The sequence below is a fragment of the Capricornis sumatraensis genome, chromosome 16 (genome assembly GCF_032405125.1).
Source record: "Capricornis sumatraensis isolate serow.1 chromosome 16, serow.2, whole genome shotgun sequence".
NCBI classification, from domain to species: Eukaryota; Metazoa; Chordata; class Mammalia; order Artiodactyla; family Bovidae; genus Capricornis; species Capricornis sumatraensis.
In genome coordinates, this window is record NC_091084.1 from 80684453 (window position 1) to 80745400 (window position 60948).

Consider the following 60948-nt stretch of genomic DNA (forward strand, 5'->3'; position numbering starts at 1 on the left):
TGCCTGGAAAATTCCATGCACAGAGGACCCTGGTTGGCTACAGTCCATGGGGTCACAAAGAATCAGATACGACTGAGCAACTTCACTTTCTTTCACTTTCTTTTCTGAAGCATAATAGGCTAAGAGAACCACTAGTCTAAATAATAAGAAACTGAACATTGAATCCAATCCTGTCTCTCCATCCCTGGTCCCCCATAGCTGCCTCGATGCCATATACCTGAGCTTTCTTAAACCTCTTTGGAGTCCGCACAATCCTGTAGCGGCAGCTCTTGCACTCAGGACTGCCTGGAAGTTGCACTGTCTCCTCTTCCTTGGGGCACTGCACGTCCTCATCTAAGTCATCTGGGTCTGAGTCCCCCTCATCGTCATGGGCGTCCTCGGCCTGCTCTCCCCCCGAATCAAGCACCTCACCACTCAGGGCCAGCTCTCCTTCCTGCCCCCCTGAGCCTTCAGGATCCTGGCTCAGGTCTGCCTGTGTCTCCGGATCACCCAGATGGGGGCATCCTTCTCTGGAGAAAAGAAATAACCCGCCATCAGACCAGGTCCCACCTTCCTCCAGGACCACGGACAGCTCTGATGGCTCCACTCACTCTTCCTAGGGACCCCTTCTGGAACCAAAGACTGGAAGGATCCCTTGGGGGTTGGATGAGCCAGAATTCTTGCATCACACACACAATTGCATGAGAACCTAATGCCAGCTGACACCACGTGTGGGTAATTTGAGAGTGAGAGATGTGAGAAGCCCTCCTCTTCACAGGTGAGTGTTTTTCCTTGCAAAGGAGCCCTGGGGGAAAGTTCAGGTCACAGCTCTGGGTCCAGGAGAAATCTGACTAGAGAGGGGCTGGGGCAACTGCAGAGGGGCCTATGGCCCTGGACCCGCAAGAGCGAGAAACGATGCAGGAAAGAGGAGAGGAAGATGTTTGAGAAGGGAAGGGGAGCACTCACCCAGATAGAGAGCAGAAACTGTCCCCAGCAGGAGAAGGGGCAGGAGCAGGCAGCCTTTCATGTCCCTGCAGTCCTGTGACAGACACACAGCTCCACGTTCCCTCCTGGGGACTTGCCTTGTGTCTGCAGGGTCCCTGGAACACAGTGGAGAGGCAGGGTCTGCTCAACTGGTAGATTGAAGGGCAAAGTGGAGAGCTTCCTTGTCCCCCAGCGAACAGACCCCAAGCTGGAGGATCAGGGGAAGAACAGGGGCTCGTCAGCTCAAGTCCCTTTCCCTGAGAGCACGTCACTGCTCCCTGGGACAGCACGCAGCTCAGACCGGTGCTCCTGCAGGAACAGGTGTGCTCACCTTCAGGGCCAGAGTCAGGCCCACTGGGGAAGAAGGGGCAGGACAGTGGTCATTATGGGGGAAAGAACTGGAGTCCCCGGCGTGTCCCATACAGAGCCCAGGTTCTTCCCAGCCCTGGATCTGTCTTCCCGGGGAAGCCAAGGGACCCTTACCTCCTGAGAGTCTAAAGCCTCCGCTTTCAGCCTCTGGCTGTTGGCACACAGAAGCTGCCCTTATACCGGGCTTTGGGGAAGTGGGAAGAGGCCAGGGGGATTGCCCCAGGCTCGGGGGTTGGACAGTGGGGCTGATAAGAGGTTGGCTCAGTCCTCCCACCGTTGGGCCCTGCTCTCTGCTGGGACGTGAGGGCCCTGCCTCCTGTTTGGACATAGGTGGCCTAACACCCTAGTATACTCCTGAAGCCCCCATGACTACTATCCAGACTGAATTTTCATCAGTGCCCTCAAGGGTCCAGGTCTGAACAATCCTTTTCAGTCCCAGAAGCAGCCTTCCCTGGGTCAGTTTTCCAGCAAATGCCGTGGAGGATCCAGGGAGCAGGGAGAGCAGGGGGAGGAGGGGGAGGCTCGGGGGGCTCGGCCTCCTGAGCTCTGGTGTGGGCCATGTGTGCCTGCTTCCAGTGCGGCACATCCCGAATCCTCACCTTCCTAACCTCGGTCCCAGCAGAACGTGCGATCAGCCCGACTTCACTGATGTGAAGAATGAGATTCAGAGCGGGCCGGTGACTTGCCAAGGTTGTGCAGGAGGTGGGGAGCTGGGACACTAAGCCTCTGAGGCTGAACCCTGCTCTCCCTGTCTCTGTCTGTCCCCCTCTTTCCCTTCTTCACTCTCTCCCTGTCTCTCCCTCTCCTGTCTCTCCATCTCTTTCTCATCTTTAAGATGAAAAATGTATGCTCTTTCCTTTATACTGTGGCTCTCAATCAAGGTTCTCAGCCTTTGCACAGTTATTGCGGGAATCAAATCATTCTTTCAGGGGGGAGGGCGGAGGGGCTTCCTATGTTTTGTACAAAGTTTGGCACTGTTGAGTCACTCTGATAGATCTCCACACCTTTCCAAATGTCCGCTCGAAACCAAAACTGCCTCTCTGAGGTTCACGGACCTAGTTGAGGCCTTGTTGTGCAGCCTCGAGGCAGATCTTCTCATCAGGCAGCAACAGCCGGAGTGGAGACCTTTGCAGGGAGTCTTCCAACTCTTGAGAGCCACATTCCCTTGCAATCCACCAGCCCCCATGGTGGGCACAAGGGGCAGCAAATGAGGCACTCAGCTCAGCTGCAGAGTTCAGTAGTCAAGGTAAAGAAACATTTCATGCAATCTTTCTTAAAAATCAGAATCAATGCAAAAGTACCGTGATGAGCAGAATGTCAAGATTTCATCAGCCAAGTTCCAGCCACATTCACAGCAGCCAAGGAGAGGCCAGCAAGGGCTGAGGCTTGATTTTGCCAGACGTCATGGCCCAGAGCCCATGCACCCATCAGGGTGTTGCCTCCACTCTGGGGTAGCCTAGCTGGGCAGTGTAGTTTTGTACCTTGGGTTCCAGCCCAGTGGTCAGGGCAGCAGGGACAGGTCACCTAGGCTTTCTTGCCTGGCCTCTGCTCTCCATGGGGCCCTGCAGATGGAGAAGTGTCTGAGAGGCCACTTCTGGGCTGATTGCAGAGTAACGGTCTCAGCCGTTATCTCCCGGGGCCAACGGACACGACCCTCAGCTTCTCTACCTGACTTGGGGTTGGGGGGATTGGTCAATTCCAGAGAAGGAAAACCTGGTCTTCACATTTCAAGCTGGAGACTTCCCTTGGAAGAGGAGTGGAGGGCTAGGCACTCCTCCATTATTCTTCCAGTCCTGGGCCCAGGCCAAGGACACGATTTCACGCAGCAGTTGGGATGACCAGTAACATCGGCTGGTGTTGCAAACCAGCGCCGTGAATGCTTTTCAATTGCTGCTTCATTTTAACGGATCTGTTTCACACATTAGGAAATGGCCTCTCAGAGAGCGGAAATATGTCGCCCAAGACCACAGGACAAGTCGGAGACAGGCCTTCCGGCTCCTTATCCACCTGCCTACCCTTGGCCTCATGTCTCTGGATGCCCATCCATCTGGCCAGCCCCACCCCTAGGCTGACCCTGGGCAAAGACATCCCAGTGACTTCAAGGACCCACTCGACTTCATGGTGATGCCTGCCTGATGTGAAACTGGAAACAGCATTCCTGCCTTGCCACGAGGCAGGCGGATTCTGAGTTCCCCCATCAAGTGCCGAACCCGCACTCCCTGCAGGGGAAGCTCAGTCTTAAGCAAGGAGCTGGAAGTCTGGACATCACATTGCTGAAGCTCCACCACCATCCCAACGCTGTGCTTCGTTAAGGCTCTTACATCCTTATCCCACTTACTTAATCCTTCCGTTCACCTGAGGGTCTTAGGCACTGCCGTTCCAGTCGACAGCTCCCTCAGACAGGGTCAGTGACTTGCCCAAGGCCACACAGCACTTTCAAAGACTCACGTCTGAGCCTAGTGCCTGACCCCCATGTCCTTGCTGTCTTTGATTTGCTCAGTTGTCACCCATTAGCTAGTGGCGCCTACCTTTTCAGCATCCGTGAGACCCCACCTCTCTAGCTTACTGCTTGCGTCTCTGTTCATAGGGGTTTCAGCTCTGCCCCTTGGGTGAGGTCCGTCCAGCCCCACGTCACGCAGAGGGCAGTGTGCTATGATGTTGAATGCAATCGCCACTCCAGAGTCAGCCACTCGGCGCTCAGTATTCCCATCCACAAACCAAGGCTAATGACAGGACCTACCTCTAATGAGATCCGCTCCAGAAACGCTCTGAGGACAGTACCAGGCATGTGGGCTTGGGGGTAGCCTTTGTCAGGAAACCAGGACCCAACTGTCCCCTTGGGCAACCAGTAAGCCCGAGAGTTGCTTGAGGGCCCACTCTGTGCATTTCAGGATAATGTAAGGAACTCCAGGGATTCTGCTGAAAAGACGCCAGCTGAGTTGCCCAGAGCTTAGTTAGCATCATTTTGGAGGCGAAAGAGGACAGGCAAGCCCGTATTTGGGGATATCAGGCCAGTGCTCTAATTTTATTAAACATGTATCTTAAGGGTGGTTAAGATGCATCCTCTCAGCTGCACTGTATCATAGACTGTGCGGGGAATTGTCACACAGGAAATTTACCGTGTGATGGAGCCCACATCAAGATACAGAACCTTTCCAGGAGCCAAATGCCTCCTGGTTCACTTTAACACACCAAAGTGTAGAAGTCACACTTCTGCCACAAACACCCGCCAACAGAGTAGATTTGTGAGGAACGAGATGAAGTCTCCCTCAGCACAAAGTCTCAGAGCCCAGCACACGTTTAATGCTTAACAAGCGAGGGACTTTGTTAATCCTTATTATTAATTCTGGAACAAAGAGAAGCAACGTCTCCCCGCACCAGAACACAACATCCCGAGGACAGGAGCGAAGGCTCTGCTCCAGCTCGGGGCTGAACGGGTAAGCTGTGTCGGAAAACCGCCGTCACGGACATCTAGACAGCAGCAGTTACAGCGGACCTCAGTTAGATTTCTTAATTTTTCACCCCACCCTGCAAACTTGAGTAAGTAGCCTCTCCTATCGGGGCCACACTCAAAACATTCAGCTTCTTAATTCGCTTCTTAAGACCGGGAGGTGGGACTTCCCTGGTGATCCATTGGCTAAGACTTCAAGCTCCCAAATCAGGGCCCGGGGTTGCATCCCTGGTGAGGGAGTTAGATCCCACTTGCTGCCTCGAACAGAGCCTGTGAGACACAGCTGCTGAGCGCCTGAGCTCCAGAGACCAGGGCCACAGCTAGAGGAGACTGTGAGCTCCAAGGGAGACCCAGCACAGCCAAATCAAATGAAGAAATAAAAAAATAATGCTTAGAGGAGGTTTTTTATTTGCCTCTAAGACCGTGGGACCTTCTGTTCTTCTATGTGTTTGAGGAGTTCTGGAGAAAAGGGCTTCACAGTGTTGTTGTCGTACTTTCTGCTCACTGCACCCTCCCCAGCTAACAGGGTTCAGGACACCCTCCTTCGTCACCTCAGACTAGGGCTCCCTCGGTCCCAGCGAGGTTGGAATCCTGTCCCCCAAGGTGAGCACAAGGGTAGAGGTCTCGGGGCTTCCCTGATGGTCCAATAGTTAAGAATCTGCCTTGCAATGCAAGGGACGCTGGTTCAGTCCCTGGTCTGGGAAGATCCCACGTGTCGTGGGGCAGTTGAGCCCCTGAGCTGCACCTGAGAGTAGCCCTCACTTGTTGCAGCGAGAGAAAGCCTGAGCAGCAAAAAGGACCAGCACAGCCATAAAGAAATGATTTTTTATTTTAAGAAAAATAAAAACAGTCAGGGACGGTCTCCTTCCTCCCCTCAGTGCTGTATCCCATGTGATCATGCCCAGGAAGCAGCCAACACATCCAGCCACAAAACCCTGCTGACTGGAAGGACACGCTCTGGAGATGCTTGCATCCCGTCATGGGTCACATTCAGATGCTCAGCCTGATGGAAGCGAGGTCCACGCTGTAAAGAGCAATATTGCACAGGAACCTGGAGTGTCAGCTCCGTGAATCAAGGCAAACTGGAAGTGGGCAAACAGGAGACGGCGAGAGTGAATGTCGACATGCTAGGAGTCAGCAAACGAAAACGGACTGGAATGGGTGAATTTAACTCAGATGACCATTATATCTACTACTGCGGGCAGGAATCCCTCAGAAGAAATGGAGTAGCCATCATGGTCAGCAAGAGTCCCAAACGCAGTACTTGGATGCAGTTTCAAAAATGACAGAATGATCTCTCTTTGTTTCCAAGGCAAACCATTCAATATCACAGTTATCCAAGTCTATGTCCTGATCAGTAATGCTGAAGAAGCTGAAGTTGAATGGGTCTATGAAAACCTACAAGACCTTCAAGAACTAACACCCAAAAAAAGATGTCCTTTTCATTATAGGGGACTAAGAGATTAAGAAAGCAAAAGTAGGAAGTCAAGAAACACCCGGAGTAACAGGCAAATTTGGCCTTGTTTTACAGAATGAAACAGGGCAAAGACTAACAGAGTTCTGCCAAGAGAACACCCTGGTCATAGCAAACACCCTCTTCCAACAACACAAGAAAAGACTCTACATAAGGACATCACCAGACGACCAGCACTGAAATCAGATTGATTATATTCTTTGCAGCCAAAGATGGAGAAGTTCTATACAGTCAGCAAAAACAAGACGGGGAACTGACTGTGGCTCAGATCATGAACTCCTTATTGCCAAATTCAGACTTAAATTGAAGAAAGTAGGGAAAACCACTAGACCATTCAGGTATGACCTAAATCAAATCCCTTATGATTATACAGTGGAAGTGAGAAATAGAATCAAGGGATTGGATCTGATAAACAGAGTTCCTGAAGAACTATGGAAGGAGGCTCATGATGTTGTACAGGAGGCAAGGATCAAGACCATCCCCAAGAAAAAGAAATGCAAAAAGGCAAAGTGGTTTTCTGGGGAGGCCTTATGAATATCTGTGAAAAGAAGAGAAGCAAAAGGCAAAGGAGAAAAGGAAAGATATATCCATTTGAATGCAGAGTTCCAGAGAATATCAAGGAGAGATAAGACGGCCTTCCTCAGTGATCAGTGCAAAGAAATAGAGGAAAACAATAAAATGGGAAAGACTAGAGATCTCTTCAAGAAAATTGGAGATATCGAGGGAACATTTCATGCAAAGATGGGCACAATAAAGGACAGAAATGGTCTGGACCTAATAGAAGCAGAAGAGATTAAGAAGAGGTGTCAAGAATACACAGAAGAACTGTACAAAGAAGATCTTTATTACCCAGACAATCACGATGGTGTGATCACTCACCTAGAGCCAGACATCCTGGAATGTGAAGTCAAGTGGGCCTTAGGAAGCATCAGTATGAACAAAGCTAGTGGAGGTATGAATTTCCAGTTGAGCTATTTCTAATCCTAAAGATGATGCTGTAAAAGTGCTGTCCTCAATATGCCAGCAAATTTGGAAAACTCAGCAGTGGCCACAGGACTGGAAATGGTCAGTTTTCATCCCAATCCCAAAGAAAGGCAATGCCAAAGAATGCTCAAACTACTGCACAATTGCACTCATCTCACACGCTAGTAAAGTAATACTCAAAATTCTCCAAGCCAGGCTTCAGCAATACGTGAACCATGAACTTCCAAATGTTCAAGCTGATTTTAGAAAAAGCAAAGGAACCAGAGATCAAATTGCCAACATCTGTTGGATCATTGAAAAAGCAAGAGAGTTGCAGAAAAACATCAATTTCTGCTTTACTGACTATGCCAAAGCCTTGGTGTAGATCACAATAAACTGTGGAAAATTCTTAAAAAGATGGGAATACCAGACCACCTGACCTGCCTCTTGAGAAATCTGTATGCAGGTCAGGAAGCAACAGTTAGAACTGGACATGGAACAACAGAAGGGTTCCAAATACGGAAAGAGTAAGTCAAAGCTGTATATTGTCACCCTGCTTATTTAACTTCTGTGACCCGGCGCACTAAGTGCGGGCAGCTGTGATCGGCGCACTAAGTGCAGCCGAGAGGAGCTACCCCGCGTCCGAGGTCAGGGGCAACGGCCTAGAGGAGCCACCCCACGTCCGAGGCCAAGGGCGGCGGCTGGGAGGAGCAACTCCACGTCCAAGGAGTGGTGGCTGCACGGGTGCAGGAGGGCCTAGAGGAGCCATTCACGTTGAAGGTCAGGAAGGGCGGCGGTGAGGAGATGCCCCTCATCCAAGGTAAGGAGCAGCGGCTGCACTTTGCTGGAGCAGCCGTGAAGAGATACCCCACGCCCAAGGTAAGAGAAACACAAGTAAGATGGTAGGTGTTGCAAGAGGGCATCAGAGGGCAGACACAGTGAAACCATACAGAAAACTAGTCAATCTAATCACACTAGGACCACAGCCTTGTCTAACTCAATGAAACCAAGCCATGCCCACGGGGCAACCCAAGACGGGTGGGTCATGGTGGAGAGGTCTGACAGAATGTGGTCCACTGGAGAAGGAAATGGCAAACCACTTCAGTATTCTTGCCTTGAGAACCCCATGAACAGCAAGAAAAGGCTAAAAGATAGAATACTGAAAGAGGAACTCCCCAGCAGTAGGTGCCCAATATGCTACTGGAGATCAGTGGAGAAATAACTCCAGAAAGAATGAAGGGGTGGAGCCAAAGAAAAAACAATACCCAGCTGTGGATGTGACTGGTGATAGAAGCAAGGTCCGATGCTGTAAAGAGCAATATTGCATAGGAACCTGGAATGTCAGGTCCATGAATCAAGGCAAATTGGAAGTGGTCAAACAAGAGATGGCAAGAGTGAACGTCGACATTCTAGGAATCAGCGAACTAAAATGGACTGGAATGGGTGAATTTAACTCAGATGACCAATATATCTACTATTGTAGACAGGAATCCCTTAGGAGAAATGGAGTAGCCATCATGGTCAACAAAAGAATCCAAAATGCAGTACTTGGATGCAATCTCAAAAACGACATAATGATCTCTGTTCATCTCCAAGGCAAACCATTCAATATCACAGTAATCCAAGTCTATGCCCCAACCAGTAACTCTGAAGAAGCTGCAGTTGAACGGTTCTGTGAAGAACTACAAGACCTTTTAGAACTAACACCCAAAAAAGATGTCCTTTTCATTACAGGGGACTGGAATGCAAAAGTAGGAAGTCAGGAAATACCTGGAGTAACAGGCAAATTGGGCCTTGGACTGCGGAATGAAGCAGGGCAAAGACTAATAAAGTTTTGCCAAGAATATGCACTGGTCATAGCAAACACCCTCTTCCAACAACACAAGAGAAGACTCTACACATGGACATCACCAGATGGTCAACACTGAAATCAGATTGATTATATTCTTTGCAACCAAAAATGGAGAAGCTCTATACAGTCAATAAAAACAAGACCGGGAGCTGACTGTGGCTCAGATCATGAACTCCATATTACCAAATTCAGACTGAAATTGAAGAAAGTAGGGAAAACCGCTAGACCATTCAGGTATGACCTAAATCAAATCTTTTATGATTATACAGTGGAAGTGAGAAATAGATTTAAGGGCCTAGATCTGATAGAGTGCCCGATGAACTATGGATGGAGGTTCATGACATTGTACAGGAGACAGGGATCAAGAACATCCCCATGGAAAAGAATTGTAAAAAATCAAAATGGCTGTCTGGGGAGGCCTTACAAATAGCTGTGAAAAGAAGAGAAGAGAAAAGCAAAGGAGAAAAGGAAAGATATAAGCATCTGAATGCAGAGTTCCAAAGAATAGCAAAAAGAGTTAAGAAAGCCTTCTTTAGTGATCAGTGCAAAGAAATAGAGGAAAGAACAGAATGGGAAAGACAAGAGATTTCTTCAAGAAAATTAGAGATACCAAGGGAACATTTTATGCAAAGATGGGCTCCCAAAAGGACAGAAATGATATGGCCTTAACAGAAGCAGAAGATATTAAGAAGAGGTGGCAAGAATACACAGAAGAACTGTACAAAAAAGATCTTCACGACCCAGATAATCATGATGGTGTGATCACTCACCTAGAGCCAGACAGCCTGGAATGTGAAGTCAAGTCGGCCTTAGAAAGCATCACTACGAACAAAGCTAGTGGAGGTGATGGCATTCCAGTGGAGCTATTTCAAATCCTGAAAGATGATGCTGTGAAAGTGCTGTACTCAATAAGCCAGCAATTTTGGAAAACTCAGCAGTGGCCACAGGACTGGAAATGGTCAGTTTTCATCCCAATCCCAAAGAAAGGCAACACCAAAGAATGCTCAAACTACCGCACAATTGCACTCATCTCACATGCTAGTAAAGTAATGCTCGAAATTCTCCAAGCCAGGCTTCAGCAATATGTGAACCATGAACCCCCTGATGTTCAAGCTGGTTTTTGAAAAGGCAGAGGAATGAGAGATCAAATTGCAAACATCCGCAGGGTCATGGAAAAAGCAAGAGAGTTCCAGAAAACATCTATTTCTGCTTGATTGACTATGCCAAAGCCTTTGACTGTGTGGATCACAATAAACTGTGGAAGATTCTGAGAGAGATGGGAATACCAGACCACCTGACCTGCCTCTTGAGAAATCTGTATGCAGGTCAGGAAGCAACTGTTAGAACTGGACATGGAACAACAGACTGGTTTCAAATGGGAAAAGGAGTGCGTCAAGGCTGTATATTGTCACCCTGCTTATTTAACTTCTATGCAGAGTACATCATGAGAAATGCTGGTCTGGAAGAAACACAAGCTGGAGTCAAGATTGCTGGGAGAAATATCAATAACCTCAGATATGCAGATGACACCACCCTTATGGCAGAAAGTCCAGAGGAACTAAAAAGCCTCTTGATGAAAGTGAAAGAGGAGAGTGAAGAAGTTGGCTTAAAACTCAACATTCAGAAAACTAGATCATGGCATCCGGTCCCATCACTTCATGGGAAATAGATGGGGAAACAGTAGAGACAGTGCCAGACTTAATTTTTTTGAGCTCCAAAATCACTGCAGATGGTGACTGCAGCCATGGAATTAAAAGACGCTTCCTCCTTGCAAGAGAAGTTATGACCAACCTAGATAGCATATTCAAAAGCAGAGACATTACTTTGCCGACTAAGGTCCGTCTAGTCAAGGCTATGGTTTTTCCTGTGGTCATGTATGGATGTGAGAGTTGGACTGTGAAGAAGGCTGAGCGCCGAAGAATTGCTGCTTTTGAACTGTGGTGTTGGAGAAGACTCTGGAGAGTCCCTTGGACTGCAAGGAGATCCAACCAGTCCATTCTGAAGGAGATGAGCCCTGGGATTTCTTTGGAAGGAATGATGCTAAAGCTGAAGCTCCAGTACTTTGGCCACCTCATGCGAAGATTTGATTCATTAGAAAAGACTCTGATGCTGGCAGGGATTGGGGACAGGAGGAGAAGGGGACAACAGAGGATGAGATGGCTGGATGGCATCACGGACTCAATGGACATGAGTCGGGGTGAACTCCAGAAGTTGGTGATGGATAGGGGAGGCCTGGTGTGCCGCAATTCATGTGGTCGCAAAGAGTCGGACACAAATGAGCGACTGAACTGAACTGATGCAGAGTACGTCATGAGAAACGCTGGTCTGGAAGAAGCACAAGCTGAAATCAAGATTTCCAGGAGAAATATAAATAACCTCAGATATGCAGATGACACCACCCTTATGGCAGAAAGCAAAGAAGAACTAAAGAGCCTCTTGATGAAAGTGAAAGAGGAGAGTGAAAAAGTTGGCTTAAAGCTCAACATTCAGAAAACTAACATCATGGCATCCAGTCCCATCACTTCATGGCAAATAGATGGGGAAACAGTGACAGACTGTATTTTGGGGATTTTCAAAATCACTGCAGATGGTGACTGCAGCCATGAAATTAAAAGATGCTTGCTCCCTGGAAGAAAAGTTATGACCAACCTAGACAGCTTATTAAAACTCGGAGACATTACTTTGCCAACAAAGGTCCATCTAGTCAAGGCTATGGTTTTTCCAGTAGTCATGTATGGATGTGAGTGTTGGACTATAAAGAAAGCTGAGTGCTGAAGAATTTATGGTTTTGAAGTGTAGTGTTGGAGAACACTCTTGAGAGTCCCTTGGACAGCAAGGCGATCCAACCAGTCCATCCTAATGGAGATCAGTCCTGAGTGTTCATTGGAAGGACTGATGCTGAAGCTGAAGCTCTAATACTTTGGCGACCTGATGTGAAGCTGACTCATTGGCAAAGACCCTGATGCTTGGAAAGATTGAAGGCAGGTGGACAAGGGGACGGTGGAGGATGAGATGGTTGGATGGCATCACTGACTCGAAGGACATGAGTCTGAGTAAACTGCGTGAGTTGGTGATGGACAGGGAGGCCTGGCATGCTGCAGTCCAGAGGGTTGCAAAAAGTTGGACACGACTGAGTGACTGAACTGACTGAATGGAGGTCACCACCCCTACCCCACACACTCACCCCTAGGAGAACCTAGGCTCCCACATGAGGCCCTGGTGCTTAAGGGCATGAACTTAGGGTCAGACAGTAGAGGGGTGGTACTGGTTCCATCGTCTACTAACTTTCTTCGTTTGAGATCTGGATGCACCGCACACATACCTCATGGGGGTGTTGTGAGGATTAAAGGACGTAATGCACAGGAAATGCTTAGCCCAGAACACGCAGTGAGCTCACAGCAAAAGATGCGGTCATCATTTGCATCTTGCAGAAAGGACAGCATTGAGAATGTCACAGTGGAACAAGACTGCAGGCTCGCAGGTGTCCTGAGGAGTCCCTGCAAGGCCTGCTCCCGAGGCCCTGCTCCTTTACGTGCAGAGATCCTGAAACGGGGGGGGCGGGGGGGGGAGTGGCCAGGGAGGAAGGTGGCTCTGTGACTCTGACCCCAGAAACAATAGAAAGGAGTCCAGTGGAGAAAGCAAAGCGGAAGGCTGAGATTTCCTGAGATGAAACACTGAATCTGCCCCAAGCTGAAGAGCCGGAAGGAGGGGACGAAGGACTGAGGATTGGGCGTAAGGATGACAGCGACTCTCCAGAGAAAGCAGAGAGGGGGCAGCAGTCCTAGAAGCTGGGGCCTTTGAGCGCAGACGGCTAGGAGAGCGGTAAAGAGGGCCCGACCCCGAGGCCAGACCGCACAGGGGCTGGAGGAGCGGGCGACCCCGGGAGAGACCCCTTTCTCCTCCAGCACGTGGTGAACCCAGGGGGCACTCACGGCTCCAACCAGCCCTCCAGTACCCCTCGCCGCCTCCACTTGGAATGCCACCCCTTCTGGCCACACCCCACATGCCTTGCTGAATCCAAAGACAGAGGGCCAATCCCCCCCAACCCTGTGAACAAGGACCTTCTGCCACAAGACCCTGGGGGGCCCTTTGGGATCGGGACCCCCACCCGGTCCCCGCTGCCCCCAGGGGCCACTGCAGTGAAACCCCCCGGTGCCACCCGCTCCCGCCCCGCCAGCAGGAGGCCCCCTCCAGCTTTGCTTCAAAGTCCCCCCGCCCTGCCCGCAAAGCCAGAATGAGGCTTCCAGGATTCTCCAACCCAGAGGACTCCTCCACAGCGCGCAGCAAGGACACAACAGTCAGGAGATGCTGTGAGAACGTGGCTTTATGACCCAGGGAGGCTGGGGGGCAAGGGGGCCGAGGGTGAGACCCGGCAGGCAGAGGGGCGGGGGGGCAGGGTCTCCCGCCTCCGGCTTAGTAGGAGCAGATGAAGGGCAGCCGCCTTTTGCATGAAGCACGTCGCCAGCGACCCCCTGCAGGCAGAGAACACAGTGATGTCAGTTCACCTGAGCATGGCCTGTGTCTCCCAGTGCCCGGACAGGCACCTCTCAGTTGACCTTTGCCTGCCAGCCTAAGGGCCGTATGTCTCCCCATGTCCCAGCTAGCCATGATCACTGATCTCTTCCCTTGCAGAGGCAGTGTGCTATGGGCTTCCTATGGACTGTCCTTTCATCCTCACAGTGACGCCAAGAAGTCAGGGCTGTCAGCACTCCCATTTCACAGATGGGAAAACTGAGGCTTAGTGGGATTGGTAACCTGCCCTGATCTCAGCAGACAAGTAGCGAATGGAGCCAGGTGTGGACCTCGGCCACCTGCCTGCAGCCCGTGTGGTCTTCTCCCCTGTTCTAAACTCCCACACGTCAGGCAGCCGTGCTGTTGGGAGCTGGGGAAGCACCTGTCAGCTGGCCCTAGTTCCCACATCTTTCCCGAGTCCCTCGGCCACACCTCCCGTTCCCGAGTGTCCTTCCCGTCTGTCCCACAATCACTCCTTGTCACCATCCCGTCAGGGGAAGGGAAGGAGCCTCGCTGAGTCTGGAGGACACAGAGTCCCCAGCCCCGTCCAGGACCTCTCTGTGGCTCTGAGGATCCCTGCCCCTCAGCCCTGCTCACACACAGGCCGGGGTTCTCTAGTGGGGGAGGGTGTGAGGGGAGGCGTGTCTTTGCCGCTCACAGGGACCGGTGTGGGAGTTCCCCTCCTTGTCCAGGCGCCTGGCCCCCTCACCTCTGGTGCTCAGTGCTACACAGCGGCCTCTCCCAAACTTAGGTTGCCATAGTGCCCAGTATGTAAAATTCCAAGAACTCCGATCAGTCCAGCGATATTTCCTCCACAGGCACTAGAGAAGAGAGAGGCTTGGTGAGAGGGCACGGGTCCAGGAAGACAGGTGCTGGGGCTCCTGAAAGTCCCCTCAGCATCCCTTCTGGACACTGTGTCTATAATCTCCTCTCACTGTGTCACCTGGCTAGGACCCCCCGTACAGACACACGCCTGAGCGTTTTCAGGCAGTGACACGGAACAGCACACATCGCTTCCAGCTCTCATGCGCAGCAGGCTTCTCAGACTTCACTGAGCAGACAGTCTCCTAGCCATCTGGTGGAAATGTGGATCCTGATTCGGGAGGTCTGGGGTGCGGCCCAGGGTCCTGTATCTCTACAACTACCAGGTAATGTTGAGACTCTGGTCCCGGGACCACACGTCAGCAGCAAATGTGACGGCGCTTCTTCAGGCACAGCCCCCGGGTCACTCTGAGAGAAGGACCCCCTCAGAGATGAGGACACTGAAATATGGCGGCAGGCATTCAGCCACTAAGGGACCAAGCTGGGTATGAACTCTCGTCTCCTGACACCAGTGATCTGCTAATTAACATTTCACAGCCAGCTTTGGTGGAAAGTGTGAGGCAGAGGAAAGAAAGAACCCTGATTTATAATAACTGTCCATTTCTCTGGTGTAAGTGCATCCACCATGGCAGATTTAAGGCTGCAAGCGAGAAGCCCCTGAACATGGTTGAGGAAGAGACGCGCTCAGTCATCACGTCTCCTAACTCAGCACAAGCCAGCTTCCGGGCCAGGATGAGGCTCAATGGGTCAGGTGGTGCCTTGAGGCTCTCAGAAGCGCCTTCCCCGGTGGCCCAGTGGTGAAGAAGCTGCCCGCCCTTGCCGGCGCTGTGGGTTCGTCCCTGGTCCTGGAAGGCCCCGCGTGCCGCAGAGCACCGACTTGCGCTCCAGCTTCTGGGCAGGGAGTCTCGATTCTGTGCACCCCAGCAAGCAAAGCCACCTCAATAAGAAAGCCATGCCCCACAGCCAGAGAGTGCCCCAGCCACAACTAGAGAAAGCCCGGGTGCAGCTAAATATGAATGCAGGAAAAAGGCTTTTAAAGGACAGGGATTGACTTCCCAGTGTTCAACCAACCTTTTTAAAAGGACAGAAAGAAAGAACTTCCTCTCCCTGGACATTGGCCCCTCACTTACCCAACCTCTGATGAAGCCTCCGATCCAGACTTGTGCTTCATTGATACCCGTGGCCAAGTGCTGGATATAACTGTTGAATTTCAAGTTGTGGATGGAGGCGAGGTTGCCTCGGTAGCACTTCCTGCAGACTCTCTGCAGAGAGAACGGGCGGGAGAGAAACTCACTGTTTTCACGTTAAGTTCCTGAGTCTCCAGGATAGACCCCACATCCCTTTACAAATCAGAAATCCGGTATCTGCTGCTTCCCCTGAATCCCATCTCTTGGGCCTTTATTTTAGCTTCCATGGGGGCTTAGCTGGTAAAGAATCCGCCTGCAATGCAGGAGACCGAGGTTTCATCCTCGGGTCAGGGAGATGCCTTACAGAAGGAAATGGCAACCCACTTCAGTGCTCTTGCCTGGAAAATTCCATCCACAGAGGACCCTGGTTGGCTACAGTCCATGGGGTCGCAAAGAATCAGATACGACTGAGCAACTTCACTTTCTTTCTTTCACTTTCTTTTCTGCTGCATATTACACTGAGAACCACTAGTCTAAATAATAAGAAACAGAACATTGAATCCAATCCTGTCTCTCCATCCCTGGTCCCCCATAGCAGCCTCGAGCCATATACCTGAGCTTTCTTAAACCTCTTTGGAGTCCGCACAATCCTGTAGCGGCAGCTCTTGCACTCAGGACTGCCTGGAAGTTGCACTGTCTCCTCTTCCTTGGGGCACTGCACGTCCTCATCTAAGTCATCTGGGTCTGAGTCCCCCTCATCGTCATGGGCGTCCTCGGCCTCCTCTCCCCCCGAATCAAGCACCTCACCACTCAGGGCCAGCTCTCCTTCCTGCCCCCCTGAGCCTTCAGGATCCTGGCTCAGGTCTGCCTGTGTCTGCGGACTGCCCATATGGGAGGCATCCTTCTCTGCAAAAAGAAATAACCCACCATCAGACCAGGTCCCACCTTCCTCCAGGACCACGGACAGCTCTGATGGCTCCACTCACTCTTCCTAGGGACCCCTTCTGGAACCAAAGACTGGAAGGATCCCTTGGGGGTTGGATGAGTCAGAATTCTTGCATCACACACACAATTGCATGAGAACCTAATGCCAGCTGACACCACGTGTGGGTAATTTGGGAGTGAGAGATGTGAGAAGCCCTCCTCTTCACAGGTGAGTGTTTTTCCTTGCAAAGGAGCCCTGGGGGAAAGTTCAGGTCACAGCTCTGGGTCCAGGAGAAATCTGACTAGAGAGGGGCTGGGGCAACTGCAGAGGGGCCTATGGCCCTGGACCCGCAAGAGCGAGAAATGATGCAGGAAAGAGGAGAGGAAGATGTGTGAGAAGGGAAGGGGAGCACTCACCCAGATAGAGAGCAGAAACTGTCCCCAGCAGGAGAAGGGGCAGGAGCAGGCAGCCTTTCATGTCCCTGCAGTCCTGTGACAGACACACAGCTCCACGTTCCCTCCTGGGGACTTGCCTTGTGTCTGCAGGGTCCCTGGAACACAGTGGAGAGGCAGGGTCTGCTCAACTGGTAGATTGAAGGGCAAAGTGGAGAGCTTCCTTGTCCCCCAGCGAACAGACCCCAAAGCTGGAGGATCAGGGGAAGAACAGGGGCTCGTCAGCTCAAGTCCCTTTCCCTGAGAGCGCCTCACTGCTCCCTGGGACAGCAAGCCGCTAAGACCGGCACTACTGCAGGAACAGGCATGCTCACGTTCAGGGCCAGAGTCAGGCCCACTGGGGAAGAAGGGGCAGGACAGTGATCATTATGGGAAAGGGACCGGAGTCCCCGGCGTGTCCCATACAGAGCCCGGGTTCTTTGAGCCCTGGACCTGTCCTCCCGGAGAAGCCGAGGGACCCTTACCTCCTGAGAGTCTGAAGCCTCTGCTCTCAGCCTCTGGCTGTTGGCGCACAGAAGCTGCCCTTATACCAGGCTTTGGGGAAGTGGGAAGAGGCCAGGGGGATTGCCCCAGGCTCGGGGGTTGGACAGTGGGGCTGATAAGAAGTTGGCTCAGTCCTCCCACCATTGGGCCCTGCTCTCTGCTGGGACGTGAGGGCCCTGCCTCCTGTTTGGACATAGGTGGCCTAACACCCTAGTATGCTCCTGAAGCCCCCATGACTACTGTCCAGACTGAATTTTCATCAGGGCCCTCAAGGGTCCAGGTCTGAACAATCCTCTTCAGTCCCAGAAGCAGCCTTCCCTGGGTCAGTTTTCCAGCAAATGCCGTGGAGGATCCAGGGAGCAGGGAGAGCAGGGGGAGGAGGGGGAGGCTCGGGGGGCTCGGCCTCCTGAGCTCTGGTGTGGGCCATGTGTGCGTGCTTCCAGTGCGGCACATCCCGAATCCTCACAATCCTAACCTCGGTCCCAGGAGAACGTGCGATCAGCCCGACTTCACTGATGTGAAGAATGAGATTCAGAGCGGGCCGGTGACTTGCCAAGGTTGTGCGGGAGGTGGGGAGCTGGGACACTAAGCCTCTGAGGCTGAACCCTTCTCTCCCTGTCTCTGTCTGTCCCCCTCTTTCCCTTCTTCACTCTCTCCCTGTCTCTCCCTCTCCTGTCTCTCCATCTCTTTCTCATCTTTAAGATGAAAAATGTGTGCTCTTTCCTTTATACTGTGGGTCTCGATCAAGGTTCTCAGCCTTTGCACAATTATTGCTGGGAGTCAAATCATTCTTTCAGGGGAGTTGGTGAAGGGGCTTCCTATGTTTTGCACAGAGTTTAGCACCGTTGAGTCACTCTGATAGATCTCCACACCTTTCCAAATGTCCGCTGGAAACCAAAACTGCCTCTCTGAGGTTCACGGACCTAGTTGAGGCCTTGTTGTGCAGCCTCGAGGCAGATCTTCTCATCAGGCAGCAACAGCTGGAGTGGAGACCTTCGTACAGAGCCTTCCAGTTCTTGAGGACCACGCTTCCCTTGCAATCCGCCAGCCCCCACGGTGGGCACAAGGGGCAGCAAACGAGGCACTCAGCTCAGCTGCAGAGTTCAGTAGTCAAGGTAAAGAAACATTTCACGCAATCTTTCTTAAAAATCAGAATCAATGCAAAAGTACCGTGATGAGCAGAATGTCAAGATTTCATCAGCCAAGTTCCAGCCACATTCACGGCAGCCAAGGAGAGGCCAGCAAGGGCTGAGGCTTGATTTTGCCAGACGTCATGGCCCAGAGCCCATGCACCTGTCAGGGTGTAGCCTCCACTCTGGGGTAGCCTAGCTGGGCAGTGTAGTTTTGTACCTTGGGTTCCAGCCCAGTGGTCAGGGCAGCAGGGACGGGTCACCTAGGCTTTCTTGCCTGGCCTCTGCTCTCCATGGGGCCCTGCAGATGGAGAAGTGTCTGAGAGGCCACTTCTGGGCTGATTGCAGAGTAACGGTCTCAGCCGTTATCTCCTGGGGCCAACGGACACGACCCTCAGCTTCTCTACCTGACTTGGGGTTGGGAGGATTGGTCAATTCCAGAGAAGGAAAACCTGGTCTTCACATTTCAAGCTGGAGACTTCCCTTGGAAGAGGAGTGGAGGGCTAGGCACTCCTCCATTATTCTTCCAGTCCTGGGCCCAGGCCAAGGACATGATTTCACGCAGCAGTTTGGATGACCAATAACATCGGCTGGTGTTGCAAACCAGTGCCGTGAATGCGTTTCAATTGCTGCTTCATTTTAACGGATCTGTTTCCCATATTAGGAGATGGCCTCTCAGAAAGCGGAAATAAGTCGCCCAAGACCACAGGACAAGTTGGAGACAGGCCTTCCGGATCCTTATCCACCTGCCTACCCTTGGCCTCGTGTCCCATGCCCATCCATCTGGCCGGCCCCACCCCTAGGCTGACCCTGGGCAAAGACATCCCAGTGACTTCAGGGACCCCCTCGACATCCCGGTGACGCCTGCCCGGTGTGAAACTGGAAACAGCTTTCCTGCCTTGCCACGAGGCAGGCGGATTCTGAGTTCCCCCATCAAGTGCCAAACCCGCACTCCCTGCAGGGGAAGCTCAGTCTTAAGCAAGGAGCTGGAAGTCTGGACATCACATTGCTGAAGCTCCACCACCATCCCAACGCTGTGCTTCGTTAAGGCTCTTACATCCTTATCCCACTTACTTAATCCTTCCGTTCACCTGAGGGTCTTAGGCACTGCAGTTCTAGCCGACAGCTCCCTCAGACAGGGTCAGTGACTTGCCCAAGGCCACACAGCATGTTTGAAGATGCACGTCTGAGCCTAGTGTCTGACCCCCATGTCCTTGCTGTCTTTGATTCGCTCAGTTGTCACCCATTAGCTAATGGCGCCTACCTTTTCAGCATCCGTGAGACCCCACCTCTCTAGCTTACTGCTTGCGTCTCTGTTCATAGGGGTTTCAGCTCTGCCCCTTGGGTGAGGTCCGTCCAGCCCCACGTCATGCAGAGGGCAGTGTGCTGTGATGTTGAATGCAATCGCCACTCCAGAGTCAGCCACTCGGCGCTCAGTATTCCCATCCACAAACCAAGGCTAATGACAGGACCTACCTCTAATGAGATCCGCTCCAGAAACGCTCTGAGGACAGTACCAGGCATGTGGGCTTGGGGGTAGCCTTTGTCAGGAAACCAGGACCCAACTGTCCCCTTGGGCAACCAGTAAGCCCAAGAGTTGCTTGAGGGCCCACTCTGTGCATTTCAGGATGATGTAAGGAACTCCACGGATTCTGCTGAAAAGACACCAGCTGAGTTGCCCAGAGCTTAGTCAGCATCATTTTGGAGGGGAAAGAGGACAGGCAAGCCCATATTTGGGGATATCAGGCCAGTGCTCTAATTTTATTAAACATGTATCTTAAGGGTGGTTAAGATGCATCCTCTCAGCTGCACTGTATCGTAGACTGCTCGGAGAATTGTCACACAGGAAATTTACCGTGTGATGGAGCCCACATCAAGATACAGAACCTTTCCAGGAGCCAAATGCCTCCTGGTTCACTTTAACCCCCCAAAGGTACAAGTCACACTTCTGCCACAAACACCCGCCAACAGAGTAGATTTGTGAGGAACGAGATGAAGTCTCCCTCGGCACAAAGTCTCAGAGCCCAGCACACGTTTAATGCTTAACAAGCGAGGGACTTTGTTAATCCTTATTATTAATTCTGGAACAAAGAGAAGCAACGTCTCCCCGCACCAGAACACAACGTCCCGAGGACAGGAGCAAAGGCTCTGCTCCAGCTCGGGGCTGAACCCGGGAGCTGTGTCGGAAAACCGCCGTCTCGGACATCTAGACAGCAGCAGTTACAGCGGACCTCAGTTAGATTTCTTAATTTTTCACCCCACCCTGCAAACTTGAGTAAGTAGCCTCTCCTATCGGGGCCACACTCAAAACATTCAGCTTCTTAATTCGCTTCGTAAGACCGGGAGGTGGGACTTCCCTGGTGATCCATTGGCTAAGACTCCAAGCTCCCAAATCAGGGCCCGGGGTTGCATCCCTGGTGAGGGAGTTAGATCCCACTTGCTGCCTCGAACAGAGCCTGCGAGACACAGCTGCTGAGCGCCTGAGCTCCAGAGACCAGGGCCACAGCTAGAGGAGACTGTGAGCTCCAAGGGAGACCCAGCACAGCCAAATCAAATGAAGAAATAAAAAGATAATGCTTAGAGGAGGTTTTTTATTTGCCTCTAAGACCGTGGGACCTTCTGTTCTTCTATGTGTTTGAGGAGTTCTGGAGAAAAGGGCTTCACAGCATTGTTGTCGTACTTTCTGCTCACTGCACCCTCCCCAGCTAACGGGGTTCAGGACACCCTCCTTCCTCACCTCGGACTAGGGCTCCCTCGGTCCCAGCGAGGTTGGAATCCTGTCCCCCAAGGTGAGCACAAGGGTAGAGGTCTCGGGGCTTCCCTGATGGTCCAATAGTTAAGAATCTGCTTTGCAAAGCAAGAGACACTGGTTCAGTCCCTGGTCTGGGAAGATCCCACGTGTCGTGGGGCAGTTGAGCCCCTGAGCTGCACCTGAGAGTAGCCCTCACTTGTTGCAGCGAGAGAAAGCCTGAGCAGCAAAAAGGACCAGCACAGCCATAAAGAAATGATTTTTTATTTTAAGAAAAAAAAAAAACAGTCAGGGACGGTCTCCTTCCTCCCCTCAGTGCTGTATCCCATGTGATCATGCCCAGGAAGCAGCCAACACATCCAGCCACAAAACCCTGCTGACTGGAAGGACACGCTCTGGAGATGCTTGCATCCCGCCATGGGTCACATTCAGATACTCAGCCTGATGGAAGCGAGGTCCACGCTGTAAAGAGCAATATTGCACAGGAACCTGGAGTGTCAGCTCCGTGAATCAAGGCAAACTGGAAGTGGGCAAACAGGAGATGGCGAGAGTGAATGTCGACATGCTAGGAGTCAGCAAACGAAAACGGACTGGAATCGGTGAATTTAACTCAGATGACCATTATATCTACTACTGTGGGCAGGAATCCCTCAGAAGAAATGGAGTAGCCATCATGGTCAGCAAAAGAGTCCCAAACGCAGTACTTGGATGCAGTCTCAAAAACGACAGAATAATCTCTGTTTCCAAGGCAAACCATTCAATATCACGGTAATCCAAGTCTATGTCCCAATCACTAATGCTGAATAAGCTGAAGTTGAACGGTTCTATGAAGACCTACAAGACCTTCAAGAACTAACACCCCAAAAAAGATGTCCTTTTCATTATAGGGGACTAAGAGATTAAGAAAGCAAAAGTAGGAAGTCAAGAAACACCTGGAGTAACAGGCAAATTTGGCCTTGTTTTACAGAATGAAACAGGGCAAAGACTAACAGAGTTCTGCCAAGAGAACACCCTGGTCATAGCAAACACCTCTTCCAACAACACAAGAAAAGACTCTACATAAGGACATCACCAGACGGCCAACACTGAAATCAGATTGATTATATTCTTTGCAGCCAAAGATGGAGAAGTTCTATACAGTCAGCAAAAACAAGACGGGGAACTGACTGTGGCTCAGATCATGAACTCCTTATTGCCAAATTCAGACTTAAACTGAAGAAAGTAGGGAAAACCACTAGACCATTCAGGTATGACCTAAATCAAATCCCTTATGATTATGCAGTGGAAGTGAAAATAGAATCAAGGGATTGGATCTGATAAACAGAGTCCTGAAGAACTATGGAAGGAGGCTCATGATGTTGTACAGGAGGCAAGGATCAAGACCATCCCCAAGAAAAAGAAATGCAAAAAGGCAAAGTGGTTTTCTGGGGAGGGCTTATGAATATCTGTGAAAAGAAGAGAAGTGAAAGGCAAAGGAGAAAAGGAAAGATATATCCATTTGAATGCAGAGTTTCAGAGAATATCAAGGAGAGATAAGACGGCCTTCCTCAGTGATCAGTGCAAAGAAATAGAGGAAAACAATAAAATGGAAAAGACTAGAGATCTCTTCAAGAAAATTGGAGATACCGAGGGAACATTTCGTGCAAAGATGGGCTCGATAAAGGAGAGAAGCCATATGGACCTAACAGAAGCAGAAGAGATTAAGAAGAGGTGGCAAGAATACACAGAAGAACTGTACAAAGAAGATCTTTATTACCCAGACAATCACAATGGTGTGATCACTCACCTAGAGCCAGACATCCTGGAATGTGAAGTCAAGTGGGCCTTAGGAAGCATCAGTATGAACAAAGCTAGTGGAGGTATGAATTTCCAGTTGAGCTATTTCTAATCCTAAAGATGATACTGTGAAAGTGCTGCCCTCAATATGCCAGCAAATTTGGAAAACTCAGCAGTGGCCACAGGACTGGAAAAGGTCAGTTTTCATTCCAATCCCAAAGAAAGGCAATGCCAAAGGATGCTCAAACCACCGCACAATTGCACTCATCTCACACGCTAGTAAAGTAACATTCAAAATTCTCCAAGCCAGGCTTCAGCAATATGTGAACCATGAACTTCCAGATGTTCCAGCTGGATTTAGAAAAGGCAGAGGAACCAGAGATCAAATTGCCAATATCTGTTGGATCATTGAAAAAGCACACAAGTGTTCCAGGAAAACATCTACTTCTGCTTTACTGACTATGACAAAGCCTTTGTGTGGATCACAATAAACTGTGGAAAATTCTGAACGAGATGGGAATACCAGACCACCTGACCTGCCTCTTGAGAAATCTGTATGCAGGTCAGGAAGCAACAGTTAGAACTGGACATGGAACAACAGAAGGGTTCCAAATAGGGAAAGAAGTAAGTCAAGGCTGTATATTGTTACTCTGCTTATTTAACTTCTATGCAGAGTACATCATGAGAAACGTTGGGCTGGATGAAGCCCAAGCTGGAATCAAGATTGCCAGGAGAAATATCATTGACCTCAGATATGCAGATGACACCACCCTTACGGCAGAAAGCAAAGAAGAACTAAAGAGCCTCTTGATGAAAGTAAAAGACGAGAGTGGAAAAGTTGGCTTAAAGCTCAACATTCAGAAAACTAACATCATGGCATCTGGTCCCATCACTTCATGGCAAATAGATGGGGAAACAGTGACAGACTGTATTTTGGGGATCTTCAAAATCACTGCAGATGGTGACTGCAGCCATGAAATTAAAAGATGCTTGCTCCCTGGAAGAAAAGTTATGACCAAACTAGACAGCTTATGAAAACTCAGAGACATTACTTTGCCAACAAAGGTCCATCTAGTCAAAGCTATGGTTTTTCCAGTGGTCATCAATGGATGTGAGAGTTAGACTATAAAGAAAGCTGAGTGCTGAAGAATTTATGGTTTTGAAGTGTAGTGTTGGAGAACACTCTTGAGAGTCCCTTGGACAGCAAGGCGATCCAACCAGTCCGTCCTAAAGGAGATCAGTCCTGAGTGTTCATTGGAAGGACTGATGCTGAAGCTGAAACTCCAATACTTGGCGACCTGATGTGAAGAGCTGACTCATTGGCAAAGACCCTGATGCTGGGAAAGATTGAGGACAGGAGGAGAAGGGGACGATGGAGGATGAGATGGTCCATGATGGACATCAGTCTGAGTAAACTGCGTGATTGGTGATGGAGAGGGAGGCCTGGCATGCTGCAGTCCAGGGGGTTGCAAAAACTTGGACACGACTGAGTGACTGAACTGACTGAATGGAGGTCACCACCCCTACCCCACACACTCACCCCTAGGAGAACCTAGGCTCCCACATGAGGCCCTGGTGCTTAAGGGCATGAACTTAGGGTCAGACAGTAGAGGGGTGGTACTGGTTCCATCGTCTACTAACTTTCTTCGTTTGAGATCTGGATGCACCGCACACATACCTCATGGGGGTGTTGTGAGGATTAAAGGACGTAATGCACAGGAAATGCTTAGCCCAGAACACGCAGTGAGCTCACAGCAAAAGATGCGGTCATCATTTGCATCTTGCAGAAAGGACAGCATTGAGAATGTCACAGTGGAACAAGACTGCAGGCTCGCAGGTGTCCTGAGGAGTCCCTGCAAGGCCTGCTCCCCAGTCCCTGCTCCTTTACGTGCAGAGATCCTGAAACGGGGGGGGCGGGGGGGGGAGTGGCCAGGGAGGAAGGTGGCTCTGTGACTCTGACCCCAGAAACAATAGAAAGGAGTCCAGTGGAGAAAGCAAAGCGGAAGGCTGAGATTTCCTGAGATGAAACACTGAATCTGCCCCAAGCTGAAGAGCCGGAAGGAGGGGACGAAGGACCGAGGATTGGGCGTAAGGATGACAGCGACTCTCCAGAGAAAGCAGAGAGGGGGCAGCAGTCCTAGAAGCTGGGGCCTTTGAGCGCAGACGGCTAGGAGAGCGGTAAAGAGGGCCCGACCCCGAGGCCAGACCACACAGGGGCTGGAGGAGCGGGCGACCCCGGGAGAGACCCCTTTCTCCTCCAGCACGTGGTGACCCCAGGGGGCACTCACGGCTCCAACCAGCCCTCCAGTACCCCTCGCCGCCTCCACTTGGAATGCCACCCCTTCTGGCCACACCCCACATGCCTTGCTGAATCCAAAGACAGAGGGCCAATCCCCCCCAACCCTGTGAACAAGGACCTTCTGCCACAAGACCCTGGGGGGCCCTTTGGGATCGGGACCCCCACCCGGTCCCCGCTGCCCCCAGGGGCCACTGCAGTGAAACCCCCCGGTGCCACCCGCTCCCGCCCCGCCAGCAGGAGGCCCTCTCCAGCTTTGCTTCTCAAAGTTCCCCCGCCCTGCCCGCGAAGCCAGAACGAGGCTTCCAGGATTCTCCAACCCAGAGGACTCCTCCACAGCGCGCAGCAAGGACACAACAGTCAGGAGATGCTGTGAGAACGTGGCTTTATGACCCAGGGAGGCTGGGGGGCAAGGGGGCCGAGGGTGAGACCCGGCAGGCGAGGCGGGGGGGCAGGGTCTCCCGCCTCCGGCTTAGTAGGAGCAGACGAAAGGCAGCCGCCACTTGCATGAAGCACGTCGCCAGTGACCCCCTGCAGGCAGAGAACACAGTGATGTCAGTTCACCTGAGCATGGCCTGTGTCCCCCATTGCCCGGCCAGGCACCTCTCAGCTGACCTTTGCCTGCCAGCCTGAGGGCCGTATGTCTCCCCATGTCCCAGCTAGCCATGATCACTGATCTCTTCCCTTGCAGAGGCAGTGTGCAATGGGCTTCCTATGGACTGTCCTTTCATCCTCACAGTGATGCCAAGAGGTCAGGGCTGTCAGCACTCCCATTTCACAGATGGGAAAACTGAGGCTTAGTGGGATTGGTAACCTGCCCCGATCTCAGCAGACAAGTAGCGAATGGAGCCAGGTGTGGACCTCGGCCACCTGCCTGCAGCCCGTGTGGTCTTCTCCCCTGTTCTAAACTCCCACACGTCAGGCAGCCGCGCTCTTGGGAGCTGGGGAAGCACCTATCAGCTGGCCCTAGTTCCCACATCTTTCCCGAGTCCCTCGGCCACACCTCCCATTCCCGACTGTCCCTCCCGTCTGTCCCACACTCACTCCTTGTCACCATCCCCTCAGAGGAAGGGAAGGAGCCTCGCTGAGTCTGGAGGACACAGAGCCCCCAGCCCCGTCCAGGACCCCTCTCTGTGGCTCTGAGGATCCCTGCCCCTCAGCCCTGCTCACACACAGGGCGGGGTTCTCTAGTGGGGGAGGGTGTGAGGGGAGGCGTGTCTGTGCAGCTCACAGAGACGTGTGTGCGAGTCCACCCCTCCACCTTGTCCGGGCGCCTGGCCCCCTCACCTCTGGTGCTCAGGGCCACGCAGTGGCCTCTCCCATTCCCAGGCTGCCCTCGGGCCCAGTATCCAAAATTCCAGCGACTCCCATCGGTCCAGCGAAATGTTTTGTATATGGACTAGAGAAGAGAGAGGCTGGGTCAGAGGATGGAGATCCAGGAAGACAGGTGCTGGGGCTCCTGAAAGTCCCTTGAGCATCCCTTCCGGATGTCTATAATCTCCTCTCACTGAATCACCTGGCTAGGACCCCACCATACAGACCCATCCCTGAGCATTTTCAGGCAGTGACACGTAACAGAAAACATCGCTTCCAGCTCTCACACAGAGCAGGCTTCTCAGACTTCACTGAGCAGACAATCTCCTAGCGATCTGGTGGAAACGCGGATCCTGATTCGGGAGGTCTGGGGTGCGGCCCAGGATCCTGTATTTCAACAAGTACCAGGTGATGTTGATACTGTGGTCCCGAGACCACATCTGACAGCGCTTACTCGGGCACAGCCCCCAGGTCACTCTGAGAGAAGGACCCCCTCAGAGATGAGGACACTGAAATATGGAGGCAGGCATTCAGCCAGTAACACACAGAGCTGGGTATGAGCTCTACTTCCTGACTCCAGTGATTTGCTGATAAGTGTTTAACAGTCAGCTTTGGTGGAAGGTATGAGGCAGAGGGAAGAAAGAAATGTGATTTGTAATAATTGTCCACTTCTCTGGTGTAAGTGCATCCACCATGGCAGATTTAAACTGCAAGCGAGAAGCCCCTGAACACGGGTGAGGAAGAGAAGCGCTCAGTCATCACGTCTCCTAAGTCAGCACAAGCCAGCTTCTGGGGCCAGGATGAGGCTCGATGGGGGCAGATGGTCCCTTGAGGCACTCAGACACGACTTCCCTGATGGTCCAGTGGTGAAGAAGCTGCCTGCCCATGCAGGGGCCATGGGTTCGATTCCTGGTCCTGGAAGACCCCACGTGCAGCAGAGCAACAAAGCCTGAGAGCCAAAACTACTGACCCAGGGCTCTAGGGCCTCTGACAGCGACTGTGAAGCCCCTGCACCCTAGAGCCCATGATGTGCAAGGAGAGAAGCCACCCGGTGAGAAGCCCGAGCATCACGACTGGAGATCAGCCCCTGCTCGCTGCAACCAGAGAAAGCCTGCCGCATAGTAACAAAGACCCGTCGCAGCCATAAATAAATAAGAATCTTTTTTAAGAGAGTGAATTGATTTTACAGCATTAAACCAACAACAGCAACAAAAGACCTTCTGATACCAGGAAATTGGCCCTTCATTTACCCAGAGCTTGATGATGACGCCGATCCAGACCTTTGCTTGTTTGATCCTTCTGGCCCAGCGCGAGATGCGGTTATCGAAGAGGAGGTTGTGGATGGAGACGAGGTTGCCTCGGTAGCACTTCCTGCAGATGCTCTGCACAGAGAATAGTGGGGTAGAAAATTCACTGTTTCTTGCAAGTCCCTGAGTCTTAAGGAGCAATGCACAGAAATCAAGGAAAACGATACAATGGGAAAGACTAGAGAACCCTTCAAGATGATTGCAGATATCAAGAGAATATTTCCTGCAAGGATGGTCACCATAAAGGACAGAAACGGTAAGGACCTAAGAGAAGCAGAAGAGATTAAGAAGAGGTGGCAAGAATACACAAAAGAGCTACACAAAGAAACGTCCTAATGACCCAGACAACCATGATGGTGCGGTCACTCACCTCCAGCCAGACATCCTAAGGGTGAAGTCAAGGGGTCCTTGGGAAGCGTTACTACAAAGGAAGCTAGTGGAGGTGATGGAATTCCAGCTGAGCTGGTTCAAAGCCTAAAAGATGCTGTGAAAGTGCCGCACAGAATGCTGCTGCTGCTAAGTCACTTCAGTCGTGCACAGGATATTTGGCAGCAAATTTGAAAACACTTCAGCAGTGACCTCAGGACTGGAAAAGGTCAGTTCAAAAGAATAGTGAATAGTGAAGTCACTCAGTCGTGTCCGACTCTTTGCGACCCCATGGACGGTAGCCTACCAGGCTCCTCTGTCCATGGGATTTTCCAGGCAATAGTCCTAGACTGGATTGCCATTTCCTTCTCCAGGGGATCTTCCCAACCCAGGGACTGAACCCGGGTCTTCTGCATCGTAGACAGACGCTTTACCGTCTGAGCCACCAGGGAAAGAATGGCAGCCCCAAAGAACGTCCAAACTGCCATACAGTGGCCTCATTTCACATGCCAGCAGGGTGGAGCTCAAAATCCTTCAAGCTGGGCTTCAAGAGTGCATGACTGGAGAACTTCCAGAAGTACAAGCCAGGTTTAGAAAAGGCAGAGAAACCACAGATCAAACCATCAATATCTGTTGGATCCAGAAAACATCCATTTCTGCTTCATTAACTAAGCTAACGACCTCGACTCTATGGATCACAACAAAGGACTGTGGAAAATTCTTCAAGAGACAGGAGTCCCAGACCACCTGACCTGCCTCCTGAGAAGCCTGTGTGCAGGTTGAACAGAACATGGAACAACTGACTGGTTCCAAATTGGGAAAGAAGTATGACAAAGCTGTTTATAGTCACCCTGCTTATTTAACTTGTATGCAGAATACATCATGTGAAATGCTGGTCTGGATGAATCACAACCTGAAATAAAGAATACCAGGAGAAATATCAACAACCTCAGATATGCAGATGAGATGAGGTGAAAGAGGAGAATGGAAAAGCTGGCTTAAAACCCAACTTTCAAAAAACTAAGATCATGGCATCAGGTCCCATCACTTCATGGGAAGCAGAAGAGGATGAAGTATAAACAGTGACATTTTCTTTTCTTGGGCTCCAAAATCACTGTGGAGGTGACTGCAGCCGTGAAATTAAAAGACATTTGTTTCTTGGAAGGAAAGCTATGGCAAACCCAGAGCATATTAAAAATCAGAAACATCACTTTGCGAACAAAGGTCCCTTTAGTCAAAGGTACGGTTTTTCCAGTAGTCGTGTGTGGATGTGAGAGTTAGAACATAAAGAAGGCCGAGCACCAAAGAACGGATGCTTTCAAATTGTGCTGGAGAAGAGTCTTGAGCGTCCTTTGGACTGCAAGGAGATCCAACCAGTCCATCCTAAAGGAATTCAAACTTGAATATTCATTGGAAGAACTGATGCTGAAGCTGAAGCTCCAATACTTTGGCCACCTGATACAAAGAGCTGACTCATTGGGAAAGACCCTGATGCTGGGAGGGACTGGAGGCAAAAGGAGAAGGAGTCGGCAGAGGATGAGGTGGTTAGACAGACTCAATGACTCAGTGGACATGAATCTGAGCAAACGCCGGGAGATAGAGAAGGACAGGGGAGCCTAGTGTGCTGAAGTTCGTGGGGACAACAGGAGTTCTCCTCTGTTAGCTAAGCCTCTCTGCAGCTCCTGTGTGGGACCATGCATTGCCATCTTACACGTGAAGACACAGGAGCCCGGAAAGGTGAAGCGACTTGTCCAAATGAAACAGCTGATGAAGGCAGCTCCAGGATTTAGCACAGGTACACCTCACCCCAAAGCTTTTTATCTGACCCAGTGGGTCTCAAAGTGCAGTCCCCAGACCAACAATAACATCAACTGGGAATGAGTTATAAACATAAACCCTTACACCCCAGATCTACTAAACCTGAAATTGAGGGGATGTGCTCCAGAGACCTGCGTTTTAATCAGACTTCTGATGCATCCTGGGACTTCCCTGGTGGCTCAGATGGTAAAGAGTCTGTTTGCAATCTGGGAGACCCAGGTTTGATCCCTGGGTCATGCAAGAACCCCTGGAGAAGGAAATGGCAACACACTCCAGTATTCTTGCCTGCAGAATTCCATGGACAGAGGAGTCCGGTGAGCTATACTCCATGTGGTTGCAAAGAGCCAGACACGGTTGAGTAGCTAACACATTCTGATGCACATTATGCGTGGAGAACCACTCGCCTAAATAATAGGGACAGAAGGTTGAATCCACTCTGTCTCCCCCACACCCAGACCAACACAGCAGCCTCCATGCCACTCACCAGAGCTTTCCTAAATATGTTCGGTGTTTGTACCATCAGGTAGCGGCAGCTCTTGCATGCAGGCGTCCCCAGAAGTTGCACTGTCTCCTCTTCCTTGGGGCACTGCACGTCCTCATCTAAGTCATCTGGGTCTAACTCAAAGTCGCTCTCATCGTCGTGGGCGTCCTCGGCCTCCTCTCCCCCCGAATCAAGCACCTCACCACTCAGGGCCAGCTCTCCTTCCTGCCCCCCTGAGCCTTCAGGATCCTGGCTCAGGTCTGCCTGTGTCTGCGGACTGCCCATATGGGAGGCATCCTTCTCTGCAAAAAGAAATAACCCACCATCAGACCAGGTCCCACCTTCCTCCAGGACCACGGACAGCTCTGATGGCTCCACTCACTCTTCCTAGGGACCCCTTCTGGAACCAAAGATGGGAATGGTCCCTTGGGGGTTGGATGAGCCAGAATTCTTGCATCACACACACAATTGCATGAGAACCTGATGCCAGCTGACACCACGTGCGGGTAATTTGGGAGTGAGAGATGTGAGAAGCCCTCATCTTCACAGGTGGGTGTTTTTCCTTGCAAAGGAGGCCTGGGAGAAAGTTCAAGTCACAGCTCTGGGTCCAGGAGAAATTTAAGTAGAGAGGGGCTGGGGCAACTGCAGAGGGGCCTATGGCCCTGGACCTGCAAGAGCGAAAAAAGATGCAGGAAAGAAGAGATGAAGATGTGTGAGAAGGGAAGGGGAGCACTCACCCAGATAGAGAGCAGAAACTGTCCCCAGCAGGAGAAGGGGCAGGAGCAGGCAGCCTTTCATGTTCCTGCAGTCCTGTGACAGACACACAGCTCCACGTTGCCTCCTGGGGACTTGCCTTGTGTCTGCAGGGCCCCTGGAACACAGTGGAGAGGCAGGGTCTGCTCAACTGGTAGACTAAAGGGCAAAGTGGAGAGCTTCCTTGTCCCCCAGTGAACAGACGCCGAGCTGGAGGATCAGGGGAAGAACAGGGGCTCGTCAGCTCAAGTGCCTTTCCCTGAGAGCGCGTCACTGCTCCCTGGGACAGCACGCAGCTCAGACCGGAATTCCTGCAGGAACAGGTGTGCTCACCTTCAGGGCCAGAGTCAGACCCACTGGGGAAGAAGGGGCAGGACAGTGGTCATTATGGGAAAGGGACTGGAGTCCCCGGCATGTCCCATACAGAGCCCAGGTTCTTCCCAGCCCCGGACCTGTCCTCCCGGGGAAGCCGAGGGACACTTGCCTCCTGAGAGTCTGAAGCCTCCGCTCTCAGCCTCTGGCTGTTGGCGCACAGAAGCTGCCCTTATACCAGGCTTTGGGGAAGTGGGAAGAGGCCAGGGGGATTGCCCCAGGCTCGGGGGTTGGACAGCGGGGCTGATAAGAGGTTGGCTCAGTCCTCCCACCGTTGGGCCCTGCTCTCTGCTGGGACGTGAGGGCCCTGCCTCCTGTTTGGACATAGGTGCCCTAACACCCTAGTATGCTCCTAAAACCCCCATGACTACTGTCCAGACTGAATTTTCATCAGTGCCCTCAAGGGTCCAGGTCTGAACAACCCTTTCAGTCCCAGAAGCAGCCTTCCCTGGGTCAGTTTTCCAGCAAATGCCGTGGAGGATCCAGGGAGCAGGGAGAGCAGGGGGAGGAGGGGGAGGCTCGGGGGGCTCGGCCTCCTGAGCTCTGGTGTGGGCCATGTGTGCGTGCTTCCAGTGCAGCACATCCCGAATCCTCACCTTCCTAAGCTCGGTCCCAGCAGAACGTGCGATCAGCCCGACTTCACTGATGTGAAGAATGAGATTCAGAGCAGGCCGGTGACTTGCCAAGTTCCTGCAGGAATGAGGGAGCTGGGACACTAAGCCTCTGAGGCTGAAACCCTGCTCTCCCTGTCTCTGTCTGTCCCCCTCTTTCCCTTCTTCACTCTCTCCCTGTCTCTCCCTCTCCTTCTCTCGCTCCGTGTCTTTCTCATTTTTAAGATGAAAAATTGATGCTCTTTCCTTTACGCTGCCACTCTAGTTGAAGGTTCTCAACCTTTGCATCTTAACGCTTGCAGGTCACATGGTTCTATGTTGGAGGCTGGGGGCATGATCTGTCCTGTGTCTCATAGGAAGCTTCACAGCATCTTTGGCTCTCTGCCCACTGGAAGTCAATCGTGCCTCCCCCAGTCACACACCAGGATATGCCCCACACGTTTACAAATAACAGTGGAAAGTAAAATTGCCCCTTTCAGGACCACTGATCTAGAACAGGCCATTTCGTCCAGCCTTGAGCCCTATCTGCTGGCAAGGAGAGAGCAGGTGGGATGGAGACCTTCCTACAAGGTCGTTCGGACGCTCCGTGGGCCGCCCTCCTGCTCACCCGGACTCCCCGTCTCCCACCAGCTCTGTGTCACCACCGCAGCGAGCAGTGAGGGGCGGCGAGGGAGCCACCGGCCTCAGCTGCAAAAGTTCAGGGGACTCAGAAGTATGCAGTAGTCGAGAAAAATAAGTATTTCGTGAAATTGTCCTTAACCATCAGAATAAACACCAAAGTCTAAATACTGATCATTTCCAGCCACGTTCACTGCAATCTGAGGAGAGGCCAGCAAGGCTGAGGCTTGATCCTGCCAGACGTCCCGGCCCTGAGCCCGTGGCCCCGTCGGGGTGGGGCCTCACTCTGGGGTACCCTCGCGGGACAGTGCACCTTTGTTCCTGCCCTCCTGCCCTCCTTCCCAGCCGTCCAGTGCTCAGGGCACTGGGGACAGGGCGCCCCGAGGCTGACCGGCCTGGATGCCTGCCCCTGCTCTGCTCTCCCCGGGGCCCTGTAGATGGAGAAGTGTCTGAGAGGCCACTTCTGGGCTGATTGCAGAGTAACGGTCTTAGCCGTTATCTCCTGGGGCCAACGGACCCGACCCCCAGCTTATCTACCTGACTTGGGGGTCTGGGTATTGGGCAACTCCAGGACCCAGAAACCTGATCTCTGGATTTTACACTGAAGAATTCCCTTGCTGGGGAGCGTGGAAGGCCAGCCCCGCTTCGCGTATTCCCCCAAGTCCATGGGGTCCAGGCCAGGAGGATTGTTTCAGTCAGCGGTCACAATGCCCAATAAGGTCAGCTGGTGTCATTAGCCAGCAACATGATAAACTTCTGGGAAGAGTTGTTTCCCAGAGCTACTTGGCCAAGGGGAAAAAAATCGCCCACAAGCTCATAGTAAGGAATGTGAGACCAGTTCTCTTATTTCATTTGAAGTTTTACTTAAGGGTGTTTAAGATGCAGCCTGTTGCTTGCACTGTGTTATAGACTGCTCGGGGAATTGTCACAGAGGAAACGCACCATGTGATGGAGACACTCTCACCAGGAGCCCAAATGCCTCCATCGGGCCCCCTTCCTGACTTTAATCCCCCAAAGGGGACCTTCACAGACTGGAAGTCACACTTCTGCCACAAACACCTGCAAACAGAAGAGATTTGTGAGAAACGAGGTGAAGTCTCCCTTGGCACAAAGTCTCAGAGCCCAGCACTTGTTTAATGCTTAACAAGCGAGGGACTTTGTTAATCCTTATTATTAATTCTGGAACAAAGAGAAGCAACGTCTCCCCACACCAGAACACAACGTCCTGAGGACAGGAGCAAAGGCTCTGCTCTAGCGCGGGGCTGAACCCGTAAGCTGTGTCGGAAAACCGCCGTCTCAGACATCTAGACAGCAGCAGTTACAGCGGACCTCAGTTAGATTTCTTAACTTTTCACCCCACCCTGCAAACTTGAGTAAGTAGCCTCTCCTATTGGGGCCACACTCAAAACATTCAGCTTCTTAATTTGCTTCTTAAGACCGGGAGGTGGGACTTCCCTGGTGATCCATTGGCTAAGACTTCAAGCTCCCAAATCAGGGGCCGGGGTTGCATCCCTGGTGAGGGAGTTAGATCCCACTTGCTGCCTCGAACAGAGCCTGCGAGACACAGCTGCTGAGCGCCTGAGCTCCAGAGACCAGGGCCACAGCTAGAGGAGACTGTGAGCTCCAAGGGAGACCCAGCACAGCCAAATCAAATGCATAAAAAATGAAATAATTTTTAAGTGAGGTTTTCCCTTTGCCTCTAAGACCATTGGGCCTTCTATACGTCTATGAATTTCAGCAGTTCTGGAGAAAAGGGCCTCATGGCACTGGCACCTTACTTTCTCCCCACATCCCCAGCAGAGGGTTCAGGATGTCCTCCTTCCTCACCTCGGACTGGGACTCCCTCGGCCCCAGCGAGGTTGGAATCCTGTGCCCCAAGGGGAACACAGGGGTAGAGGACTCGGGGCTTCCCTGATGGTCCAATGGCTAAGAATCTGCCTTGCAATGCAAGGGACGCTGGTTCAGTCTCTGGTCTGGGAAGATGCCACGTGTCGTGGGGCAGTTGAGCCCCTGAGCTGCAAGTAGAGAGTAGCCCTCACTTGTTGCAACGAGAGAAAGCCTGTGCAGCAAAAAGGACCAGCACAGCCATAAGCAAATGATTTTTTTAAAGTAGAGGACGGTCCCCTTCCTCCCCTCCATGTTGTATCCCCTGTGATCACGTCCAGGAAGCAGCCAACACTTCCAGCCACAAAACCCTGCTGACTGAAAGGACACGCTCTGGAGATGCTTGCATCCCTCCGTGGGTCACATTCTGATGCTCAGCCCTGGACAAAAACCAGGTCACCACTTCTCTAAGCCTGGTCCTGTCAAAGGGACAATAGTTACTGATCACACGAGGCCATCTTGGTGAGCTGCCTGCCGTAGCAGGGAGTGCTTTGCAGAGGCACAATTAGGAGTACCCATCACTGGATTCTGGTGTGCTTATGTTACAAACATCCTCCGCTCCTGAAGCTGTCTTGTCATAATTCCCAGGCCTTGCACAGAGTTGTACATGTATTAACAGCAGTTTGTCTACCACTGAGAGTCCCCGGAAACACAGCCTGAGACAAGGATTTGAGCAAGTAGTTTATCTGGGAGGCGCTGGGACACGTGGGGAAGAAGAGGGTTCATACGGGGAAGAGAAGGCGGCCAATACTCTTTGATAAAGCCAGCCACCTCAGTGGATAATTGCAAGTTGATCCTGGTGGGAAAGCCTGGGACGCGGTGCCCAATACATGCCCCAGAATTACTCCTCTTAAGGAGCAAAGGACTGGAGTTCTCACACTCCTGCTCCTGGGGCTGTTCCCAGGAGTTGCTGCTATCCTCTGGTGCTGAGGCCAGAGCAGCGAGCGCAGTGCACTCAGCCCACGAGAAAGACTGGAGGGCTGGGCGTGGTCCTGGCAGCAGCTGCCATGCTCGTGCCAGTGACTGGGCCTCTTGTGAAAAGAGCGCCTGAGCCCCTTCCACTGTCCTGAGAAGGCCCCACCGACCCCATTCCCCGGCCGCCTTTCGAATGATGTCCTCTGACCCTATTGAGGTCGGAGGATGAGATGGCTGGATGGCATCACCGACTCAATGGGCATGAGTCTGAGCAAGCTCTGGGAGCTCAGATGGACAGGGAGGCCTGGCGTGCTGCAGTCCATGGGGTCGCAGAGAGTCAGTGATGCGCTGAACCGAACTGACGCTATTGATGAAACACAGTAGGGTGGAAGGCGCGGTCCTTAGGGGCAGAAAGCTCATGGGTGGGGCTCAGAAGAGGACATCAGTGATAGGAAGAAGCAAGAAATCCGTTTCAGGAAAGCACTTTTATTGCTGGGGGTGGGAGGGGCCAGGTGGAGGCTGCCCGGAGGATCCAGCTCAGTAGGAAGAGTGGAACAGGAGGCTTGAGCCTCACTGAGCAAGTCCAGGGCCTTCTGTGAAGACACAGCGGGAAGGGCTCTCAGCCTCTTGTTCCCCCCGACTCAGCTCCAGGGGGATCTTTCCCTCACCGCCCCACACCGCAGTGGAGATGACAGACCCAGGAGGCCCGTCTCCAGAGGTCTGGCTCTTCCTAGCGCTCCCCCCAAGACTTGCTGTCAGTCACCCCCTCTCCCACCTCCCCTCGGGTGCCCAGGGGCACACATCCAGCCGCTGCCCCAGGGATGGCCGGACGCAAATTCCAGGCACTGATGGCAAGCTAGTGAAGGGTATCCAGCGACCCCAGAGAAGGCGGGAAGGAAGGAGGGGGGCTGCGGCCTGGGGCGAAGGGAAGCAGGTGGGCAGCGCTGGCCTGTCCCCGCCTGCTTCTGCCTGCCCGGCATCCCCCTTAAAGCGGGCCTGGACCATGCTGGACACCTGCTGGCCAGCTGAAATGGAGACCCACAGCAATGGTCACCCTCACATTCTCTGTGTCCCAGGGACTCGTGCATCCTTCTGGCTCTAACAGGAGGAGGCAGGCCTGGCCACCCCATCCTGCAGATGAGGAGCCAGGCTCGTCTTCCTGCCCAGGTCGTACAGACAGTTGGAGACCGAGCGGGCCTTCCACACACGTATCCTGATCCTAAACGTTTGGCGGGACTTCACTGGTGGTCCAGTGGTTAAAACTCCAAGTTTCCAGTGCCAGGTGTGTGACTGGGTTCAATCCCCGGCCAGGAAACTAAGGTCCCCCATGCACATGTGCAGGGAAGATATTTAACCAAAGAAAAAATGCTTGGCTTTTCCCAGTCCCTCTTCGTGTCTTTTCCAGACATCCATCTGTCCCTGGGTCTTCAGTGGATTGTAGAGAGAAACAGAGAAGAGCCTGCAGCAAGTTGAGCACACGCTGGGGTCAGGAGGAGTTCCCACTGAGAGCCGGGACCCATCCTGCCCACTGTGATCGGGGGCCCCATCCCAGCTGGGCCCTGGTTGACCCGCTGCTGAACACCAGATTTGGTCACTGAGGTCGAAGTCGTGGATGAGTCCTTCCCAGTGGCACATTTGCCAAGGAACCTCCAAGGCAGGATGAGAGAGCAAGAATTGAGCACCCCTCACAGAAACTCAACCACCTGAGCACTGGGTGTTTAAGTTCCCAAAGCTCAGGCCCCGCCTTCCACCCGACAGACATCTGAAGGCAGGGGATTACGATGCAGCTTGTGTTTCCACAAGACTCTTGCTTTCTACCCCCAACACATCTTCCAGCCTCAGCCTCTGCTGACACCCCCAGGGTCCCCAAGGCGGAAAGTGACGGGCAACACAGACTGTCCCCATCTTCACGCTGGGCCTCGCCTCAGCCACTGGCCGCTCACCCGAGCAGGACTAAAGTTCACGGGGCTCCTCGCCAGCAGGAAGTAGCAGGTCCGGCCTGCAGGGACACCCTCCAGTCCTACCGCGTCCCCTTCCTGAGGATGCTAAAGGTCCTCGGCCACCTCACCCAAGCCGGAGATGGACTCAGCAGGCCCCTCTTCCCTGGGGTCACCTTCGCTTCCAGAGCCCTCCTCTTTCTCATTGTCTGGCAGCATCAGCTCTTCCATAGGGACTGCCCCGACTCACACACTGGCATCTCCCCAGACTGAGGCAGGGTGTCATCTCCCAAGGGGCTTCAACATTGGACACTTCAGTCCCTGGTGGGAAAAGGCCAAGCGCCTCTCCTTCACCTCCTGCCCACTTCCTTCCCAGCACCACGGAAGGCTCCCGCCTGACCCTGGACATTTGCCCACTGAGCCCTGCAAATAGAGAACGCGACGGAGGTCACCACCCTGCCCCTACACACCCCGACACACACACTCACCCCAGGAGGGCCCAGCTTCTCCCATGAGGCCCTGGTGGTTAAGGGCGTGAACTTAGGGTCAGGCAGTTGAGGGGCTGGTACTGGTTCCATCATCTACCACCTTTCTTCATTTGAGATCTGGATGCACCGCACACATACCTCATGGGGGTGGTATGAGGATTAAAGGACGTAATGCACAGAAAATGCTTAGCCCAGAACACGCAGTGAGCTCACAGCAAAAGAAGCAATCCTTCTATCATCATTTGCCTCTTGCAGAAAGGACAGCATTGAGAACGTCACAGTAGAACAAGACTGCAGGCTCGCAGGTGTCCTGAGGAGTCCCTGCAAGGCCTGCTCCCGAGGCCCTGCTCCTTTACGTGCAGAGATCCTGAAACGGGCGGGTGGCCAGGGAGGAAGGTGGCTCTGTGACTATGATCCCAGGAAATGTAGAAAGGAGTCAAGACAGAAAGGCTAAAGGCCAAGAAGATTGACTCAGATGAAAAGTTGAAATTGTCCCAAGTAGAAGACCCAGAAGTAGAGAGAATTTCACCTTGGATTTGTCCTGCAATGGAGAATGCAACTGAACACACGCACACATGGCCCGCACCATCAGGTGACCTTGAGAGTGAGGTGGGGAAAGAGAAAGCATGGATAGACACACACGCCCAGGGGTGTGCACGGGCATGCAAGCATCTCCACAGAGATGTAGGAAACGGGCACATAAGCAACGCACAAATGCACGCTGACTCACACAGATTCACGCACATTTACAGGCACAGACTCACATGTACACAGACATACCCAGGAATCCAAAGACCGACTCCTGCACACACCCAGACACCCACACACCCGTGTATACGCGGGCGCCCCAGACATCCTTGAACATGCTCCCTGGGCCCCACGTAGAGCCACACCCCCAGGCAGCCTCTCTCACTCTCTCTCTCACCACCCAGGGCTCTCTGCCCTCTGAACACCAGTTGGCAGTCTCAGCTTCCTGCCTCGTCAACCTCCAATCCTTTCTTCAATGAAGCTAAGCGCAAGAACACTGTTCTGTCTCGGTGACCCCAGGACCTGAGAAGATGGAAGAAGCCGGGGAGACTCGGGGCTGGAGAGCCAGCCCTGGAGCCACCTGGCTGCACACGGCCTGACTTGGGCCCCGAGCCCCTCGGGGAGTGAGGCAGCTCCCTGCTGAGATGGTGGCCCCTCCAGGGAGGGGAGGGAGGCTGGGGACAAGAGAGGGGACACAGGATGGAGGGCAGCGAGGAGGACAGCCTCCCATGAGGATGTGGCCGGGGAGCCATCTCGGAGAAAGCTGTGGCCTTTGAACTAACCCACAGAGAAAAGGGGGCCACTACCTGAGGTGAAGGACCGATGCTGAAGCTGAAGCTCCAATCCTTTGGCCACCTGATGTGAAGAACTGACTGTCTAGAAAAGAACCTGATGCTGGGAGAGATTGGGGGCAGGAGGAGAAGGGGACGACAGAGGATGAGATGGTTGGATGGCATCATCGACTCAGTGGACATGAGTTTGAGTAAACTCAGGGAGTTGGTGGTGGACAGGGAGGCCTGGTGTGCTGCGGTCCATGGGGTTGCAAAGACTCGGACACGACTGAGCGACTGAACTGAACTGAGCTGAACTGAACATGTGGTGAAGACGACACGGAGCTGGAGGAGGCGTCCACCCCTTGAGGAGGTTTCTCCGTGCACCATGTGGAGACCCCTAGTGGGACCTCCTGTCTCCACCCAATTCTTAAATCCACCATGTGGCCTCCATTCTGGAAAGTCACCACTTCCGACACTGCCCCACACGCCTCACTCAATCCAGACGAAGAGGGCCAGTTGCCCAACTGCTCACCAACGGCTTTCTTCCACGGGACCCTGGGAAAGGGTCTTCTGGAGCCAGACACCCCCTCCTCGGCCTGGCCCACCTCCACCCCCAGCCAGCGCTGCAGCCAAACACTCCAGCACCCCAACCCCCCAACCCTCACCACTCAGCCATCCTGCTCCAGCTTTTAAATCCTCAAAGACCCAGTCTGGGCCCCACAAAGCTGAACTGAGAGCTTCCTAGATTTCCCAACCCCGAAGAGTCCCCCAACATGCGCAATGAAGAAAACAGAGTCAGGAGATGCTGTGAGAAGTGTCGTTTTTATGACGTGGACAAGCGAGGGGCAAGGGGGCCAGGGGTGGGGCGGGGTGGCCAGGATGGTGGAGAGGCAGGGTCTCCACACCTCTGATTTAGAAGGCGCAGACGAAGGGCAGCCGCCTCTGGCATGAAGCTCGTCGCCAGTGACCCCCTGGTGGCAGAGAGCACAGTGATGTCAGTTGCCCATCTGAGTGTGTCCCCCAACCCCCACCGTCAGGCACCTCACAGGTCACCTTTTCCAGGCAATCTGAGGGCCGTATGTCTCCCCACGTCCAAGCTAGCCACGATCACTGATCTCTTCCCTTGCATAGACAGTGTGCTAAGGGCTTCCTATGGACTGTCCTTCCATCCTCACAGTGACGCCAAGAGGTCGGGGCAGTCAGCACTCCCATTTCACAGATGGGGAAAACTGAGGTTCGGGGGAGTGATAACCTGCTCTGATCTCAGCAGACAAGTGGTAGAGCCAGTTGAGGACCTCGGCCACCTGACTCCAGCCTGTGTGGTCTTCGGCCCTGTTCTAAACTCCCTTACGTCGGGCAGCCGAGCTGTTGGGAGCTGGGGAATCATCTGTCAGCTGGCCCTAGTTCCCACATCTTTCCCGTGTCCCTTGGCCATACCTCCCGTTCCCGAGTGTTCCTCCGATCTGTCCCACACTCACTCCTTGTCACCATCCCATCAGAGGAAGGGAAGGAGCCTCGCTGAGTCTGGAGGACACAGAGCACCCAGCCCCGTCCAGGACCCCTCTCTGTGGCTCTGAGGATCCCTGCCCCTCAGCCCTGCTCACACACAGGGCGGGGTTCTCTAGTGGGGGAGGGTGTGAGGGGAGGTGTGTCTGTGCAGCTCACAGAGACGTGTGTGCGAGTCCACCCCTCCACCTTGTCCGGGCACCTAGCCCCCTCACCTCTGGTGCACAGGGTTATGCAGTGGCCTCTCCCATTCCCAGGCTGCCCTCGGGCCCAGTATCCAAAATTCCAGCGACTCCCATCGGTCCAGCGAAATCTCCTGCAACGGGACTAGAGAAGAGAGAGGCTGGGTCAGAGGGTGGAGGTCCAGGAAGACAGGTGCTGGGGCTCCTGAAAGTCTTGGGGTGCTGGGGCTTCTGGACACTGTGTCTATAATCTCCTCTCACTGTGTCACCTGGCTAGGACCCCCCGTACAGACACACGCCTGAGCGTTTTCAGGCAGTGACACGTAACAGCAAACATCGCTTCCAGCTCTCACACAGAGCAGGCTTCTCAGACTTCACTGAGCAGACAGTCTCCTAGCCATCTGGTGGAAATGCGGATCCTGATTCGGGAGGTCTGGGGTGCGGCCCAGGGTCCTGTATCTCTACAACTACCAAGTGGTGTTGAGACTCTGGTCCCGGGACCACACATGAGCACCAAATGTGACGGCGCTTCTTCAGGCACAGCCCCCGGGTCACTCTGAGAGAAGGACCTCCTCAGAGATGAGGACACTGAAATATGGAGGCAGGCATTCAGCCACTAAGGGACCAAGCTGGGTATGAACTCTCGTCTCCTGACTCCAGTGATCTGCTAATTAACATTTCACAGCCAGCTTTGGTGGAAAGTGTGAGGCAGAGGAAAGAAAGAACCCTGATTTATAATAATTGTCCATTTCTCTGGTGTAAGTGCATCCACCATGGCAGAATTAAGGCTGCAAGCGAGAAGCCCTTAAACACAGGTGAGGAAGAGAAGCGCTCAGTCATCACGTCTCCTAAGTCAGCACAAGCCAGCTTCCAGGCCAGGATGAGGCCCGATGGGGGCAGGTGGTGCCTTGAGGCACTCAGAAACGACTTCCCTCGTGGTCCAGTGGTGAAGAAGCTGCCTGCCCTTGCAGGCGCCGTGGGTTCGTCCCTGGTCCTAGAAGGCCCCACGTGCTGCAAAGGAGCTAAGCCCTGGCATCAAAGCTACTGAGCAAGGTCTCTCGAGCATTCACAGCAGCTGTGACGGCCGGCACCCTAGAGCCCACGCTGTGCAGCATGAGAAGCCGGTGAGAAGCCAGCGGTGAGAAGCCTGAGCACTGCAAGGAGGCAGCAACCCCCACTGGCGGCAACTAGAGAAAGCGCCGGCGCAGCGACAGAGACCCAACATCGTCCTAAATAATGAAAAATGTAAAACAATAGTGGATTCACTTTGCAGTATTAAACCACCTTTAAAACAAGACCTGAGAACTGACCCTCACTTACCCTGCCCCTGATGACGCCTCCGATCCAGACCTGTGACTGGTTGGTCCTTCTTGCCCAGCGTCTCACGCGATAGTCAAAGCGGTAGCTGTGGATGGAGACGAGGTTGCCTCGGTAGCAACGCCTGCAGATTCTCTGCAGAGAGACGAAGTGGGGTAGAAACTCACTGTTTTCTTGCAAGGCCGTCAGCCTCCACAAGAGACCCGCCCACATCCTTTTCCAGCTCAGAAACCAGGGGTCTATAGCCCCCCTGAATCCCATCTCTTGCTTCTTTATTCGATGTCAGGAACTTCTGGCAGTAATGAGTAATAATACTCAGAATAACTAAAAGCGCCATTTAAAAAATGTTTTTACATTATTTTTATATGGAAGTATTCAATTGTATACAAAATAACATTATATCTGAAAGATGTTTAAAGCAGGTATTCACTTGCTCTGGCCTTTACTTTTCATCTTGATCTCCAAGGTCAAATGCTTTGTTATTCTCTTTTAATTTGCAGTTGGAGGATAATTGCTTAACAGTGTTTTGTCGGTTTCTGCTGAACAGCAATGTGAGTCAGTCACAAGGACACATAGATCTCCCCCCTTCTGAGCCTCCTTCCCACCCCCATGGCAGCGCTTATGGAGAACCTACAATGACCCAAGGACCAGTCTCCCTTCATGGATCACAGCACTGTCCTGGCAAAGGAGCTTGTGTAACTCAATGAAGCTCTCAGCCATGCCATGTGGGGCCATCCAAGACGGACGGGTCACATGGAGAGTCCTGACGAAACCTGGTCCACTGGAGGAGGGAATGGCCAACCGCTCCAGTATTCTTGCTACGAAAACTTCATGCACAGTATGAGAAGGCAAAAAATAGGACACTAGAAAGTGAGACCCCGGGTTGGAAGGTGCCCTATATGCAGCTGAGGAGGAGTGGGGGGCAATTACAATAGTTCCAGAAAGAACGAAGCACCTGGGCCAAAGCAAAGACGATGCTCAGTTATGGGTGCATCTGGTGGTGAAAGTCTGATGCTGTAAAGAACAGTATTGCATAGGAGCCTGGAATGTTAGGTCTGTGAATCAGGGTAAGTTAGGCTTGGTCAAGCAGGAGACGACAGGAGGGAACTTCAGCATGTCAGGAATCGGTGAACTAGAATGACGGGAATGGGCACATATGAGTCACAGGACCACCGCAGCAGCTGTGAAGGCACGAATCCCTTGGAGGAAACGGAGTAGCCCGTAGCCAGCAAAAGAGTCTGAACCGCAATCTCGGGCGGAACTGGAAAATGACAGAAAGATCTCCGTCTCCAAGGCAAGCCACTCAAAACGACACTAATACAAGTCTATGCCCCAAGCACTGATGCTGAAGAAGCTGAAGTTGACCAGTTCTACAAAGACGTATAGGACCTTCTAGAACTAATACACAGAAAATGATGTCCTTTTCATCATAGGGTACTGAAATGCAAAAGAGAGAAGTCAAGAGACCCCTGGAGTAACAGGCAAGTTTGGCCTTGGAGTACAGAATGAGCACGGCAAAGGTTGCAATCTCCCTCTTCCAACAAAAGAAACGATGACTCTACCCATAGACATCACCACATGGCCAACACTGAAATCAAATTATATTCTTTGCAGCCAAAGATGGAGAAGCTCTATAAAGTCAGCAAAAACAAGACCAGGAGCTGACTGTGGCTCAGATCATGAACTTATTGCCAAATTCAGGCTTAAAATGAAGAAAGCAGGGAAAACCTCTTAGGCGATTCAGGTAAGACCTAAATCAAATCCCTTATGATTATACAGTGGAGATGAAGAATAGATTCAAGGGACTAGATCTGAGAGACAGGGTGCCTGAAGAACTATGGATGAGGCTCATAACACTGTACAGGAAGTGGTGACCAAAACCATCCCCAAGAAAAAGAAATGCAATAAGGCAGAGTGGTTGTCTCAGGAGGCTTTACAAAGAGTTGAGGGAAGAAGTGAAGCAGAAGGCAAAGGAGGAAAGGAAAGATATACCCACCTAACTGTGGTGCTCCAGAGAACAGCAGGAGAGATAAGGTCTTCTTAAAGGAACAGTGCAAAGAAGTAGAGGGAAAGAGTATAATGGAAAAGAGTAAAGATTTCTTCAAAAAAATTAGAGATATCAGGGAACATTTCATGCAAAGATGGGCAAACTAATGGACATAAACAATAAAGACCTAACGGAAGTAGGAGAAATTAATAACAGGAGGCAAGACTACACAGGAGAACTGTGCAGAAAGTCTTAGTGACTGTGCAGAAAGTCTTAGTGACCGTGCAGAAAGTCTTAGTGACTGTGCAGAAAGTCTTAGTGACCGTGCAGAAAGTCTTAGTGACTGTGCAGAAAGTCTTAGTGACCGTGCAGAAAGTCTTAGTGACTGTGCAGAAAGTCTTAGTGACTGTGCAGAAAGTCTTAGTGACTGTGCAGAAAGTCTTAGTGACTGTGCAGAAAGCCTTAGTGACTGTGCAGAAAGCCTTAGTGACTGTGCAGAAAGTCTTAGTGACTGTGCAGAAAGTCTTAGTGACTGTGCAGAAAGTCTTAGTGACTGTGCAGAAAGTCTTAGTGACTGTGCAGAAAGTCTTAGTGACTGTGCAGAAAGTCTTAGTGACTGTGCAGAAAGTCTTTGCGACTGTACAGAAAGTCTTAGTGACTCGGATGGCCACTGTGGTGTGGCCACTCAACTAGAGCCAGACACCCCGGAGTGTGAAATCAAGTGGGACTTAGGAAGCATCACCAGGAAAAGCTAGGTGACGTTGTGGAAAACCCTGAACGATGATGCTACTAAAGTGTGGCACTCGATCAGTTCAGTTCAGTTAAGTCGCTCAGTCGTGTCCGATTCTTTGTGACCCCATGGACGGCAGCATGCCAGGCTTCCAACCACACTCAGGATGTCAGCAAATTTAGAAAACTCAGCAGTGGCCACAGGACTGAAAAGGTCAGTTTTCATGCTTATCCCAAAGAACAGCAATGCCAAAGAATGTTTAAGCTACCATACAATTGTGCTTATTTCACATGCTAGCAGGGTCATGTTCAAAATCCTTCAAGCTAGGCTTCAGCAGTGTGAACCAAGAACTTCCAGATGTACAAGCTGGATTTACAAAAGGCAGAGGAATCAGAGGTCAAATAGCCAACATTCATTGGATCATAGAGGAAAAAAGTGCATTCCAAAAGACATCCACGTCTGCTTCACTGACTACACAAAAGCCTTTGACTCTATAGATCACGACAAGCTGTGGGAAATTCTCAAAGAGGTGGAAATAACAGACCACCTTACCTGTCTCCTAAAAAACCTGTATGTGGATCAAGAAGCCACAGTTAGAACTGGACATGAGACAACAGACTGGTTCAAAATTGGGAAAGGAGTACGTCAAGGCTGTATATTGTTACCCTGTTTATTTAACTCATATGCAGAGTACCTCATACAAGATGCAGGCTAGATGAATCACAAGCTGGAATCAAGAATACCAGGAGAAATATCAACAACCTCAGATATGCAGACAATATAATTCTAATGGCAGAAAGTGAAGAGGAAATGAAGACCCTCTTGACGAGAGTGAAAGAGGAGAATGGGAAAAGCTGGCTTAAAATTCAATATTCAGAAAGCGAAGATTATGGCATCTGGTCCCATCACTTTTTCAATAGAAGGGGAAAAAGTGGAATCAGTGATAGATTTATTTTCTTGGGCTCCAAAATCTCTGCAGACAGTGACTGCAGCCAAGAAATTCAAACATGTTTGCTCCTTGGAAGAAAAGCTACGACAAACCAAGGCAGCAAATTAAAGAGCAGAGACATCGCTTTACCACCAAAGGCCCATAGAGTCAAAGCTATGGTTTTCACAGTAGGCATGTACGGGGGTAAGAGTTGGATCACAAAGAACACTGAGTGCCAAAGACGGATGCTTTCATCTTGCAGTGTTGGAGACGACTCTTGACACTCCCTTGGACTACAAAGAGATCAAATCAGTCAATCCTAAAGAAAATCAACCCTAATAATGATTTGAAGGACTGAAGCTGAAGCTGAAGCCAAAGCTCCGATACTTTGGTTATCTGATGCGAAGAGCTGGCTCACTGGAAAAGACTGACCCTGGGAAAGATTGAAGACCAAAGGAGAAGGGGGCGGCAGAGGATGATGCTTGGATGGCATCACTGACTCAATGGATATGAGTTTGAGCAAACTCCAGGAGATGGTGAAGGACAGGGAAGCCTGAAGTGCTACACTCTATGGGATCAAAAAGAGCTGGACACAACTTAGTGACCGAACAACATCAGATATTCTAAATACTTTCCGTGTGTTAGTTAATCCTCACCATAACTCTCTAAGAGGTGGCATCATGCATCTCCATTTTACAAATGAGGATACCGGAGCCCTGAAAGGTGAAGTGACTTGCCCAAATGAAACAGCATGAGGCAGAGCCAGGACACAACACAGGTGTCTCCCACACCAAAGCTTTTCATCTAAACCAGTGGCTATCAGCGTGTAATTTCTAGACCAACAATCTCATCACCTAGGAATTTGTTATAAACCTTTACACCTCGGATTTACTAATCTAGAAACTGAAGTGATGGGGCCCAGAAATCTGTGCTTCACAAGACTTCTGCTGGATGCTAGGCTTGGAGAACCCCTAGTCTAAATAATAGAGAGAGAAGGCTGAATCCACTCTGGTCTCCGAATTCCTTGGGTGCAGCCTCACTGCCGCTTACCTGAGCATGGCAGAACCTTCTTGGAGTCCGCACCATCCTGTAGTGGCAGCTCTTGCACTCAGGACTGCCTGGAAGTTGCACTGTCTCCTCTTCCTTGGGGCACTGCACGTCCTCATCTAAGTCATCTGGGTCTAACTCAAAGTCGCCCTCATCGTCGTGGGCGTCCTCGGCCTCCTCTCCCCCCGAATCAAGCACCTCACCACTCAGGGCCAGCTCTCCTTCCTGCCCCCCTGAGCCTTCAGGATCCTGGCTCAGGTCTGCCTGTGTCTGCGGACTGCCCATATGGGAGGCATCCTTCTCTGCAAAAAGAAATAACCCACCATCAGACCAGGTACCACCTTCCTCCAGGACCACGGACAGCTCTGATGGCTCCACTCACTCTTCCTAGGGACCCCTTCTGGAACCAAAGACTGGAAGGATCCCTTGGGTGTTGGATGAGCCAGAATTCTTGCATCACACACACAATTGCATGAGAACCTGATGCCAGCTGACACCACGTTTGGGTAATTTGGGAGTGAGAGATGTGAGAAGCCCTCCTCTTCACAGGTGAGTGTTTTTCTTTGCAAAGGAGGCCCGGGAGAAAGTTCAGGTCACAGCTCTGGGTCCTGCAGAAATCTTACAAGAGAGGGGCTGGGGCAACTGAAGAGGGGCCTATGGCCCTGGACCTGCAAGAGCGAGAAACGATGCAGGAAAGAGGAGAGGAAGATGTGTGAGAAGGGAAGGGGAGCACTCACCCAGATAGAGAGCAGAAACTGTCCCCAGCAGGAGAAGGGGCAGGAGCAGGCAGCCTTTCATGTCCCTGCAGTCCTGTGACAGACACACAGCTCCACGTTCCCTCCTGGGGATTTGCCTTGTGTCTGCAGGGCCCCTGGAACACAGTGGAGAGGCAGGGTCTGCTCAACTGGTAGATTGAAGGGCAAAGTGGAGAGCTTCCTTGTCCCCCACCAAACAGACCCCAAGCTGGAGGATCAGGGGAAGAACAGGGGCTCATCAACTCAAGTCCCTTTCCCTGAGAGCGCCTCACTGCTCCCTGGGACGGCACGCAGCTCAGACCGGAATTCCTGCAGGAACAGGTGCGCTCACCTTCAGGGCCAGAGTCAGGCCCACTGGGGAAGAAGGGGCAGGACAGTGGTCATTATGGGAAAGGGACCGGAGTCCCCGGCGTGTCCCATACAGAGCCCAGGTTCTTTCCAGCCCCGGACCTGTCCTCCCAGGGAAGCCGAGGGACACTTGCCTCCTGAGAGTCTGAAGCCTCTGCTCTCAGCCTCTGGCTGTTGGTGCACAGAAGCTGCCCTTATACCAGGCTTTGGGGAAGTGGGAAGAGGCCAGGGGGATTGCCCCAGGCTCGGGGGTTGGACAGCGGGGCTGATAAGAGGTTGGCTCAGTCCTCCCACCGTTGGGCCCTGCTCTCTGCTGGGACGTGAGGGCCCTGCCTCCTGTTTGGACATAGGTGCCCTAACACCCTAGTATGCTCCTGAAGCCCCCATGACTACTGTCCAGACTGAATTTTCATCAGTGCCCTCAAGGGTCCAGGTCTGAACAACCCTTTCAGTCCCAGAAGCAGCCTTCCCTGGGTCAGTTTTCCAGCAAATGCCGTGGAGGATCCAGGGAGCAGGGAGAGCAGGGGGAGGAGGGGGAGGCTCGGGGGGCTCGGCCTCCTGAGCTCTGGTGTGGGCCATGTGTGCCTGCTTCCTGTGCGGCACATCCCGAATCCTCACAATCCTAACCTCGGTCCCAGGAGAACGTGCGATCAGCCCGACTTCACTGATGTGAAGAATGAGATTCAGAGCGGGCCGGTGACTTGCCAAGTTCCTGCAGGAATGAGGGAGCTGGGACACTAAGCCTCTGAGGCTGAAACCCTGCTCTCCCTGTCTCTGTCTGTCCCCCTTTCCCTTCTTCACTCTCTCCCTGTCTCTCCCTCTCCTTCTCTCGCTCCGTCTCTTTCTCATCTTTAAGATGAAAAATTGATGTTCTTTCCTTTACGCTGCCACTCTAGTTGAAGGTTCTCAACCTTTGCATCTTAACGCTTGCAGGTCACACGGTTCTATGTTGGAGGCTGGGGGCATGATCTGTCCTGTGTCTCATAGGAAGCTTCACAGCATCTTTGGCTCTCTGCCCACTGGAAGTCAATCGTGCCTCCCCAGTCACACACCAGGATATGCCCCACACGTTTACAAATAACAGTGGAAAGTAAAATTGCCCCTTTCAGGACCACTGATCTAGAACAGGCCATTTCGTCCAGCCTTGAGCCCTATCTGCTGGCAAGGAGAAAGCAGGTGGGATGGAGACCTTCCTACAAGGTCGTTCGGATGCTCCGTGGGCCGCCCTCCTGCTCACCCGGACTCCCCGTCTCCCACCAGCTCTGTGTCACCACCGCGGCGAGCAGTGAGGGGCGGCGAGGGAGCCACCGGCCTCAGCTGCAAAAGTTCAGGGGACTCAGAAGTATGCAGTAATCAAGATAAATAAATATTTCGTGAAATTTTTCTTAACTATCAGAATAAACGCCAAAGTACCGTGATGACCAAAATGCCCAAATACTGATCAAGTTCCAGCCACGTTCACTGCAATCCGAGGAGAGGCCAGCAAGGCTGAGGCTTGATCCTGCCAGACGTCCCGGGCCCGAGCCCGTGGCCCCGTCGGGGTGGGGCCTCACTCTGGGGTACCCTCGCGGGACAGTGCACCTTTGTTCCTGCCCTCCTGCCCAGCCGTCCAGTGCTCAGGGCACCGGGGACAGGGTGCCCCGAGGCTGACTGGCCTGGATGCCTGCCCCTGCTCTGCTCTCCCCGGGGCCCTGCAGATGGAGAAATGTCTGAGAGGCCACTTCTGGGCTGATTGCAGAGTAACGGTCTCAGCCGTTATCTCCCGGGGCCAACGGACCCAACCCTCCGCTTATCTACCTGACTTGGGGTTGGGGGGGGATTGGTCAATTCCAGAGAGGGAAAACCCGGTCCCCGGATTTCAAACTGGAGACTTCCCTTGGAGGAGGAGTGGAGGCATCCCTCCATTATTCTTCCAGTCCTGGGCCCAGGCCAAGGACACCATTTCACGCAGCAGTTGGGATGACCAGTAACATCATCTGGTGTTGCGAACCAGCACCATGATATGCTTTTCAAACGCTGTTTCATGTAAACGTCCCTGTTTCACACATTAGGAAACGGCCTCTCAGAGGGCTGAAGTAAGTCGCCAAAGACCACAAGACAAGTCAGACAGGCCTTCTGGCTCCTTATCCGCCTGTCTACCCTTGGCCTCCTGTCCCTGGAATCCCATCCCTCTGGCGGGCCCCTCCCCTAATCTGACCCTGGGCAAAGACATCCCAGTGATTTCAGGGACATCCTCAGTCATTACGGTGATGCCTGCCCGATGTGAAACTGGAAACAGCTTTCAAGGCCTTGCCAGGAGGCAGGCAGAGTCTTAACTCTCCAACCAAGTACAGAACCCACACGCCCTGCAGCGGAAGCTCAGAGTCTTAACCAAGGGGCTGGAAGTCTGGACCTAACACTTCTGAAGCTCCACCACTGTCCCAGCGCTGTGCTCCATTAAGGCTTTTGCGTCTTTATCCTGCTTACTTTATCCTTTCGTTCATCTGAGGGCCTTAGGCGCTGCCGTTCTAGTCGGAGAGCTAAGTACCTGGCCCAAGGCCACACAGCTAGTTAGAATCTTAGCTCCTTGACCAGGGATTTAATCTGCACCCTTGCACAGGAAGGCAGAGTCCTAACCGCTGGACCACAAGGGAACCCCCAATATGACTCTTAAAAGAAGGTTTGGACATTTATCTGTGAACCTGAAGAGACGTGTATGCTGTATTGTGAAGCGAAAAGAGAGCAGCAAACTGCAGAGAAAGGAGTCTAGTATGAGAGCACTGTTGCCGAAAGGCCAGCGTGGGCTCCGGCTCCTGACAAGCGGGGCGCGAGAGCCTTTATAGACACGGGACGGGGAGGGGCCACACGCAGAAGCAGCGCAGTCGGCTCCGACAGCCATCTTCAGACTGGTCGGCGGCGGTCTGACCGGCGTCGTCTTGGTTGTATCAGCTACAGTTAATCTTCAGTTCCGGGGTGCACTTGTTCCCGTTTCTTTGAGGCCGATTATCGGAACTGTGGCCGCTCACGTCCTGGGTATAGTCCGGTCATGGGGTAATTAACTTCCCCACCCGGTGTTTCAGTAGCGATAAGACAGCTCACGGGATATGGCTCAGAATGTGATCCGCAGCCCTTGAGAAAGGACGAAAACTCCTTGACTTCGCTTAACGACCACATTATTGTTATTGTGCTCCTTACAGTCTTCCTTTGCCTCAGCATTTCTCACTTTTCTGATTGAACTGTTATTTTTGGACTAAAAGTTTCCACATGCAAAAGGCAAGCAGATGACATGGTGGGATGGGGGTGGGGTGGGGGCAAGGGCCATATGGTCCTGCTCCGTTTCAATGCTTTTACAAAGGAAAAACCATATGCAAGTGTCTGTCTGTGAGTTTCCTTTATATAGCCGCAGAGCGTGGAGCTGCCGTGCTAAACAGATCCACACTGGCCTGTTCACCTTGGTGGCCTCCGGGCGTAGAAGGAAGAGAGGGAAGCTGGTTGGCTGCCTCCCTTCCTGTCGTGGCTGTGCGTGCCTCAGTGGTTGCGATCTGCGTGTGCCCCCTCTGAAATTTTGCAAGAAGCCTTAGTAATGACTGTGAAATACACAAACCCCACCCTGGGACATTTCGACTGCCTGGTAGGTCTAGAGTGGAGGGCATGTGTGCCCTTTCAAAAAGCTTCCCAGCTGACTCTTCTGATGGGAAATGTATCTGAGAATCACAGTCATGCGGATGTCTGAGCACAGGAAATGGTCGCCTCTGCCTGACCCCACTTCCTTGAGAATGTAACCACTCAATTAGGACGTCCCTGGTGGTACAGTGGATAAGAATCCAATTGCCAGGAGACATGGGGTCGATCCGAAGTCCAGGAAGATTCCGCATGCCTCGGAGCAACTAAGCCACGCGCCACCAGTACTGAGGCCCACGGGCCTGGAGCCGACACTCTGCAGCAAGAGAAGCCGCCACATTGAGAAGTCCACACACCGCAAGGAGGAACAGTCCCCGCTCCCCTCAACCGGAGGAAGCCCGCACTCAGCAACCAAGACCCAGGGCAACCCAAAGCAAACAACAATACACAACAATTAATTTAAAAATAATAAAACTTTACAAAAAAAACGAGCATAATGACTCAGTTGGCAACCTACCAGCCTTCATTTTGGTAACATACACTGCTCATTATAATATAGGCAATGCACTATATTGCCCCATTTACAACAACCTAGAGAGCTAGGTGGCTGATCTCTCCATTGTCCAGGTGAGGAAACCAAGGCTCCGCGTGGCTCCTGACCCACTCTGCACTCCCCCTCCCCACACTAGGTCCTTTACATACGCTGCTGTAACTCCATGTGCTTGAGCTTCAGAGTGCCTGTTGGCGTTAGTCGTTGTCTCTTTTTTGAGAGATTGTCTGGTTAGTGGGTTAACATCTATCTCCCTTCTAGGCTATAAGCTCCAGAATAGCAGAAACCACATCTGTTTACTCACGCTTGTATCTTTGGTGCCTCATACAGTGCCTGCCCATAGTAGGTCCTCAATAAAGAATGTTCAGTGAATGGATGGTTAAATACATTGTTCAGGCAAATAGCAGGGTTGGAATTCAAATTCAGTTCACCAAATTTCTGTCCCCTTTCATGTGCTTTATCATGCGATCCATCCAGGTGCAAACAAAATCACAGCGAAGTATAATCCTTGCCCTCAATTTGTTTACAGCCTGGCCGGTAAGAGGAAACACATCCAGGTTAAACAAGAGGAGAAAGATTAAGACCCAAGCCAAGAAGCACTCTCCGGTGATGCTGAAGAAATTCCACGGTGGAAGAGGAAGGGGAAGGCTCCAGGCAGATTAGGAGTTGAGTTGATGCTCACCTGGAAGCATTAACAGTGAACAGAAGGGAGGGGAACACGTGATCCGGGCAGAAAGGACACGAGCGAGAGGTGCAGGTGGGGCGACCTTGGCACAGGTGAGGACAGGGCCCTTTCCTTCACTGTTGCTGTTCACTGGCTCCATCGTGTCCGACTCTTTGTGACCCCATGGACTGCAGGACGCCAGGCCTCCCTGTCCATCACCAACTCCCGGAGCTTGCTCAAACTTATGTCCACTGAGTTGGTGATGCCATCCAACCATCTCATCCTCAGTCATCCCCTTCTCCTCCTGCCCCCAATCCCTCCCAGCATCAGGGTCATTTCTAATGAGTCGGCTCTTTGCATCAGGTGGCCAAAGTATTGGAGCTTCAGTTTCAGCATCATTCATTCTAACGAATATTCAGGAATGATTTCCTTTAGGATTGATTGGTTTGGTCTCCTTGCAGTCCAAGGGACTTCTCCAATACCACAATTCTAACGAAAGTCAATAGTATACACATTGGAAAGGGTGGGAAACTCAGAGACCCATACCTCCCATCTTGAGCCAAGGATGGAGGCATCCTTTCTCTGCTTCCACTGACTAAGGAGACAGATGCAGGAATCAGAGGACGACTCAGCAAGAGCCATAACAGGGGACTTTCCTGGTGGTCCAGTGGATAAGGCTCTGAGCTCCCAATGCAGGGGGGCCTGGGTTCGATCCCTGATTGGGGAACTAAGATCCCACATACCACACCTAAGCCTACGAGCTGCACCTACAGAGTCCATGTGCCCCAGAGAGCCCGCACGCTGCAACTAGAGGGAAGCCCCACACCACACCTTGAGATGCCGACAGAGACCCAGTGCAGCCCTCCCCTCAGCCCAGTGCAGCCGCTCAGTCATGTCCAACTCTTTGCAACCCCATGGACTGCAGCACACCAGCTTTCCTCGTCCTTCACCATCTCCCAGAGCTTGCTCAAACTCATCTCCATTGAGTCGGTGATGCCATCCAACCATCTCACCCTCTGTCGTCCCCTTCTCCTCCCACCTTCCATCTTTCCCAGCATCAGGGTCTTTTCCAATGAGTCAGCTCTTTGCATCAGGTACCCAAAGAATTGGAGTTTCAGCTTCAGCATCAGTCCTTCCAATGAATAGTCAGAACTGATCTCCTTTAAGATGGACTGGTTGGATCTCCTTGCAGTCCAAGGAACTCTCAAGAGTCTTCTCGAACACCACACTTCAAAAGCATCAATTCTTCGGGGCTCAGCTTTCTTTATAGTCCAACTCTCACATCCATACATGACTACTGGAAAAACCATAGATTTGACTACACAGACCTTTGTTAGCAAAGTTATGTCTCTGCTTTTTAATATGCTATCTAGGTTGGTCATAACTTTTCTTCCAAGGAACAAGCGTCTTTTAATTTCATGGCTGCAGTCACCGTCTGCAGTGATTTTGGAGCCCAAGAAAATAAAGTCTCTCACTGTTTTCACTGTTTTCCCATCTATTTGTCATGAAGTCATGGGACTGCATGCCATGATCTTGGTTTTCTGAATGTTGAGCTTTAAGCCAACTTTTTCACTCTCCTCTTTCACTTTCATCAAGAGGCTCTTTATTTCTTCACTTTCTGCCATAAGGGTGGTGTCACCTGCATATCTGAGGTTACTGATATTTCTCCTGGCAATCTTTATCCAGCTTGTGCTTCATCCAGCCCAGCGTTTCTCATGATGTACTCTGCTTATAAGTTAAATAAGCAGAGTGACAACATACAGCCTTGAAGTACTCCTTTCCCTATTTGGAACCCTTCTGTTGTTCCATATCCAGTTCTAACTGTTGCTTCCTGGCCTGCATACAGATTTCTCAAGAGGCAGGTCAGGTAGTCTGATATTCCCATCTCTTTAAGAATTTTCCACAGTTTACTGTGATCCACACAGTTCAAAGGCTTTTGCATAGTCAATAAAGCAGATTTTTTTCTGGAACTATCTTGCTTTTTCAATGTTCCAGTGGATGTTGGCAATTTGATCTCTGGTTCCTCTGCCTTTTCTAAATCTAGCTTGAACATCTGGAAGTTCACAGTTCACGTACTCTTGCAGCCTGGCTTGGAGAATTTTGAGCATTACTTTGCTAGCGTGTGAGATGAGTGCAATTATGTGGTAGTCTGAGCATTCTTTGGCATTGCTTTACTTTGGGATTGGAATGAAACTAACTTTTTCCAGTCCTGTGGCCACTGCTGAGTTTTCCAAATTTGCTGGCATATTGAGTGCAGCACTTTCACAGCATCATCTTTCAGGATTTGAAACAGCTCACCTGGAATTCCATCACCTCCACTAGCTTCATTCTTAGTGATGCTTCCGAGGGCCCACTTGGCTTCACATTCCAGGATGTCTGGCTCTAGGTGAGCGATCACACCGTCGTGGTTATCTGGGTCATGAAGCTCCTCTTTGCAGGCGAAACGGGAGCTTTGAGCTGTGTTCTGCTCACCCCCATCCCAGGCCCCCTGCAGGGCCACTCCGCGCGTGTATGGAGAGAGCTATCGCAGTCAGACAGGGGCGCGATGGGGCAGACTCTGGGAGCCCAGCGGGTGGCTTGGCATCTGTGCCCTGAGCTTACACAGTCCCCAGTCTGAAATCCACAGCTTAGCGACCATAGACAGTCCATTTCCTCGACATCCATTGGAGGTGCGAAGCAGTGGCTGAGCGTGTGCGTTCTGGAGTCAGACAGTCCAAGTTTGAATTCCAACTCTGCCAGTTAAAAGCTGTGTGACCCTGGACACTTTTTGTAACTTCTCTGTACCTCATTTTTGTTGTTCAGAAACTGGGGATAACAGCATCTACCTCGCTGAGAATGAAAGACCCTGCATGTGTAGCAGACATGCTGGGAGCTGCTGAGCCTCCGCCCTGCCTTCTGCTTTCTGGGATCCCACGTCTTACAGCTCTTGGGCCAGCAGGGGCAGTGGGGTGGGGAAGGGACATCTTTTTTTAATATTTATTTTTATTTATTTATTTATTTGACTGTCTGATCCTTTCTCTAAAATATTTTTTAAATTGATTCACCTCTGGCTGCGCTGGGTCTTCGTTGCTTTGAGGGGCTTTTTTCCAGTTGCGGCGCATGGCTCAGCACACCTGGATTTCATGGAAGCAAAGAGCCAGAGGTCTTGGGGCCCTGTGCCTTTGAGCCTGGGCCTGCACTCTTCTCCCAAGAAATGTCAGGCCAATGTTGCAAGGTCCCGAGTCTTAGGGATCCCCCTTTCCAGGCTCAAAGTTACTACGGAGCTTGGATGGCCCTAAAGAGCCTCAGTCATCTGCCGGGAGCCAGCATGAGGAACTCCGCCCATGGCAAAGGTCGTGAGGAACTCTGCCCATGGCAAAGGTCGTGAGGAACTCCGCCCATGGCAAAGGTCATGAGGAAGGAGACTTCGGCAAACGCAAAGGCGGGATCGAGCCTCAGGAGACCCCCTGTTCCCGAGCATCTACCCCCCAAAACCAGAGTCTGCCTACTTTACTGTTTTGTGCTCTCACCTACGCCCCTGACTTTTCGGGGGGCTGTCCCCCACCTCTCTCGGAGAAGGAGTTAGCCTACAGCTCCAGTTAATAAAAATTCCTGGGCGTGACAAGGGTGTCTCAGGTCAAACCTCTCTGCTGGCAGACTAGCTTGTGTGACAGGATTATCCACACTCTTGCTACTACGTACATGATTGTTTACAACCTCTCAACCATAAACAGCACAGAGAGTTTGGACTATTTTGAAAGTCTTAGTTACCTTTGGGTTTTTCTAAAGATAAAAATCATGTTGGTGAAGGGTTTTTCATTTATTGGGCCAATGTTTGCTGCTAAATCCCCTGCCCTTATACATGTTAATGAATATATAACTAGCATATAGGAGAAATAAGTATTAACCTTTAAGATTAATCATGTTAACCTTAGGCTAAGTAAATTCCTTTCTTAATTGTACTCCACTACACCCTCACCCTATAGGAATGCAACTTTATCTGGTACCTTTGGAGGGTGGTGCCTGGTTTAAGAAAAATCACCCCTGGAAAATAAGTTTTTTGGTTGACTGACCGTTATCAGAAAGAAAGGATCACGATGTCAGCAGGCCTCATGGCCAGAAGATGATGTAAAACCCCCAAGACCTTTTTGTATACATTCATATGAAGCACCTGATTTTGATAAAGGTCAGGACTGCTGACCCCCGCGTGACTTTAAAATTTCCATTTGTCTCTATGTGTAAAAAAAGGTATATAAGCAAACCTGAAAATAAAGAAATCGGATCAGTTTCTGGAAAGACTGATTCCCCCATGTCGTTCTTTCTTGTTCTCCGTTTTTCTGGCTGAATTCCCATCTGGAGTGTGGGTGCTCGCCAAGCCTGCTAATTTTGCCCTGGCTTTTAAGTTCCACATGAGAGGGAGCCCAAGGCAGGGCACCCTCCGATATTCAAGTGGGCGCCGGTGGCCTGCGTAGGTGGTACAAGCTTCTTGTCTTGAAGCTTTATTGGTATCCCACATAAACCAAGTTATTCAGCCTCTTTTCTCCACTAATTTTCCCACCACACTATTTCTTTCTAATCTCCCTCTATATCTTTAATTAAGCAATTAATTCCTAGGACGCTGACTCCGCCCCCGCTTCGAATTACCCTGGGTCCCCCGGGGCTGGACCCCGGCAGTCACCCATCTCCATAACAGCACAGCCATGGGGGGTCCTAGCAGAACCTCTCCCCTCCCCTGAGTTTCATCCTTCCTGGTCTCATTCCCGAGGACTCATCCCAGCTTCGGGCTCATGGAAGAACTTACTATAGCCCTAGGACAGCCTGCCCAGGGGCAGCCCTGGTACTCAGGGGTCTTCGCTCCCACCAGCATGCACGTGGGCCGACAGGGCACACCGAGCAGAGGTCAGCTTGGGCACGGCGCCCAGTACCTACCAAGTCTGGTTTATGTCCCTCCCACGACCGACGCATAACAGCTTGAAGATAGAAAGCCCTGCAGTGGCGTATACCCAGCTCACTCTGCTCAGCTGCCTTCCTACTTGCACCCTCCCACATCCTGCCCCAGGGTGTATCAACCTGGAAACTACGAATGAGTTCAAGGGGCCTTGAACTCTGCCATCAGCGACAATACACGGTGTGATGTTCCACACCTTCCATGAGACTGTTTCATGTCCTCCCAAAAGGCAAAGGAAGTGCTAACTTTACCGGATGGTTTGTCCTCAAATTGCCAGGAATTATACCACCAAACTTCTCCACCAAAAAATGTCCTTCTTGGCTCGTGCGATTGAAATTCTAAGATGTCCCCCAAGTTCCTTCTCCCACCCCCTGGGGCCGTCTATAGGATGTATTTTTTTCCTGTGATTGTGCTGTGTTTTACAGATCTTATGGAAGGGAGAACGACCTGCCCTTTAAAGGGAGTAGGCTCTTTCTAAAGTCAGAGATTACAAACTCGATTGGAATTCACCTCGAGGGAGGTTCTCCATTGCTGGCTTTGAGGATGGAAGGGAGGGCAAGGAATGTGGAGTAGCCCCATCTCACAGCCAGCCAGGAACAGAATTCTGCTACAACCTCATGAGCCTGGAGGAGGACCCTGAACTCTAGATAAGAACACAGCTCAGCCAACACCTTGATTCTAGCCTTGGGGCACCCAGGAGCTGAAAATATGCAGCCATGTTGCAATTCAGGTCAGTTCATACAGTTGCTCAGTCATGTCCGACTCTTTGCGACCCCATGGACTGCAGCACGCCAGGCCTCCCTGTCCATCACCAGCTCCCGGAGTTTGCCCAAACTCATGTCCATTGAGTCGGTGATGCCATCCAACCATCTCATCCTCTGTCGTCCCCTTCTCCTCTTGCCTTCAATCTTTCCCAGCATCAGGGTCTTTTCCGACGAGTCAGTTCTTCGCATCAGGTGGACAAAGTATTGGAGTTTCAGCTTCAGCATCAGTCCTTCCAATGACTGTTCAGGACTGACCTCCTCTAGGATGGACTGGTTGGGTCTCCAGTCCACACTATTGCAGGGAGGAAGCCAATTCTGACTTCTGGTTGGAGCTGCTCCTCTCACTTGCATTGCTTTTGTTATTATAATCGTACAGAATGAGTTGCCTCAGAGAGTCCTGCCCCTCTGCCTGGCTTTCAAAGTGCCTTTGTTCAGAACCTTGTCCACCTGTGGATGGCGGGGTGGAAGAAATTAACACACCCCTGCCTGAGGCTTGCCATTGTAGGAGGTGTTCGCAAGATCCACGGCCTTTTTACTTTGCGTCCTCACCTCCCCTCATCTCTGTAAAAGAACCTGGCATCCAGACTCCAAGAAGATGGCTGCTTTGAGGCGCTAGCCTGCCATCTTCTCCGTCTGCTGGCTTCCCGATCAGATTAAAGTCTCTTCCTTGCCTCCACACCTTGTCTCTCAGATTCATTGGCCTATTATGTGGCAAGCAAAGCGAGCTTGGACTAGGTAATGATGCCGTGCCCACACCTCTGACCTAAGAACTGTGAGCTAATATATGCTGTTTGAAGTCACTAAATTTGCGCCAATTGCTATATGGCACATACAACCCAACCCTCAAGTCCCATTTCCTTCTCAGGATGAAATTTACAGTTGGTACCATTGATGGGGTGGGGGGCGCTGTTGATAGGCATAGGAGAGCACCCCAAACAAATTGGCTGGTGGACCTCCCAAAGAACCCAGGGAGAAGTCAGGAAATATGAACAAGGAGGAAGAGAGGTTTGATTCCAGCCAGAGGCCCCACCTCCCTTCCCCTCAGACCATGAGAAACTGGTTAGCCTCCTCTAGCTCCAAGTCCCACTCTCAGAGAAGCGGTGAGGGCAGGAACCAGAACTTCAGGGCTGCCTAGACTCAGCCAACATCCCCCTGGGGCAGGTAAGAGGTGGTGAAAGGGTTAACATCACCCCAGGAGTGAGCAGCCCAGGAGATAGCGATCCAGGCCGTTGCCCTTCGAAATCAACCTTGAGTTACAGTTCCTTTGACACTTCCCTATTTGAAAGCTTCAGCAACCGACATAGACCAAGAATGCTAGGGTTTGAAGGATCTTTAGAAGTGACCCCGTCCAGTGTCCATGCCTAAGATACGAAAAGCGCCCTGGACTGGACTCAGAAGTTCAGTGCTCTTCCTGCCCCCAAGGTGAGATAACGCCCCCTTCCCCTCCAGGCAGCTCCTCTCCCAGGGACTGTGCGCACACAGCAAGCCTGGAAGGAATGTTTGCAGTCAGTGCCCATCCCCCTACCCCAGCGTCCACCTCAATACCTCCCCCGGCCATCTGTCTCTCTCCATCTCTGCGGCCACCTCCCTAGCCCAAGCCACCACACTGGATAATGTACATTCAAGCCCATCATGCCCATGCTTCCCATTCAATGTGCCGCCTCTGCACCAGCAATTAATTCAGACTCATGACCGCTGCCACCAAGGCCCTCTATCTGTCGACTTGTCCAGCCACCCTGGTGTGTGTGACCCTTGTCACACTGATTTCTGCTCCTTTGGCCAGGCTGAAGCTTTGATACTCACTCCTTCTCATCCAGCAGGCTCAGCTCAGAGGTTGCCTTCTCAGAGAACTCTTTCTAAAGAAGCCCGCCCAGCACACTTCCCATATCTAGTTACTTTGATCCACATTATTCATTGATTTCCTCCAAAGAGATATGGAGAATGAAATGGCAACCCACTCCAGTATCCTTGCCTGGAGAATCCCAGGGACAGAGGAGCCTGAGCCTGGTGGGCTACAGTCCATGGGGTCGCAGAGTCGGACACGACTGAGCAACTAACACTTCACACTCAGAGATACCCTCTTGCTCTTTTGCTGGTTTCTTGTTTATTATCTGCCTCTCCCTGGAGGAAAAAA

At 51.8% G+C, this 60948-nt stretch overlaps 4 protein-coding genes across 4 annotated transcripts in view; all 4 read right to left on the reverse strand.

Annotated features, from left to right (window-relative positions):
• The window catches only part of LOC138092929 (proteoglycan 3-like), a 3433-nt gene extending 2427 nt beyond the window's left edge, over positions 1-1006 (reverse strand). The window contains exons 1-2 of the mRNA XM_068988999.1: positions 942-1006; positions 218-509 (exon numbers count right to left, since the gene is read on the reverse strand). Of these exons, the coding sequence (XP_068845100.1) occupies positions 218-509; positions 942-1006 (357 nt within the window). The remainder of the gene's footprint in view (positions 1-217; positions 510-941) is intronic.
• A 12479-nt stretch (positions 1007-13485) lies between these two features.
• Positions 13486-16935, reverse strand: LOC138093195 (proteoglycan 3-like). The gene is made up of 5 exons (XM_068989309.1): positions 16875-16935; positions 16147-16439; positions 15537-15668; positions 14294-14405; positions 13486-13544 (listed from the first exon to the last, which is right to left on the reverse strand). The coding sequence occupies exons 1-5, from the start codon at positions 16933-16935 to the stop codon at positions 13486-13488; spliced, it is 657 nt and encodes a 218-aa protein (XP_068845410.1).
• An 8881-nt stretch (positions 16936-25816) lies between these two features.
• LOC138093060 (proteoglycan 3-like) lies at positions 25817-31428 on the reverse strand. Its single transcript, XM_068989147.1, has 5 exons — positions 31368-31428; positions 30634-30932; positions 27909-28040; positions 26632-26743; positions 25817-25875 (listed from the first exon to the last, which is right to left on the reverse strand). Exons 1-5 carry the CDS (start codon positions 31426-31428, stop codon positions 25817-25819), a joined length of 663 nt encoding a protein of 220 aa, XP_068845248.1.
• An 8993-nt stretch (positions 31429-40421) lies between these two features.
• LOC138092950 (proteoglycan 3-like) lies at positions 40422-48004 on the reverse strand. Its single transcript, XM_068989022.1, has 5 exons — positions 47944-48004; positions 47210-47508; positions 42518-42649; positions 41231-41342; positions 40422-40480 (listed from the first exon to the last, which is right to left on the reverse strand). The coding sequence occupies exons 1-5, from the start codon at positions 48002-48004 to the stop codon at positions 40422-40424; spliced, it is 663 nt and encodes a 220-aa protein (XP_068845123.1).
• Between the last annotated feature and the right edge of the window lie 12944 nt (positions 48005-60948).

Excerpts from the sequence above, each read along its gene's own strand:
- LOC138092950 (XM_068989022.1), bottom strand. The coding sequence starts at position 48,004 with ATGAAAGGCTGCCTGCTCCTGCCCCTTCTCCTGCTGGGGACAGTTTCT. Across the intron at positions 47,509-47,943 it reads AGTTTCTGCTCTCTATCTGG|AGAAGGATGCCTCCCATATG; the intron begins GTGAGTGCTCCC and ends TTCTTTTTGCAG. Across the intron at positions 40,481-41,230 it reads CATAACCCTGTGCACCAGAG|GGGGTCACTGGCGACGAGCT; the intron begins GTGAGGGGGCTA and ends CTCTGCCACCAG.
- LOC138093060 (XM_068989147.1), bottom strand. The coding sequence starts at position 31,428 with ATGAAAGGCTGCCTGCTCCTGCCCCTTCTCCTGCTGGGGACAGTTTCT. Across the intron at positions 28,041-30,633 it reads ACATATTTAGGAAAGCTCTG|AGCATCTGCAGGAAGTGCTA; the intron begins GTGAGTGGCATG and ends TTCTCTGTGCAG. Across the intron at positions 25,876-26,631 it reads CGTGGCCCTGAGCACCAGAG|GGGGTCACTGGCGACGTGCT; the intron begins GTGAGGGGGCCA and ends CTCTGCCTGCAG.
- LOC138093195 (XM_068989309.1), bottom strand. The coding sequence starts at position 16,935 with ATGAAAGGCTGCCTGCTCCTGCCCCTTCTCCTGCTGGGGACAGTTTCT. Across the intron at positions 16,440-16,874 it reads AGTTTCTGCTCTCTATCTGG|AGAAGGATGCCTCCCATATG; the intron begins GTGAGTGCTCCC and ends TTCTTTTTGCAG. Across the intron at positions 13,545-14,293 it reads TGTAGCACTGAGCACCAGAG|GGGGTCGCTGGCGACGTGCT; the intron begins GTGAGGGGGCCA and ends CTCTGCCTGCAG.